Source organism: Stegastes partitus, unplaced genomic scaffold (genome assembly GCF_000690725.1).
Source record: "Stegastes partitus isolate 25-593 unplaced genomic scaffold, Stegastes_partitus-1.0.2 Scaffold4, whole genome shotgun sequence".
Classification (NCBI taxonomy): Eukaryota; Metazoa; Chordata; class Actinopteri; family Pomacentridae; genus Stegastes; species Stegastes partitus.
Window position 1 is genome coordinate 58,198 of NW_007577735.1, and position 72,089 is coordinate 130,286.

The 72,089-nt window shown below is 39.7% G+C and overlaps 4 protein-coding genes across 4 annotated transcripts; 1 reads left to right on the forward strand and 3 right to left on the reverse strand.

Moving 5' to 3' along the window:
- Positions 1–20,218: 20,218 nt before the first annotated feature.
- Positions 20,219–30,035, reverse strand: slc52a3-1 (solute carrier family 52 member 3-1). The gene is made up of 4 exons (XM_008277694.1): positions 29,956–30,035; positions 22,956–24,024; positions 22,072–22,195; positions 20,219–21,764 (listed from the first exon to the last, which is right to left on the reverse strand). Exons 2-4 carry the CDS (start codon positions 23,954–23,956, stop codon positions 21,552–21,554), a joined length of 1,338 nt encoding a protein of 445 aa, XP_008275916.1. The 5' UTR covers positions 23,957–24,024; positions 29,956–30,035; the 3' UTR covers positions 20,219–21,551.
- Positions 30,036–38,870: 8,835 nt separating this feature from the next.
- ube2v1 (ubiquitin-conjugating enzyme E2 variant 1) lies at positions 38,871–44,762 on the reverse strand. The gene is made up of 4 exons (XM_008277703.1): positions 44,705–44,762; positions 43,570–43,718; positions 42,032–42,157; positions 38,871–40,041 (listed from the first exon to the last, which is right to left on the reverse strand). Exons 1-4 carry the CDS (start codon positions 44,724–44,726, stop codon positions 39,895–39,897), a joined length of 444 nt encoding a protein of 147 aa, XP_008275925.1. The 5' UTR covers positions 44,727–44,762; the 3' UTR covers positions 38,871–39,894.
- A 636-nt stretch (positions 44,763–45,398) lies between these two features.
- peds1 (plasmanylethanolamine desaturase 1) lies at positions 45,399–52,208 on the reverse strand. The gene is made up of 6 exons (XM_008277716.1): positions 52,044–52,208; positions 50,993–51,112; positions 50,797–50,888; positions 50,376–50,520; positions 49,223–49,435; positions 45,399–49,077 (listed from the first exon to the last, which is right to left on the reverse strand). The coding sequence occupies exons 1-6, from the start codon at positions 52,177–52,179 to the stop codon at positions 48,956–48,958; spliced, it is 828 nt and encodes a 275-aa protein (XP_008275938.1). The 5' UTR covers positions 52,180–52,208; the 3' UTR covers positions 45,399–48,955.
- Positions 52,209–56,508: 4,300 nt separating this feature from the next.
- Positions 56,509–58,078, forward strand: cebpb (CCAAT enhancer binding protein beta). The gene has a single exon (XM_008277726.1). The coding sequence runs from the start codon at positions 56,721–56,723 to the stop codon at positions 57,618–57,620; it is 900 nt and encodes a 299-aa protein (XP_008275948.1). The 5' UTR covers positions 56,509–56,720; the 3' UTR covers positions 57,621–58,078.
- The last annotated feature ends 14,011 nt before the right edge of the window (positions 58,079–72,089 follow it).

Here is a 72,089-nt window from a genome sequence, read left to right on the forward strand (position 1 = left end):
TTCAAGACATCTTTTGTGGATGGAGAGCCCCTCAGCCTAAATGACACTTGGCCAAATAGCACTTAAGTACATGCTCAATATTTTAACAGGGCCGTGCTAAGAAGCTGTGGAGTGGTTGAGCTGTTCCTGTAAAGCAGAACAGGTGGATTGTTTTTGGTGTGGAAGCACAAGCATGAAGCTCTTATTAGTGACTGAAGAGCTTCTCAGCTCAGGTCTAATAATTCACCCAGAAATGCACAGTGAATAGTTGCAAAAGGAGACAATTACTGGTATTATTAGAATCTGTACATCTGAATCCGTAAGTCATTTCGTTTTGAGTGTTAGGGCTGTCGGTATTCTTTTTCTTATTGTGAACAAATCCCATAAAGAAGCCAAAAATCAGCAAGTCTTTATTACAGACATTATTTACAGAACAAACTGTACACCATCATAAGTTTCCTTGCATTTATTAATGTATTCTGTTGCCTTTGCTATTCTTTAATGTAATTTTACCTTCATATATGTATCCTAGGGCTGCACAGTTAATCAAGTATTTATCATGACCATGAGTTTAGCTTCCTGCAGGTAAATAAATAAATGATTGACTGATATTGACATTTAAAATTCTCAGCTCAGGTTTATAAAATCAATAGATATCAATTTGGATGAGACATTACAGATCCTTATTTCAGTCTTTTCAAAGTCTTTTTTGGTCACACACCTGTCTGAGTCACTGCACAGTAGAAACTAGAAGCTTCTCTGTGCACAGCCGTCCAGCTTGCCTACTGTAGCCTGCATGTGAGGTGTTTAGGGAACATAGCATCTATAGATAATTAGTTGTTCAGCAAGTGAAGTGTTTTGGGTACAATTTAACTTGTATTTCACCTTTGAACTGAATTTATATGAAAATGAGCCTTATTTAAAGTTTTATTCTGATGCAAAAGTTTGAACTTTAATAGTAGTACGTGTGGTACAACATGGAAGTGAAAGCAGTATCCGGTTAACTTTAATGTGAAAGTTCAATGAAAAAATTGTGTCCATAAAGTCAATGAATGCTCGTTGATCTCAGTATAAATCCAAATAATTATTTTAGGTACAATCATGCAGAACTAATGCATACCTTGTTCCAACCAGTAGTCTAATACAACAATAATAAATAAACAGTCCTGCAATGATTTCTACCTTCATGAGTGTTGTAATGTTTTTTTTTGTTGTTTTTTTTTTAATAAAGATTTTCTGGCATTTTTGCCTTTATTAGTTAGGACAGTGAGAGAATGAGACAGGAAAGGGGGGAGAAGAATGGGGAGAGACCTGCAGCAAACTGTCATGAGCAGGAGCGTCATAATGTTTAGTTTAGTTTTTATTTTATTTTATTTTTTATTGTAATTGTCTTAGGGAAGTGTTGATTCAATATTGTGGTGATTTTGCTGGACCTGTACTCTGTGCGTTACACAGAAAAATGTTTCTGCACATACCTTCATCGACGTCAATGGCCTGAACAAAAAAGTAGAAACGCCAGTCAGTCTAATGCACTGCAATTCAAACACACCACAAACCACAGCCACTGCAACAACCACACAGCTGATGCAAAACCCCTCTTAGACGGTTACAACAAAAAAAGAAAGCAGGATTTATTGCAGGACTATTGTATTAGACCATAGTAGTTTCAACTTGGTGTACCTAATAAACTGCCAACTCAGTGGAAATTATCTATTTTTTTTCTTTCAATCATGTCTGATGGACGACCTGTCCAGGGTGTCCCCTGCCTTCGCCCTAAGTCAGCTGGGATAGGCTCCAGCCCCCCGCAACCCTAGTGAGGATAAAGCAGTGTATAGATAAAGGATGGATGGATGGATGGATGGATGGATGGATGGATGAATGTCTGATGGACAACAAAAGATCACAGAGAAAAAAAATTAAGAAAATTGAGAAAAAAGGTATATTTTAGTCAATCTCTCAGTATTTTCCTAGCTTAATCAGCTATGTCTGTTGTTTGTTGTCTGATTGTATATATATATGTAGTCCAAAAAAAGGGTCACAACCTCTTACTTTATTTTTATGTTTTATTATTTTAATTAGAACCCTTTTTTCAATGCCAGTGAGCACATCCAATAAATGCAGATACATGTAAAATCAAATAGCAATAAATAAAGAATACATGGCTATGTCTGTTGAAAACTAAATTTAACAATGCTGAAAAGATAGAATTAACAATGAGGCAAATAATTAAGAACAAAATGAACAATTAAAAGAAATGACCGTCACAATCAATAAGAGCAGCAATTAAGCCTTGGAGCTGCTTCAGTGATCTAATTGAAGCAAAATAAAAAGTATGTTGGGCACTGTAAAAAAAAGCAGACCTTCCTATCTTTGAATCTTTGCCGTCTGCAAGGTGAACCATATCTTGGAAAAAAAATAAAATCACCAAAGTGTTGTCCACTATCTCATCTTCTTGCTATACTACACAGTTAATGTTTGAATCCTGGACAAACGGAGGGGAACCGTCTTGATTAGGTCAGAAAACTGGTCGGTGCTGACATTTTTTCTGGTAATATTTGATATCCAATCAGCATGATTATGAAAGTGTGTGTCATTAGATCATATCTAGTGTTTATTTAAAGTGTAATAACTATCCAGACTGTGATAGGCTGGGCTGTGTTTACTCTGCCTGTACATGCGATGAGCAGGTATGCATAATGTATGGATGGACAGATGGAAATATAACATGGTCTGATTAACACATACTGTGGTGGACTTATAATATATATAGGTTTGTACTATAACCAGTAACAATAAAGATGTGTCAGTTTAAGGTTGTTACTTAAGAAATAACTAAACTGCTAACAATTAAAGGAACTATTTCGCAGCTAGATTAATTTTGTTCTAAAAACATTCTGAGAAAGTTCAAGCAAGGTTTTTAGCGGGAGGTTGAACGTTCTTCTTGAAAGCAGTGTAAAGCTCTCTAAAGACATTCTTTAAAAAAGTTCTTAAACCATTTTCTGAAAGTTGCATTGAAAACGTCCTTCCTCTGATATTATGTGACATTGTGGGAATGTTTTGTGGGAGAATGTTCATAATGTGTTCCTCGACAGCAGAGTATTGCAGGCAAATTGTTCCACCTTTGTTTTTATATCACATTACAGGAACATTTTATAAAAAAAACAGTCTGTCATCTTAGGCCTTGCTAACATTTCAAAAACATGTAGGTTTGAGAATGTTCTTTTATTATATAAAATATTTGGCAATCCAGACAACACTCCAATTAAAACAATGAGTTTTAGATACATTTTTACCTCATGGAGCATTATTTGAAATGAGAACTATCCTGGAAACATTCTTTAAATATTAGATTAAATTGTTCTCTCTAAAACATTAGCATTTGTAGGTAATGTTATCCAATGTTGTGTAAATGTTCCCTGCTTGCTAAGTTGGAGATCAGGTGTAATATTAGCACTATCAAGTCACTTTGGTTGTACACGTGGACATGCACAGAGGTGTCTGCATTTCTATGAGCAGGTACAATGGCTACCAACATGTACTTTCATTTTAAAAAGACTAAACACTCATTTTTTTATTGAATTAAAATAAACAGTGAATTCATAAGAGCCCATCAGCATCAGAACATTATGTTTTTGTTCATGTTAACAAAGGAACATGTCACAGAGTGCAACGGTGCAGCTTACTGATGTGTTCTAATAGTTTTGGGACAACAATCGAGCTCTGTTGCAGAGACAAATAAACAATATCAGGCTTTGGATACCTAGATAATACTAACTAGGATTGGTTCAGTATCAGTATCTCCAGACATTTCCTTTAAAGTCAGAGAAGTGCAAAAAGGTTAAAAGACTTTTATAGAAAGCACAGTTTACGTCAGCAGTACCTTTTCTGCTCCAATAGCAGGTTCTGGTAATCAAATTTACCAGACAGGTTTCCGAGCCCCCCCCCCCCAAATAAGTGTTGAAATGGCCATTGAAGAAGCTCTGATTAATGCTCTGTTGTTGAGAAAATTAACTTATATACACTTCATTATAAACCCTGCAGACCTCAAGGACCCAGACTTTTATGAAGCTGGGACCAGATGTCATCCAGCCACAGCCCCAATTAATCTCTGGGCCTTGTAACACGCCCCTAGAAACAAAAAAAAAACCTGATTGGGTGTGGAGGGCAGAGACAGTGAGTAGAAAGCGAGGGTGAGAGATGCTATCCGGGGAGCAGCCGGCCCTGGCGAGTCTGCAGAGGGTGAGATAAGAGGGGGGCGGCTGCAGCGGAGCCTCGGTCTCAGAGTGGAGGCTGAGGTTATTCATTGCTCTGCCGTGAAAGCTTGAGAAGATTACCCAGAGCCTGGTTGGCAGTGATACAAGGGGGACAGGCAGAGGGGGCCCCCCTCTCACCCCTTTGTTCCCCACCCATCTGCTTGAATCTCACAATGGCTCATCAGGACCAAGTGGGGTGGAGGGGTGGAGCAGCGGAGGCTCGCAGAATGGGAGGAAGTGAGCGGGTAAGGGTGGGGCTGAAGGGGGGAGGCAACCTGCAAGACACTGGGACGTAATGCGAGGCAGTGTAGGGAGAGTGAGGCAAAAAGGAGGGAGAGATAGTGCAGGACGAGGAATGAATCCTGGAGCACTGTGCTTGTTGAGATTGAATGAATGGTGCTGCAGCTGACAAGCTCTGACAGACTACATTGGGAAAGGCCGGGGAGGCGGGTGCTCACATTGTTATTTTCTGGGAGGTAATGGGCTGGCAGCTCCTCTTCACTCTGAATAATCAGTACTTTGGTTAGACTCAGACAACACTTCAAACCATGATAAATACACCACTCAAAACCCTCGTCACCAAGAGGATAGCATTTGTCTCTAAATGCCTTGACCACCATATTTATCTTGTTGAGGAATGATCAGATGATGAAGGGTGCTTTCTTCCATTACTCAGGTAATTATAGGTGTTTTTACACTGCAAAAACACCAGCGGCAGCTTACCTTTACAGCAGGGGGCTTTACAGATCATTGCACTGATGGTGGTGAGGAATAATCTTAAAGATGAAATAGATCCAGTTTGTGCTTGTTGTGTTTCTGTGGCTGAAATGTTTATGCACAAATACAGTGCTCTCAACTGTTTAATATAATTATTTATTCAGCATAACAGTTCATCATAATCTGCCACTGCAATTGATGATTCACTGCATGCAATTCAGAGTGAAGGACTGCTGCAGGCCTTTCTCAGGGAAAGGAGGGCAGATTTTTTTATTCGAAGTGCAGCAGGTTCTATTAATGGCAGTTCATCATGATGCAAGAATCACTGACTTGCTGAGGTTTCGCTTCTCTTATTCACCTTCATACACATAGAGCTAACTGTATTTCAGCATCACAGAGACTGTAAATCTCCTGCTAAATGCTGTAGATTGGAAGCCTGTGGATAGTGTTTGATGGATTCAATCAGAAAAGGATTTATCTTCTTATGCACCTCATCAGATTTTTCTCACCGTGTTGTCTCGGTAACCCCTACTGAAAACCTGACACTTGGGTCAACCCATCTTTTGATTGTTCTCAGTGTAACTAGTTCATGTGTGACTGTATGAATAGCTAGAGGCTATTACACTGCTGAATATGAATAGCAGACCAATTACTCTGGCCCAGATGGAGCTGTGTGCTCCTCAGAGAATGCCCTATCCTTGGCTAACACCCATGCATACGCACACACACAAGTCTTAAGACCCTGCACTCTCTTGGTGCTGAATGTAGAGGGGACGTGGAAAAGGCTAATGAGGTGCACAAATAGAAATTTTAAACTGATATCACACTTTGACAACATTTTGGATCAATTGATGCTTCCTCTGTTTGACATTTGTTTTGTGTCCAATAATGTTTTGATTAACACTCTGCAAGATTGCCATTTTAATACATGCAAACCTCAGAGGAGAAAAGTGCACAGTTTAGGCATTTCAGATGACCAAAATTGAGTGAATGGATGTTGTAGCTGAATCCGTCTCCGTCCCAGAGGAGCTTTTACTGGGACGTTCCCAAAAGAATCCAATCTCAAACCAAGCCAGTGTAGCTGGCGCTCACACACACAGTGGACATATGGCCAATCTCCCATCGTCTGCTGTGCTATTTACGGCTCAGTAGTCTGTCATTTGTTTTGCCTCTCAGAAACCAGTATGACACCTGTTTGAATTCTCAATAAAAGGCTTTTTTATGTCTGGGAGAAGGCTGTTGTCACTTAATCTTTCTCTCTACATCACTAATGATTGGCACTGGGCTTTTCTCATGAGACTGACAGTTTTTGTTGATGAAAAATTGTGCTCACAATGATTGTCAAGTCAACTATCAGAAGTCAGAGAATCAGACAATTGTTGAAGCATCCATGTGCATCTGGATGTGAATTAAAGCAGCACTACATTTCCTCCTTAAACACAAATGGCACCGCTAAGATCTATTTTTAGTGGCACCAGAGAGAACTGCTGACTTGGTGGAATAATCACCATTGTGTAGTCCATTATATCGTCTTCTCACAGTACCTCCACAGTTCATGTTTGAAGCCTGGGCTGGACAAAAGGAAGGGAAGCTTCCTGATCAAGTCAGAAAACTGGTCAATACTAACATTTCTTGTGGTAATATTTGATATGCATACTATATATTCGTCTGTCTATCTAGCGTTTATTTATATAAACATAATTATCCTGAGTGTTAAAGGCTGGCCTGTCTTCAGTGTCTCTCACTTTGGGGATTTGGACCAATAGACCAAGACTATCAAGCAACTTCATTTTGGTCATGCAGAGAAGTGTCTGTTGCTGGTGTCATGGTACTTTGCTGGTGGTGTTAACACACCTAGAAATGTAACAATTCGCCAGTAAAAGACGAATAGCGATCGTAAAGATGGATGTAAATAATGCACAATTTAAATCTTTTTCTTGACTTTAGGTGCTTGTCAACTAGTGGTGACAACGTGCCTTTCTACAGGCTCTGCAGCAGAGATGCAATATGGTGCATATCCTGCTACACTACAACTACATATGGTCACACATTCAGAAGAGACCACACCTGACTAGACTTAGTTGAGGTGGTGGACGTAATTTTATCCTTTAAATTCACAGTAAAATAGCAGTTTTAACATTAACTTCGATAATGTAACAAGTGTCCGAGTGATTGACACGAGAGCGATTTGATTTCCTGCATCACCATGTCACTCACTATTGCAGTTAGATCAGTAGATGGAAAGAGAGGAACAACATAGTAAATTAATGCCCTTTTGGAAATGTAAAGAAGAGGAAAAAAAGAGGCATTTTAATCAATAAATACTCTTATTGAAACATTTTTAAGAGCCTTGCTCAAGGGCACAACAGTGGCAGTGCTGGGGCTTGAACCCCCAAAGCTTTTGATATTCCGTACCTTAAACACATATTTATAACTGTAATCATATGAAAAAAGTTCCACTATTTCAAAACAAACCCTGATCTTTCCTCCAGAAAAATATCTGTTCTCAACTGCACTCCTATGAGTCACGTTCAGAAGGTATAATTATGTAATTATGGACATACAGGTTGGAGGACATGTTGATTGTTTTTGTTGCAGTGATGCACATGGTACTTTTTTTTCACCTCTGACAAAAAATTAAAGAACAAATGAAGACTATTAAAATGTCTCAGGATTTTCAGAGCTGCATGAAAGAAACATGTAACATGTCCATTAGCTGATGCTGTGTGCTCCAATGCATCTTTGACCTTATGCAATGTGTGCAGGCCAATTTATGGATGCAGGTTGTATCAGCAGCAGATAAAAGCTGAAATGGTTTCATCCGGCTCTGCTCTCACTGGCTGCACTCCAGCACTGGCTGACTGCTGATGTATGGCTGTAACTCGACCAAGCCGCTCTCACAGCTCTGGCACATGTTGCTGGAGGACACACGTGGAGCTCCGAATGAGCAACAGTGATTTTAACTGCAACAAATGGTCGAGGTATGTCATTACCCAGATTTTTGGTGAGGGGATCATTACCTGCCACAGATGCCACTGTTGTTTTGTGTCTCCATTTGTCCTGAGGCTAGCAAACCTCGATACTTGAAAAGAGCAGGAGGTGCCTTTGTGTAGACGCACACCTGATCTTAGCAATCAATTGGCCGCTCTGCTCTCACACTAGTCTCTCAGGCTCTGCCTCAAGGCCGTCCATCTGTTGCTGTGAGGAAGCATGGCTACGGGTGAATGTGCTTGTGTACAGGTCAGCATCTATCTGCGTGCACGTGTGTGTCGGGAGTGGGAGGTTGCAGAGAATATGTGATTTGTGGTTTTGCTCCTGTTGACACCTCTGCTCTCAGAGGTGTAGCTCTCTCACTCTCTCTGCAGTCGTGAAACTGATATTTAAAGTGGGACGAGATGACAAACAAATGTGGCAAGATGCTTGGTGTGTAATTAGTGCAAACAGAGGTAGTATTAGTGAGCTGGGGGAAACACTTAGATCTGTACATTCTAATGAAATGAGCATGCTGCAGCTTTTATCTTCCCTATAACCAGATGTAAAGATACACATGAAATGCAAAAAAACTGAGGTGAAAAGGACAAAAAGATTTGTTCTTTCTAACATACTGTAACAACAGATTTTTATTTCCTGCTGAGTCTGCAATAAATGGCTTTTTGTGAGTATCTTATCTTCTCTGAGAACATTAGAAAAGCCTTTTAATGGAGGTGTTGAATGCTTTCGGCGTTAAATACTCCTGTATATGCTTCTGAGTGAGTCTAATTTCAGTGAAATCCAATAAGAAAACAGTACGGAAGAACAATGTAAATGATTATGACAGCCAGATGTAACAGCTTGTATACATGAGATTCTGAATGCTTGGCATGTCCATCACTCAGCATAAAACACTGTGACGATGAAAAAGTGAAAAAGCACCCAAAGCTTAAAATGTACACCCTGTAAACCTGAAAACTCACAAATCCAAAGACAGACAGCAATCCAATCTGATTTTAACTGTTTATTACCATCCATACATCCACTAAGATTTTCAGTGGGGCTGTAGTCTCCAGATTTACAGGGTTGATCGATATGCTCTTAACCAATGAAATTCTCATCATCAATAGTCTTTTAGGATTAATCCATTATTTCTGTGGCAGGAGGAACAGAATACCCATGAAGTAAATGTGTAATGGTATTTAGACCAAAACTTTTTGGCATGGGTCTTTTGCGTCGGCACACATGTACCGAACAAATGCAGCCAATGCACATGCAGAACTCTGTGTGCATGCGAAACCTAATTTGAAACTCTGCGGTTCCCCATCGCAACTTTCAGCAAAGGACCACATGTTGCTTTTTTTTTTTTTTTTACATGATTTACACAATGCAGCCTTACAGTTATTACAAATGCAGACCAGTCAGAGCTTGAACATCCTCCACTTTTACTGTAGTTTGCTATTTGGGAACACTACATTTCACAGTAAACTCCAATGACGATGGACAAAGACAGGTGGATCAGATGAATGCTATATGCCACCATTGTTCAACGGCGTTCAGTTATGTCGCTGGTTGTACGTCTAAAGTAAACACATCACTGCTATCACTGGTAAAAATGTGAGTGCAGTGTAAACCCTGCTCCACATTGCACTTAAGCAGCCTTGTGCTAACAATTATTATTTGAGGGAATATTTGTGTTGCACAGTCATGGACATTTATTTGAGAGGGTATTTATTTTGGTTAACTTCTGTAATTTTTATTTTTTTTTTATCAGTAGGCTATAGCCAGTTGCAGCAGTATTGAAATAATTTCTAAGAAAGACGTAGCTGCAGACTTTTCAGTAAAAAAAAAAGAAAGAGGCACTTTAGTCTTTTGAGTGTTTTATTTTTTCTGTGCCGAAAACATACCGAAACCGTGACTTTAAAGCCAAAGTATGTGCAAACTGTGATTTTTGTGTAGTGTTACATCTATACTGTGAACACTACAACTTTTTCACAACTTTAAACTCCCCCGACCTAACTGAGACTTGTAGGTCAAGCCTAATTAACAAGTTTTTTTTAGAGTAAACTCCAAACTAATTTAAACCATGTCCAAGAATGTTGTCGCTGCGTTTCGTTAACGATGGGAAAAAACATGCAACGTATATTGTGCAAAACCCTTTAAGCAATTATGTTTAAAACAAACTCACCAGCCAGATATTGTATAAATGACTGCACCAACAATAAGCTGAACAAAATAAAAACAGAATGTTTGAGTCAAATTAAAAGAAATTCCCTCCAGGCATTCTGGAGATATCACGAGAATGGGACGAACAACCTGAAAACATATCGTCTTCGGCCTTGGCTTGAAGACCTAAAAACAACCTAACAACAAATAACACACACCCAAACACATGAAGGCTACGCACTTTTCAAATGTTAATGAAAAGCCACAACTGCTTCTTGTGTTTCTAAGCATTTTAAGCTTTTATCTAGGGAGGTAACTTTCCCTTTACCGGATGACTTTGACGGGTCATAATGTATCTGAGCTACACATTATGGTGTAAAATATCTGCCTCCAAAGAGCTCACAGGAATTAGAATTTTGATCCCACTGACCTTGTACATATTGAACCTTTCTGATAGATGAGTGATACATAACATGATCCAGGGTTGTTCTGTGCTGAGTCTGTCATATCTGATGCACATAAAAATGATAACTGATAACAAGGAAGCATGTGTTGTTCTGTTGTTTTGTTTTGTATAGCTTCCTTTATTGTCTTCGCTGTGATAGAACATCTGAACTTGATGGTGTACTTGTATTAAAGCTGTGTGACATTTGGATTTTGTATTTCCTTTTAATTGGTATCAGAGGACTTGGAAGTTGTTGAGCAGTAACTAGTGTGGGCTTTTAAAGCTGTAATGATTTATTCGTTATCTCATACAGATTATTGATCTGCCTTTTGCCGCTGTAAGCAGAATAGTTGAAGATAAAAAACAGTCATGTGCCATGTATACTGATGCCTTCTCTCTCTGCACGCTCCCACTTTAACGTGATTTAGTTCATTATGGGGATTCAGTGCTGGAGAGAATGTCATATGCTAAGTTAACCTCTGCATGCCTCAGTGGCTCGCTGCCAGTTACGAAAGGACACCAACATAGACACACTCTCTTTGATGACGACAACTGGCAAAGTCCCCAACCTTTATAACAACTCGAGCTGCTGCTGGATGTATCCAATGGTGTGAGTGCACTCAATAAATCTGCGAGGGTCTGATTCAGACTCCCACACATCTCTATTCAGTGTCCTTGAAAGCAGCTAATGCTGTATCAGTTCAGGAAACACAAGATCTATCCGCTCTGCCACAAGTCAATGAGTCACTGAGAGCACTTTTAATTGTGTGGATAGCGGGTGATGTCCATTTCATAAATATATTGAGTAAAATACTCACAGATCATTTCAAACCGGCCCTCTGAGCTTGTCTTTTCATTGGACAGCCTACTGTGAGGACAGCCAACAATCCCATTGAGAAATTAGCAGGGTCCCCTGTGCTTTCCTCTCCTTTAATGAATAATTCAGCCGTCAGGGTGAAAGCAGGGCAAAGAGACCTTGTCACTGGCGACTGACTCAGCACTCTGTGGCCTGAGGGTGACACTAAACCTGAGCATTGCATCCTGTGCCCTTCATAACAGGTTGTGGTGCTACAGTATGTCTCCTGTGTTAGCGGCCATATGATCGTCCGCATGCAGAGAAAACAGAGGACAGGAAGCTTGGCTCAGCACGGATCTACTCATTATCAGGCTCCATCAAAGTTCTGTAGATCAAGATAGTTTCTTGGTTGGTAATGCATATTTGCAGCCGCTCAGTGTACCTCAAGCAGTGCTGGACTGAGTATTCAGATTCTGTTCTTAAGTAAAAGTACTAACACCACACTGTAAAAATACTTCTAGTACAAGCCTTAGAAATGGTATCTAAGTAAATGTATAACCAGAAAAATGCACTCAAAAAGTAAAAAGTAAGGAATTTTGCCTTCATAGTTGGTTGAGGTGGAACTAATTGCCACTGTCCTACACAGTACTACAACTAGTAATTTTGGGTTTTAGTATAATTAATTTGCTAAGAAAAATTCAATTTATTTTGGTTTGAGAAGCTGAGACAGTTAAAAACAATTATCACACAGCTGTTAGCAACAGTTTCCAAATCATTTTTTTTGTCAGCTAAACCTTGCTTGTATATATGTATATACTTTTGACTATCCAAAAGAGGTAGAATATGCTCAATAAAATTCTAAATGTGTAAAGTAAGTAATCACTATAGCTGTCAAATAAATGTAGCTGAGTAAAAAGGTCTAGCCTTTTGAATTGTACAGTACTTGAGTAAGTTTTCCTTAACCGAGTTATTTTTGTACCTAAGCTTAACTATACCTTTACCATTGTGTTGTCATATCATGAAACAGGTTTATTTTTCCAACAATCACCTGTAGCAGGCTAGGAAGGCACACAAACTGAACTATTATGGTAAACACGCTAAACACTAAGCTAAACATTAGCATGTTAGCACTGCCACTGTGAGCATGTTAGCATGGTGATGTTAGCATTTAGCTTTGTCCAAGTGAAGCTCTTAATTCTTTGTCATCCACACGTGGAGAAAAATAGCTAGCAAAGAGCTCTTTACACTCATGTCAAACTAATGTTTCCTTCAGTGTATTTACATTCATTTTGAACACCAATCTTTATTCCAGAGTATATTTTGTCCTTTCTGCTTTTTCTGATTGGGTTCATCATGCCTGTAGCTGTCTTCTGCATAGCCAGCGGATGAGGAAGGCATTTCAGCACATTTACAAAAGATGATTCCACATCCAGGGCACTCCAACCCCCTGGGCCCTGTGCATTTGCCTCCTATGGTCCACAGAGCTCAAAGCAAACATCTGTTTGCTCTGGAAAAAAAACAAAAAACCCCTTTGATCTCAGAATGAAGACTTGCTGTTAAATGAATGAAGAAAAGAATAATTAAAAATACAGAAACTGTTTTTCTGTTATTGATCAAGCATTAAGTGTGAGGTTAAGGGTGATTCCGTTCTTTTAACTTCCATCTAAACACAAGTGTCATGGGAACATATTACATACTACGACTGTCAGTGAGTAAATTAAACCTGTGCCAAAAAGAAAGTCTGCATTTTTAAAAACATTAAATAGTACATGTATTAATTCAGCTGTAAAATCATATTTTCTTAAAGTGTTATTTAAACTAAGCACGTACAAGGATACCATCAAATGATCATAAACTAACTCTTGTAACTGTCTCAGCAATTTCTCTGTTTAAGTAATACTGATTTATTGAGTCTTTCCAGAAAACCTGGAGAGGAAAATGTAGGGAACGTACTGACCCATAAAATGAAGCATTATTATTTTATTTCCCTTCATGGAAGTTTAAATGCTCTATGGTTCCAGGAACATAAATATGCTGAAATATGCTGAAAACATGTAATCAGAATAAAACCTCTAGATTTTTTCCTGGTTGCAATTTATGTATGCATGTGCTTATGTTTAACACAACATGATGCAATGCAGGTATTGTAAAACAGCAAACAACAGATTGAGGACACAGTGGTTATAAAAATACAAATTAAATTCTCCTCCTTGTGACAATTGTTGAGTTAACCCCTTTAAGCCCTGAGCTATTTTTCAGGCCTTTGCTCGAAAATGACATACCCATAATAAAAACAGTTTATCTCTGCAACCACAAGGTCTATTTGAATAATTCTTGTGTCATAATAAAAGGAACACTTGTAAGGTTTGTTCAGATGTGTAAATTCCATTATATATGTTACTGGTTAAAAGTAAATGTAGATTGCACACACACAAATTTAAAAATTTCAGGTTTACCTAAAAAAAATTTAAAAAAAGCAGTTTAGGATAATGATCTCTTTGGAATGATCCAGCTGCAGCTCTAAACCTCTCCAAAATCATAGCACAATATGTGAACATTCTCCCTGCAAAGGCTGACTCTGAAAAAGTGAAGTAGAACAAAATTACAACGTTTTTAGTCCAGACAGTTCAGGCGAGGTGACATTTTTGCACACTTTGGTACATTTTGGCACACTGGTGACCATCTGAGTGTTCTTATGTACAAACTATATGTTTCACTTGTATATCACTAATGGTGTTCAATACATCCAAATACAGCAGTTTTTAAGTTATTTTTTAATGCTATCTGCTCCAGTGCCGCCGGACCACAGTTAACCCTCCACTCTGACTACAGCTTCCTAACAAGCTGAGATACTCAGAAAAGTTATTTCACTGTGTTGTGATGTACAGTGGGTAGCCCCAGCATTAATGCAATGCACATGCAGTGTATTACTTACTGTCTTTCAGTGTCACCTGTCAAAGGGTGGAATTTATTAGGTATAAAGTAAACAGGTTTTGAAGCTGATCTGTTAGAAGCAAGATAATTGAAAAAAAGAATCTGAGCAATTTTGAAATAGATGAATTGTGATGGCTTGACAACTGGGTCAGAGTATCTTTAAAATAGCAGGTTTTGTGAGGTGACCGAGGTGTGATGGCTGATTAATACTCGTAGATAGAAAGGCTGACTGGTGTTGTCTGATCCAACACAAGAGCTACTGCTCCACAAAATGCTGAAAACCTTAATGCTGATTGAAATACAGTGTGCTACAATTGGCACAGGAGCTTCAGAACTGGACTCTGAAGCAGCAGGTGCTTTGGGATGCTTTAGGTCCTTCAGAGGTCTGTGGAGTCCAGGCCCTGATGGGACAGAGCTGCTTTGGTCTTAATTATTATTATTATGTGGCTGATTATTGTGTACTAGACAAATAAAGGCTTCTTCTTCTTCCAAATGATTTATAGTTTTGCTATATCGCTGAGCAAATAAACTTTTTTTTTTTTTTTAGAAAATTCACCATATATAAAACAGTGATGATATGTCATTGGTAGGTTCTTAATGTGTTTGCACTGCTTCCAGTTCAACAAAATTACAAGTTTAAATCAAGACTATGAAATATTTATGGAACTCGAAGTGATGTTGCTGTATGTAGTTTGACATTGACAGAGTTAGTACAGCAGACTGAATACATTTGCAAACACCAGTTTCCACAGTTTATTTACAGGTTTCTGTTCACTCTAAGCACCGTTTTATGTACCGCTCGTGAAAAGCTGGAAAGTAATTAATTAAAGTGTAGATATAAATTACAAAATTCCACTTAAGGATTCTTTAGAATTATAAAAACAACATGCATGGGCGCTGCTATAGCTCACTGGGTTGAGCTGGCGTCCCACGTACAGGGCTACAGTCCCGATGTGGAGGTCATGGGTTCGAATCCCGCTCATGGCCTTTTCCCACACTTTCCTGTCTCTCTCTCACTGCACTGTCAAATAAAGGCACAAAGGCCAAAAAAGTAACTTAAAAAAAAACAAAAAACACATGTAAATTCAATCCAACACCTCATTGGCCATGTTATGATGTATCAGATATGCCATTATACACATAGCAAATCTTTCTGCATGAAAATATTCTGGATAATATGAAGGTATTTGTACTTAGGTGCTAGACTGGTCTGTAAAAGCAACAAGAAATGCACAAATTGTTGTGAAAAACAAACTATACCTTTGAGATTTGCACATGGTGTTTTGAGAGTCAGGATTTGTATTCTTTTTTGGCCAAACCAAATGAGAATAACTGTGCAGGGGTATTCTTAGCTGCAGTGTCTGACTGAAACAGGCAAATGGTTCGATAGTAATCACACTGTTCCCAGAGAAGAACGCGCAAGGCAAACAACAACACATCGCCTCCTCACACACTAAACAACCTGCTCACTAAAAGCTCGACTGACGTGTTGAAATACAATCGCCACCTGGCTGTGAGTGATCCCTTGTCATGTTTCCCCACAATGCCGCTGTGGCGTGGCTCAGACGAGCAGCCCACTACTCCTGGATTCAAACATCAACCAACAGGGTCTCCCCTTGATCCCCTCTCCTCTCCTTTTGCTTTAGTAAACACGATAATAGCAGTGCTGTGTTCATGTGGGCTCCATGTTAACACTGTGGCTGTCAAAGGCCATCATGCCCCTTCAAAGGATGATGGCTCTCTAAAGTGGGCTCTCTCAGTAGCAGCCATTTTCCACTTGACTGGTCCCACACACGAAGGGGGACTGGTAGCCCCTAGCAGCTGGGCTAGACTGGTCACTGGGGGTGGGGAGAAGGAGATGAATGGGTTGCATATAAGGGGAGGGAGCTAATAGCATGAAGCGAAGGGCGTCTATATGCATCAAGAGGTGTATTTGGTATTTTGTCCTGAAATATACCCTTTACTTTACCCTCCAAAACACTCGCGTTAATGCAGGTGTGTTTACACATTTAGGCTGCCTTAGTTATTGTTACTTTCCATCAAATGTGTGCCTTATATCTATAGTCACTGGCATCGAGATAAAGCATTATTTTGCATGTCAGCTGAAATATTTTGTTGCTTGGTGAAAACCTGGCAAAACCCTTGCACTCCTTGATGAGAAACAGACTGCCAGTATCTCATCAGGAACTGGAAGCCAAAGCCCATTGAGATGTTATGATATGAATGATAATTCAGCGAGTGTGTTTGCTAGGCCATATGGGCTTTGTGTCAACACTCCGGGTCCAGTCAGGTCTCACTCGGGACAGAGGGAGCAGGATGCATTTTCATAAATCATTTCTTGACACCAAATCAAGGTTATGTGGTTGGCAGTCTGTAGCCTGTAAATTGCCTTTGCATTGACAATGCAAAGAAGCTCCTCTGGGATTTAGGTAGTTCAGTAGCTATTTATGACTGTAAAATTAGGATGACCTTTTCCCAAACTGTGATGATGGTGCTTTCAGTATAAATGAATTCACAGAGGGGAATAGTCTTATCATATATTGGAAATTATTTTGATTGTATATGCATAAACACAAGCCTGTTTTTGTTATCCGTCCACAATGCACTGGCTATATACTACTACTCACAGTGCGGAGGTAATAATTAGCTCACTACAGCAGGGTAACAAGTTTGCACCCCCGTCCTGCTGTGCAGCTCTGTAATTGGTCCCCTCATGTGGCACAGTCGGGCCCCAGAACAAAGGGTTCCCAGAGGGGGAATCTATGCTGACCCATGCTGAACCCTCCACAACAATGACAGGCAGGAAGCATTTACATATGCTGACAGACTTGTCTCTTCCTTGGGTGGAGTGCTAGGCACTTCATTAAAGCAACATCAATACCTGCTGATAGAAAACGAGGAGTGGGCCTGTGTGCATCACTGTCTGCTCTGAGACACTATAGTGAAATGACACAGGGCTGTCACATCCAATTTCAAATAAATGGATGGCATTTATTAAACAGAGTGTGTGTGGAAATTGATGGGAGAGAGGCTGTGAGATGCTGTCTGAGCTGTGCCTGTCTGCATGCATCAGCAATTGGTTTACCCACAAGCTGTTCACCTGAACATCAGCTGCCAAAATCTGTCTGCCTCCGGGTACATGCGAGCAAATTTCCACACTTTCTGTGCTTTATTTTTGTTGTTTTTGGCCTAAAAACATTTTACATTCTTCTTGTATGGCCATGCTTTTATACTATATCCTGTTAAAGGCTAACATGCTACTAGGTGAACCCTGGATTCGTGCCTCAGAACAAGCAGATCGTGCAAAGTCAGACACAGGTGACATATCTGTCGATTCAGCAGCCACGCTGAAGGAGTGCAGGTGGGTTCATCCATTCATTGCATCATGGTGCTGTGAATTCATTCTCTTATCCAGTTAAAGGAAGGGTAAATCCTCCTTCCATTTGACACGCTGCTCATTTAGTTGAGAGGCGCAGAGGCTGGCTGGAGGGAGGGGAGCCGAGGGGGAGCCGTGGTAGAGAGGAGGGGACTCTTTGGGAGGTGTCGACCTGAGCAGATGGACTTCTCAGTGGCGTAGTAAGTGGAGTCTTCACATGGCAGAGGAGACTGCAGGATCTCACAGGACTGGGACTCAGCATCCAGGTGGCCACAGCCCCTCCTGACCAGCTGGAGTAGCGATGGGACCATCTGACACTTGCAGGAAAATGATACACTTTTCTTTGCTGCTTTGTTTTGTCTCGACACAAAAGCCCTGAGCCAATCAAGGAATTTAGCTAATGAAGCGTGGAGAAAATCCTTTTGATTACATACAAGTATTCAAGGTCACATTAACAACAGAACAGCATTTACATTTAGTCTTCAGGTGAACAGTCCCACATTATAACCGTGCTCTGATTTTGTGTTTCAAGGCAAAAAAATAATAAATCTATTGTTTGAGGTGATTAAGATTTCATACAAAGCCATCCTTCGAATCTGCATCGGCAACCGACTGCAGTGATTTCTGCACGGCTTACGCGTACTGCAATGTAGAATCAGCAAATCCAAGTGAGAAAGTCCCATCTGTGCTTCTCCTCCACTGATCCTGGGCCCTGGAGGCTACATAGGGCTAATTGTGGCCCCATTTTCCCTTCCTTATCTTTTTGTTTTTACTCAGTGTCGGGGTCAGGGAAGCTCCCAAGTGACCAGCGGCAGGAGCAACAGCCATCGGCCCCCGCTGAGCATCAGTAATTAGAGCCCTCCTTCTCCTCCTCCTCCCCCCAGTGCGTCCCTACAGACCCGGCCGGGGAACCTCTCGCTCTCCTTCTGAAGGGCATGGGGGGCAGAGAGGAGGAACAGCTGCAGACGGGAAACCACTCTCCAGTTCCCATGCATGACCAGCGTCCCTCCATTCTCCTCAGAGAATGTGCAGCAGCATCTTTGATAGGGATGATAAGGGGCTCGGTCCAGACATATTATGGGATCACGGTCTGTCTGGTTTCTCATGGTGGTGTATCTTGCTTTATTTTGTTTTTGGTTTGTTGTTGTTGTTGTTGTTTGGCATCAGATTAGCTGGTGTTTATTAATGAGAAAAGCGTGAGAACAAATGCATCGCATGAACAGTAAATTGCAATAAGTGGACGGTAACATTATTATATGCAGGACTTATAATGGTCACTTTAAAATAAAACTGTCTGCTGGACTATAAAATGCTCAGTCTGATGACTAAATGTTTCAGAAGTGGAAAAAGCTCCAATACAGCCATGTAAAAATATTCCATTACAATTGAAAGGCCTACATTCAAAACCCTGCTCAAGTAACATAAATATCAAAGTACTCATTCTGCAGAAAAGTGGCCGCTGTGACTCACTCATTAATATATGACACTATTAATTTTTAAACACTGATGCAACAGTGTGTAAGCAGCATTTCACTGTGGTAGTCGATGCAAGTGGTGCTGGTTCCTCTTCTTAAATATATTTAGGTACTTTGGTTCTAAATCTTAGAGTCAAACCACATTAAGATAAATCTGAGGGGACACTAGATGATTCATTGGAAAGAAAAAAAAAAAGAAAAAGCGAATTTCTTCTGCTACACAAATATGTCATCTTTTTTTTTTTTTTTCTTTTAAAAGCAAATTCTCTAATATTTATTCCAATGTGAACCACTGGGTAATTTTGCCTCTGTGGACCCAGAACAGTCATTTAAATGAAACTAACTAAAAGGTTAAGAAGGGGAATCTTTGCTTTCTGACATAAATAAAAACACAGCTACACACTCCTTTTTTGGGAAGAGGTCACAAGTCAAATCACTGCTTTAATCTTGTTGTGTTTTACAAACTAGTCTGTGTTTCTTTAATATTAAAACTTAATCTGTAAAAACACCTGTGAAATACATGCAGTAAAGTAAAAAGTAAAATAGTTCTCTCTGAAATGTGTTCAAGTAGAAGTCTGAAGTGGTATAAAATGGAAATACTGAAGCACTGTTCTTAAGTAAACCTGTTTTGCAGCTCAACAATTTAACATGAACTCAACTATTTATATTTACTGCAGGACGAAGTGTATTTCACAAGACTTGGACATCCCAGCAACTCTTCCTAAGCCGGAGCTGTTGGCATAACACGATAAGTAGCTGTGCATGTCCTGACACTCTACAGCCATAGTCACAATAATAAAATGCTACCTGTTTTTATTAGTTGTTCGTTTTATACATGGATGACGTTAAAGTGAGAATATCCCATGTAATAGGTGCATAAACATCAGCTTTTTATCTGTAGCTTACCAGTGAAAAATCAATTTGAACCCCCGTTTTTTATGCACACAGCATAACTGTATTTCATTTGGACACTGTGCCTGCAGCTTGTGGACTAACAGGTTTTAAAAGGTGTGCTTGTGACATCTAGTGGCCAGACAAGCTGCCAGGTTCATGACTGGTGCAACGCACTTTTTGACAAGTATAAAATACAACAGCTGTACCCCACTGTGAAACTTCTTGTTTTTTATTTGATTATTTATTTTTTACAAGTTATAGCTTTCTTATCGAGGGTTAAATTGTACAAACATAGACAAAATTTGAGATGCTGCATTGGAAAGACAGTAAATGCAAAGGATGAGAAAATTGATATCAGTCTCATTCATGTACGCTGAATCTGAAGCAAGGAGTCGGTTCTCTATCCAAAGTTGAGGAAACAAAATTACCTTTGTACATTGCTCACTAAGTTATGTTTGTTTACTCACTACAAAAAACAATGTGCAATGCGACAAGTTGTGATGTTGTGAGGAGTTCTGTGCTTTTAACACACTTTTAGGGATTGTCAAGAAATCACTTTAGCACAAAACTCTCCAAAAAGCACAACTTGTCGTATTTATATTTCAGTTTGTGCTCGAATTAGCGCAAGATGTAGCACATTCGTTAGTATGTTATTGTTGTGCTTCGGACAAAGTCAGACTCCTCCTTTCTTATTGGCTGTGTTTAAAAATACCTGCTATACTAGCAGTATGTACTGATTTGTTCTAAAAAGAACACTCCATTATGGATTGGACCTCACCGACTGTGTCCAACAATGCAACGCACCCAAACATTCACAAAACCAACTTGTAGGGCTTCATAGCAACTTTGCTGACATTAAACTTGCTACACAGACTTTTACCACCAGAGAACTTGTTTCGGCTTCAGTTGTATACAGTTCAATTCTAAGTTTTTTAGTGTTACATTCATTCAATTATATTTTACTTTTAGCATGTGACTTAAGCACTATTTAAGTGAAGCAGATAATTTTGTACGTGTTTTATTTCAATTATATAGCTATCGTATTGGAGAAAGTGTTCACAATATGACTAAACCAGCACAGGCATTAAAATAATAATAAAAACACCATCACTCTACAGGTTTAATGAAAAGGCAGATAGTTTGACTGATGAAGGATGATGTTATGCTTCCAAGCCAAGCGAGAACTAGCTCAAACTTATGTTACATTTGCAGTAAAGTTACAAAATGCCAGTGAATCTCAACCAAGTGCATCTTCCAACCATCAGACATTACCCATGTAAATGTTCATTTTTGGAAAAATTATAAACATCCATATTGTCAAGTGCTTTTAGGTGTTTTTAAAGTGTAAGGTAATGCTACACATTAAACATAAGCCTTATTTACATCTTCTTCTAAGACCAGAAGCCAGCTACGCCAGCTGTGGCAAAATAAGATAATTCAACATCTAACTCTCAGCAAGAAATCAAAAGACCACACTGCCCAACACGTCAATCTATTCCTTGAAATGAGAGACTGTAGCTCCTCCTCAGGACTGTGGGTCTCAGACTCATGACGGACATTCAGTATTGCAGAAGTCTCCTGACTTAAACAGCTGGAGTACGTTAACCAGCGGGAACATGATGACAGAGCCAACCAGTGAGCCAATCTGTTGTGCAGCTCCACACCAGACCAGAGCATTGTGGCTCCGGTCTCGCAGGATGACGCCCACCATCACTTTGACATAAGACAGCGTTCCAGTGAAGAGGAGCCACGACAGCACCTGGTGAGGGCAAAGAAAAAACAAAACAAAACAAAACAAAAGCAACAACAATGAGTCAGCAGCTCATTTGGATAAAAATGTGGGAACATTTTATCATAATTTGTTGAATTTGTTTGAAAAACGAAGCAGGATTTCACACTAACGGTCCAAATACGCTACCTCATCATTTATGTGAGTGAGCAGAGTTCAGCTCTCAGGTGGGTTGTAAAGGAGGAGTTGAACTTTGCCACAAGCATATGTCTGACAAAGCAAGTGTGAAATTCTTCTCTGTGTTTGTTCTTACAGAACATGTTTGTGATTCACTCACAATGATCGCCTCTCCCGCTGCTGACCCTCGAAGCAAAGGACACGGACTCATAGCTGCCATGGCCATGTTATAGCTGCCAAATCCCGTCCCCAACACCAGCAGCACTCCAAGAAAAACCAGTGACCTGAACACAAAGGAGGCTTGTTATCAGCTGGCAGGTTCCTTCATTCTTAGAAACCACTTATAATTAAAGATAAGTGACAACTCATCTTTCAAGGGAAGGTTTGATTGTTTAATTGAGCATTTGACATAAACTTTGTGCCCAAGCCATTTAATTAAGTGACTGTGGGAAAAAATAAGTTGAAAGATGGGTTGTACATTTTCATGTCCTTCCTAAGACAATATTCAGATCTCCACATGTACATAAACAGATTTTGCTTGCTGTAGTTGCTCCTGCTGTTCATCCAGGCCAATAACACCGAATCCATGGTTCTTATTTGGTGCAATACAGTATTAGAATATTTCAAACTTCAGCAGTTGTAGGACAAATAAAGTTGTTCCAGAAGCGCTTCCTTCCTGAGCTGCTGTGAAATTTTGCAATAAAAATATTGCAACTCTGGAAAAACAGTCACATCATTTAAAGAAGCAACTTCATGTCATTATGTCCAAACTAAAAAAAAAAAAAAGAGCATTTTCCTTGTGAACTGGGCAACTGATTGTAACACTGTGCATTCATTTTGTAACCACAGAAAAAACAGCTACCATGAAAATTAACCAGTCAAAAATCATTAGGAAGAAAGCTCTTAATAGCAGTATGAGCAAATGAATGCAGCACAGTAAGAAAAACCTGTTTAAATGTTCACATGGTCATCTCATTATTGTTTTAGGCAGATTTTAAAACAAATGTAAAACCATTCTTTGATAGAATAATCTGTGTTTTTTACCTGTTTTGGAAGAACATTGCAATAGTGCAGGCCACTGGGTTAGCCACTGACGCCAGAGCAGCAGAGAGGTGATAGGCCAGGTTCCCGTACGGCATACAGGAGTACGTCTGCACTGAGGGCAGCACACCGTTTGTCGCAGAATTAACCCACACCACCAAAAAATAGATGAAGGTCAGCTGGTACACAGAGTGTTTTGCCAGCAGTGGCCTTCTTTCAGCTGCCCCTTTACCCTGTTTTTTATCAGAACCTCCCTCAGTCTCTGCTCCGGGGTTGTCGAGGCCGGAGCTGACAGATGCCACGGTATCCGGCACAAGGTTTTCGGTGGACAGCTCAAAGGTCCGAGGAAGCCTGTTCAGTGCAACAAAAGCAGCCAAACTTATGCACATCATGGCTGCCAGGAAGAAAAAGAACACTTCGGTGGAAAAGTTTGGCGGAAGATATTCTGTGTGTAATGACCACATGTTCCCGCCAGTGTGGTTTCCTCCAGCCTGAGAGGAGTTGACACATTTGGCCATGCCCACACCTTGTGCCAGAGCGACAACACCCGGAATGAAACCACTTAACCCCTCTCCAATAAAATATGTGGTGATGTATTTTGCCGGAAGTTGCATCATGAAAGGCAGGAAGGTAACTGAGGAAGTGCAGTCTACCAGCGAGAGGAAGAAGGTGATGATGAAGAAGGCCGTGCTATGTGATGCCCCGGCCACAATCGTGGTCCTGTCCCAGAAGAAGGCGAGCAGGATGCAGGAGAGGATGCCGATGGAGAGAATGGAGTAAATGACGACGCGCTCCTTAAGTCGACCCGGGCACAGCTTGTGCATGACGGTGACCAACAGAGGCCCCAGGTTGGCCAGCTGGATGATGACTGTCAGATAGGAGGGGAGTTCCCATCCTTCAGGGAGGGTGTTGACGATGAGCGGCAGTTCCACCCACAGGCCATTCACTGCCACCCAGGAGCCGAGGCCAAAGGCGCAGGCCAGCATGTGGATGAGGAGAGCCATGCTGCAGCCGGATCAGTCGGAGAAAACGCGTCTGAAGGAAATAGTTCCACCTCTGCTGTGTGTCATACCTGGAAAAACAAAAGTCAGAAGCTTTGAATATTGATTGTAAGGTTTTAAATGTTACACTTTGCACAGTGAGGCAAAGAAGAAAAAAAATTGAAACCTCGAGCCATTTATTTCAATTTCTTAAGTTTGGGATTTACCCAGCTCAGAGTCTGTACTGTTAATTTACTCTGAATTAAATTAGCTCCAAACTATATCCACTAGGAATTCCATGCCTACAAATGAGCTTAGGTTATTTTTAATTGCAGTATTTTTGTGTCAGGCTTTATTCCTAATGACTGCTGTTGCTGTGCTGTTTGCAGTCACAACAAATTCAAGTTTAATGTTTCTCAGTGCGACCCCTGTGACATGCTTCTGACAGTAATGGTGCAAGAAGTGTCTCAATACTTATTTTTATGACAGTTTAAATTGATTTACTTTGATTAAAAGACACAACTGTCTGACTCCTCTGACACACATTATGTCCTAAAATAGACACAACAGCTTCCATTATGTAACTGTTCAGGTCAGAAAAAGGAGGGATTTCTAGAGAATTTAAAGTATTCCTGAATAAACAGATTGAAAACAGTTTGTCCTGCATTCCTAGACTAAAAGAAATAGAAGAAGTTACCAGAACTTTCTTTTGTAATGAATCGCTGATTAAGATTAAGCTTCAACAAAACTCTCACTTTTAATGAAGTAAGAGACTTTTCTGCGAGATAAGTTTGTTTTCTGTGGGCTAACAACTCGGATTTCCTATATAAGCTACAGAACACTAGTCGAGGGTTTTACACGGTGAAATAGCTGGTTAAAAAAAAAGTAACTGAGAGGTTACTACAGAAAAACGCCACAAATAGGCTTTTTTTCCTGCTCACATAGAGTGACATTTAGCACAGTGCAGAAAGTTTTGTTTTAGGCAGCCAGCTTTTTAACCTCCTGCACAGGGAGGCAGAAATCTCAGAGTTGGTGTCTCTGACAATCTGAGTAAATAAAACCAACAGCATGTTCACATATAACCACAAACACACTGAGAATGACTCGTGGGCATCTTAAGTCAACCGAAAGGAGTTGCACTGCACATTATTTATCTGCAAAAACTGCCAAGTCATCTCTGATCACAGCAGTCATTTTAAAGTTTCAATCACAGGACATTTTAACCTAATGCATCATCCATCTATCCATTATCTGAACACCGCTTTATCCTCACTAGGGTCGTGGGGGGGCTGGAGTCTATCCCAGCTGATTTAGGGTGAAGGCAGGGGACACCCTGGACAGGTCACCAGTCTATCACAGGGCTACACTTAGAGACAGACAACCAAGCACACACACATTCACACCTACGGACAATTTAGAATCACCAGTTAACCTCAACATGTTTTTGGATTGTGTGGGAGGAAGCCGGAGAACCCGGAGAGAACCCACGCTGCACAGAGAGAACATGCAAACTCCACACAGAAAGATCCCAGGTGTCCTCAACGGGACGCAAACCGGCGACCTTCTTGCTGTGAGGCAACGGTGCTAACCACCGAGCCACTTTGCAGCCACTGCATCATGCAGGTGTAATTGGAACTTGAAAAAATTGAAAGGGAAAGGTACTTTTAAAATATTTTTAAAATATTGTACTTGAGGGCTTTAAAAGCGGCAGTAATTTTTTGTTGTTGTTGCAGGTCGACAGTTCTGTACATGTGAACTGTATATTTGTTGGGATTTTTGCATGTTGTTGTCCATGCTCAGGATATTTATGTTCTGTTGTGCACAAGTCTTGAACACAAGAGTTTGATGTCAATTTTAATACAACACTTAATTGATACCACTAGCAGTAAGTTGGAAAATATTACTTCTTTAGATTTGATTCATTTATTAATTTTTTTTTATTATATTTCATAGTGAATCTGCAGTGATTTTTTTGCAATGCACAGAAATTGTTGAAGCTGCAGCCCTCTGTTATTATTCATTGTAATACCAGCAGGTGATAATAGCAGACAAAGTTCGTACAGAGCCAAATATCCACTATGTGGAGGATTGAGTGATTATAATGTCTTTGAAACACAGTTACTCTAATACTCAAACTATTTTTAAAACACTGAGACAGTCACCCTAAAATCTACCATCTGACAACCCAAACAAACAGAAATGTGCTTAAGAACCACTCAGGAATCAGCTGAAACAAAAAGTGATGGTTTTAGTGAAAGCTGCTGTCGATATATTCATCTGCAGAATGTTGGAAATGTAGGAAAACACATTAGACACAGAAATGAGGCCAGTTGGCTCATGGATGTTTCGTCTCACATCACATGAATCAAATAAAGTAAGTTATTAAAACTCAGAGCTCAGAGTCAGTTGATAGCGCCAACACAACAATGAAAAGATGCTTTAGCGCCCAAAAAAAATACCCAGCAGTTGTTTGGATTTAGTTACCAATTTATGGAAAAAGTACAGAAGCATGAATTACGAAATGTACTAAAGTATCTAAAGTAAAAGCAGAACAGCCTGCTGACACAGTTTGTTAGACGGTTGTTATTGATGCATGAATGTGTAAGCACTTACTGTGTACTGTCGCTATAGGTCGTCAAGGTGGAGCTGTTTACTTTATTTATAGTGTGGCAGTTCAGTCCAGTGTTTCCTCGCGTACATATATAAATAGGCTCACAAGGTAGATCTGAGGGGTCTGGGGCTGATTAATGGGCGAAGAAAGACGTAAAAGAAACTAACTGGTGATACACAAATCTTCAGCCATCTTTTGGGACTTTTCTCTAATCTTTGCCAATTTTTTATATTGAATAATTTGACCTGTTTGACCTTTGGTTATCTCAGTAAACCATCAGTGAGGTTTACATGTCTTTTTGGTACAACTTTTCTGATAACATTATGAATTATAAACTGGTTATGATAAAATCTAGCTGCATGTGTTTGATAAATGTAGTTTGTAAGCTACGTTTTACCAACACTGTCCCCCAAAAATCACACTCCCATACAACTAAACTGCATTGTCAATTACGTTTTGAGAGGAACAAGTGTTTTCTGCCAGATTCTGTTAGTTCATGATGTGCCCCAGATATGTTTCAAAACAGCACATCTTGCTATTTATTTTATTCCAGGGTCGTATTTTAGCCCAAATCATGATATTTTTCTAAGCTTAACCGCAGAGTTTTTGTGCCTAGAAAAATTAAGCTTTTCCAATACTGGATGCAATCGCTGGTCTCCACGGTGACGGTCCAACCTACACCTTCATCCTCCCCACTGTTGGCCATATGTGGCCTTTGTGGCTCTTTCAACATGGAACCTTTGCCTTTTACAGCACAGGTGCGAAAATAATATTTATATCCAAAAACAATTAGATTTCTTCTTTTATAATGTAAATGAGAATGCAGTTTAGTTGTATGGGAGCATAATTTTGTGGAGACAGCATTGCTTTCACTGCTGTAAACAGCATAATCAGATTCTGTATCCACTGATACATGTTTTTAGCAATATAAGTTATTTAATAATTATCATAAAAACACTGCATATCACAGCCGATTATCAGGCAGGCCAATAATCACTTGACCTATACTTTGCTTATCCTGCAAGGAGCAAATCATGGCCAGTGGTGACAATAAAAACAGCACAACAGTCAATAAATGCATAAATATTAAACATGACAAGCTGCTTATTAAGTAGATAAGGAGCTGAGAAATATTGGTAATGTCATCTTAACTTGGCCACACCAACTGTACATGAAGTCCACTGGAGCAATAACGATAATTACAAAAAATGTAGTGATCAGGGCACTTCTAATTCCTCTTATGGACACTATTCAATAATTCGACTGCCTCTGGAATAAAACCAAGCTTTTTTCTGTTTGTTTTACAATCTGGAGTTTTAAAACATACCCCTTGGGTAATCAATGATGGCACGCATTCTCCTGAGCTCTTGTTTTTATAGAGCTGCGTGAAGGATCGCCGGCTTTTGCCAGTTATTTCTAAACTCATTTTAATTACTCGTACCAGCTTGTTCTTGTCTTTCTGTCACGGGCATGTAAACATATTATGGAAAATGTTAAAAGATCCTAAGTAATGAGGTAAAATGCAGTCTTCCTCTTTATTCGAGACTGATTTCAAGTTCAATTTATGGCTATTTTCATGTTCACTGCAGCTTTTGTCTGAAAATAAAAAGCAGTGGAAAAATCCAGTTTAATGCTGGTTGGAAGTGGATGCTGAAACATTTTTCAATAATGAAGGTGAATCATGATTTGCAGAAGTGAAAGAAGCAGTCATTTTGTTTAAGAAAAAGTAGCAATACAACAGTGTAAAAAACAAGCTATATTATTAGCATTAACATAATTGTAATTACTGTTATGGTTGCATTCACATCTGAGCAGCATTTTATTATTGAAGCCGGTGGAGGTGGTTCATTTGGTGCGATGCATCATATTTCATAAAGTGATCTTATTTTTTGTATGTAGATTCTTCATAGGACAGATAACGAACTGTAAAATAAATGTAGTGGTGTAAAAGTACAGGTACAAAGCAGTACAAAGTGTATTTACTTCTAAGCAGAACTGGAATAAATGTACTTTCCTCGTCTAATCACTGAAAACTCATGATTCCAGTGTGCTACTTTTAACAGAACAAATGTCGGCTGATCAGTAAATTCTACCAACTTCATGTGAATTAATGCAACAAAGGCAGTTTTTAGTTCACACCCGCAGCCCGCTACACGCGTTTCAAGCAGCTGATGCCATTTTCACATCCCTTTCACACATAGCTGAGGAGTCCAAGCAACCATATGGGCCTACCCATGCTCTCGCTCTTTCTCTCTCTCAGCATGCTTGTTGCTTTCACACTGGTCTCATGATGATGGATGAAACGAGTCAGAAAATGTCTTGTGGTAATGGAAATTTCAAGAAACTGTCACAAAGGCTTCTGAGAACAACAGTATCATGCTTTGTACTATGTAATCAGTTCAGATAACGGAAACAAAGTGTGGCCTCTTAGCATTTAGAAACACGGCAAGCACAGTGTTTACACACACACACACACTCACTGCTGAACCCTCGAGCAAATACACTTGCTTTTAGACATGGAATTGTACTTACAAGTTTCTTTAGCCCCTGGAGGTGTTGAGTAAGACTCGCTGTCATCTTACATAGCGGTTAGTGACAGACCTCGTTTGACTGCTCTGACTGCACACACACTGATGGGACTCCAATGGCTGCTGGGGAGGTCAGAGTCCACCACAGCTCCAAAGATCAGCTCCACTGGATAACAGGGGGCAGTGTCCAAATGCACTCACCTTCCTTCAACTCTTACCTACTTTAATCTGTGCCAAGTCGCTCTTAAAGTGCTTTGATGTGCTCTTTGACATTTTGGCGCACACACAGAAGAGATATAAAAGAAGCTGCTGTAGCTGTGTTAGCAATCCTGCTACAGAGGGAGCTGGGGGGGGTGAAAACCTCACTGTGATCCTTTCTTATTTAACTGCACTGTAACCGTTTGAAATTACAGGATGTTTTCTGTAATATACCCGCCAGGCAGAGATAGACTGCTGCGTGAAGAGAATGTGGGTCACAAATTGTAATCCTTCTTCTCAGAGTTGAAACTTCATCTAATCTAAACTTAAAGGCATTTTTTTACATTTTGGATGTGATTTAAACCTTTCAGGAACACTGTTATGTCCAGTGACTGTACATATATGGATGTCTACAAACAGCTAGTGTGGATAAATTCATGTAAATTTGCAATTTAAGACTTTGACCCAAGATCCAAATTTGAAACAATTAACCCAGCAAAGTGCAAAGGCATCGATATAGAAAACACAGTTCTGCCATGTTTGTCTGTACATCCAGGAGTACATCCCTAACAGGAACTGCTAATAGCTAATTCAGCATGTTTTGTTTTGTTTTTTTGTCTATGGTGCCAAAGATGTAAAGAAATACAGGATAAAAACTTAGATCAGGAGTGAGCACCAGCACCAACCTGTAGCTGACGGCTCATTTGATGAAGTTTACAGGGTCTTGCTCTTGCTATGGCTTCTGTTTTTCCTGTCACCCTCCTTGGCCACACCACTGTTAGACATCACACTGAACTGATTAAGTCAGACGAGGTAGTGGAGGGTGTGTTAACCCTGCACCACCCTCTACTGGCCTCAGGAGGATGCAGCATGTCGCCTGTCAGAGAGCTGCAGACGTCAAGACGGTCACATGAGTGTGAAGGTTGCAGTCTTGTGCAACCAACTGTTTGTGCAAAATAATTCAGGGGAAGCAGCTGTTTCTTCATTCTTATTCAGTAGTCAAACACCAACATCAGGTATTTTTAATAACCACCCTAAATAGCATTTTTACAGAAGACTCACTGCCATGTCACAGTTCAAATAGGTGTAAATAATAGATTTAGTGAAGGCTAAATTTAGCTTTTTCAGTTTCAGGCTTCTGGTGCTGAGCATCCTTAATTACTGTCATGCGGATTCCCTTTTCCATACATACAAGATCCAGACAGGTTCTGAGTGTTCACAGTGAAGTGAAAAATTACGGCATATATAAATGCACATTATCAGATAAAAGTTTGGGAACAGCTACTCATTCAGGGCCTTTTCTTTATTTTTCTTTGTATACTTTTTCATACATAAACCTTGTCCAGTAAGAATAGACTTGGAAGTCTTGTTCAAATGAACAACATTTCAGGAAGGAGTGAAACTGAGTTTTATTTATTATGTCACAAATAGAAGGACAAATGCTGTATTGGACTGCCAGGACCATTCACTTCATTTAGACTTTAAGCTGTGCCCTCCGGCTGTCGTCTAAGGGCACCTGTTAGGAAGAATAAAAGACCCTACGTCTCTTTTATCTGTAGTGCTACAGAGCACCTAATGGAATTAGCCCTCTGGCTGTGTCTTTGCTCTACATTGGCACATTTGCATATTTGTACTTGTTATGGATTTCCATTTCATTCATTATTTTGTGATTTTAATATTGTTGTTTATGATGTTGTCCATTTTATTTCTGTTAATAATAACCCCTAATGTGATAGTTCTAGTTCTAAAGTTATAAGATTATAAAGGTAAAGATAAGATAAAGATAAGTTTGAACCTTAATTATGGAACAATACTGAAGACATAGGAACTATAAAATCACACATTTGGATTTATGTAGCTTTTTCGCAGCTCTCTGAGCTGTTTTATAACCGAATGCGAACAGATTCAAGATTCAAGGCCGTTATTGGTCACAAACACAAATATACATAGTATAACGTGCAGTGAAATATATTATGCGCCTGGTCCAGACCGAAACAATAAGAATAATACCAAGAAGAAGATGAAGATGAAGAATAAAGAATAAAACATAAAAGAAATAAATAGAGATGTACATATGAATGTATAGATAGCATGTTGGGCAGGTGTAATTCTTCCCATGCTCACAGTAACAGGTTGGCATGCCAGCATGCTTACATTAGCAAATTGGCACAAAACACAAAGTACAGTTGGGGTGGATGCTAATGTCAGTAGTTCTTTGGTCATAAACCAAAGTTGGCCTGATGATGGTGCTACATGAGCAATGAGGGAACCACTAGTTCACTGCTACAATTCATCTTGAGGGAAACATTCAGTTTGTACGAGATTTCATGACAACATGTCCAATAGTTGTTGGACTTGGACTTACAGACTGGTATTACCGTCAACTATTCCACTGCTGTATACACTGGCATCTCATCTAGATGGGCCCACTGAAGAAACACTCATAGCTGAATAACAGAAATTCTGTTGTGCTGTTGTGTTGTAGAGCCGAGTTGAAAACTGTGTCAATATAAGACTTCAGAAACTGTATAGACAACTAATATGCCTTGGTTTCTGATTTTGCAGTTAATGTTGCTACATAATTATCCAGTGTTCATCGACTAATGTCCAACTGTGAAGGAGATCAGGATTCATATAATTCATATAACAAATGATTAGCTTATAAACTGTGACTGTGTGTGGCAGCTATCAGCAGTGTCTGCATGTGGGGGATAATTAAAGGATTAAAGAAGTTACCGATTGTTGTGTTTTTTGTGAATGTTTGCAACTCTCTAGCTTTGGTGATGTTTTTTGTAATCATTTATTTCAGACATCCCATAAAGGCACAAAAAAGAAGAAACTATGTCACACAAAATGAAAAGAATCTTAAAATAATGAAAATGAGTAGGATGAAGGTTAACTCATTAACTCCGACCTGCTATATGTACATACATCATTCTTGCTTTAAACCTTTTACTTAAATATCTCTGAAGAAATCACAAGGCCACCTTTCCTGTTCCACAATATTATATTTTTTTAAGCACGCTTTTTTGTACATTTTCTTTAATTCTTTTATAGTTGTACTCATTTTGAAGTTGTTGTTCAAGCTATCCCATAAGTTCACCCCACAGACCGATAAATAATCATTGTGGTAAAAGCAAACAGCTTTCATACACTCATACATTTCCTCCTGCTGTCTGATGTTGCAGATATTTAATGCACTCACAGGAAAGAGTCCTACGAATAGCTGGAAGCAACAAACTAAACTTCAGCTGCTGTTAAAGTTTTGTGCGACTGCGTCAACAACAGTCATGCAAATGGTTTATTGCGCTCTCTGTGATATTTATGGGTGAAAGCACAACCACCTAGTTGCTGCTTCCATCTCTGTTACAGTCATTTAAAGCTTTTTTCACTTGCTCTCAGATGCCGTAGTTGCATTAACTAAAGATTGAACATTGGAGTGTGAGTGACAGGTCTTGACCATCATGTCTGTGGTGGCTGCCAGCTCTTTCTCAAATACGTTTATGACCTTTTATCGGTTTTACAGGCTAATAAAAGGGATCCAGTGTTAAACATCATTATTCTTAGGCTCTGTAACAGATCAGTCTGAGAAAATCAGGTCAGCAGAGTCACTAACATTTTAATTTCCTATCTATCCTGATTTTACATACTTTCTTGGTTTTATCAGTCGTTATGTTTCAGTTTGAACAGAGTCCATGAACAGCACAGTGGAGCCAGTGGAACCCCCCCAGTAGGTGCCATGGCCACACCTGGAATCTCATTGACCAATGATCTTGTGAAATCAATTCTAAAACATGCTGGTAACCAGTGTAAAGAGGTTAAAAGAAGACTGATGTGGGCCACGCCATCTGGTTCTGGTTAAACATGCACTAACACACATATGAAACCACTTCCTATTGAAACATTTTCCTCTGTTTTGGTACATATGAGTTGATCCATCAATAAGGGTTCATGTAGACATATTTCACAACATTTTCACTTGTTATAGCAGAAGAGCATGTCTAATTTATGTTTCCCACTGTTTTCTCAGTGTCCCTGTACACCAGCCTGATCAGGGTCCATTACAGGCTCCTCTAAAGGAATGCAACCACAACTATAGTCAAACATTGTCTGCCTTCTAGTTTGCATTATCTGGCCAGATAAACAGGTGCTCATGTTCTTCTTTTTCTTCTTCTTTCTCACAACTCACACATGATCTCATTTCTGCTTTTGACTTGCTTGAGGCTTAAATCGTTTTAGATAAATACATTCACAACAAGTTTTCTTTTCTCTGGATGTTTTCAATATTCAATAAACTTTAAAATCACCTTCTGGTTAAAAGTAAATAAATAAATAAAAATCTAGTTTTTTACTTTGTTAACATTTTCAATATCTCTAATATTGATCTGTTTGTTTAAAGCAGAGTGACAGAGAGACAGCTGACTGCTGTTTATTTTAGTATTGCTTGTTTTAGGACGAGTCTTTTTTAGTCTTAAAATATGTAAAGTAAAATGAGACTTGCAACTTTTAGCATCCTCCAGTCACGGAAGTGTTCATTGTGCTGACAGTGTGCGTGCTTTTGATGTTGATATGGTTTGTAGTGGTACATTTTAATAGTGCAGAGCACCTCCAAAACTCCAGCAGCGGGTGGTTGGAACGACTGTCTGTTCTCTCTGCTTCCTTTCTCATGAACGCCTGGAAGGAATTTCTTCCAATTTAACAATTGTTTACTTGGACTCAAGGATGTGGTGATTAGCATTTGGTGGTCAAAGGTCAAGGGTGATCGTGAAACACATTTTTGGCCATAACTCCAGAATCCATGCACAAATTCTGACAAAATTCCACACAAATATGTCTAATAGGATAAAACTAATCAACTGTTCAAATCAAAAGTAAAAGCACCTCATGTGAAATTATCATTTCTAACTCTGTACTGCATGACCTGTCATCCTACTAGATACGGATATGTAACTCCAACCTTTAGGCCTGCAAAACTTTTTTTCCTCCAAACCACTTCCCTGAAGACAAAGAAAGAACCAGTGAGGGTTTCTAGCTAATTCTGCTATTTTAATTGGTTCATTAGATGTCTGTTATTTGAATTGGAATAGATTCCCATGCTTAAATACCTGGAAGAAAATGGAAATACCAAGAGTGTTCATGGATGCATACATGAAGTTTAAGTACCATCAGCCTGCTTAACTTTGTTCATGGAGCAGTTTGTTAGTACTGGCATTTTGATTTGGCCTGCAGCTGTATTTATTTAGTCTTTGTGTATTTGTTAGCTCATATATGTTTAGAAAAAAAATCATCCATCTCTTTACTCATCGATTATTCTGTACCATCATCATCTAAGAAGTAAATTGTTGGAATGACTTTCTGGATCCTGTGATTAAGTGTGTGCTCTGCATCAGATGTTCTGTGAACAAACGTTGTCACCTTCACTGTCGTTTTTCAGACATGAAGACAATTTATATCCAAGAGGCCGAAGGCCAACTTCACACTGACATCATTATCTTTTTTCCATTATTCAGGGCCATAACTCAAGAACAAAAGGGGAGATTGTGAACATATTTCACATTTGGTTGGATATTAATTTGGCGGGCCTAATCTTTGGTACCCAACTTCAAACTGAGGTGATTGTATGGATCGATGTGCTGTCAGGTTGAAGGTGTGTGTGACGCATCAGCAGTTTAAAAATGTGTTTGCAGTAGAGTTTTTTTTTTTTTTTTCGGGGCCGATACTGATACCAATTTTTCCTAACCAAGGAGGGCGATGAACAACATTGGAAACCAAGATTTACAGCTAAAATTAAAATCTTGGTGTCAAAATTCCTAATAACACAAACCCCAGCACAAAACTTTGTTAAAAACAACGTCAGTTCAGTCTAGTTTGTTATATTGACATGAGTACCAGGTTAACAATCAGATAGTGCTGTGGGCAGGACATAGCTTGAAGCTACTGAGAGAGGCAGATACATCGAAGCCACAATAAAACATTTTATAATCTGTGTATTTTATCAAGTGTCAGTGACAAAAAAAATACTGATACTGATAATTGGAAAATACTAAATATTGGATATAATAATCAAACTGATTGATAGTCAGTTGACCTCTTGTTTGCAGTATCATCCGTATTTAAAGCATCTTCTACTGTCATGGCTAAAACTTTGTGTATCTCTGAGATTCAGATTTTGTGGGCAGCCATGTGAGCACATACAGTTAATTTACACACACAAGTCTTTACCACATGTACTAGACGATTCTGGACAGACATGGATGTAACTGCAGCTTGACTGGTCGGCGGAGACAAACTATGAGGTGCTTATTCTAGCTTGACCATGTTTCATGCTTTTAATTAAAGGTCTGCTTTGCACTTTTGTGTAGTAGTTTGTTGACAATCTGGAATTATTCAAACTGAATGTGACTGAAAACGTGTCACTATGGTTCCCTTAACAGCAGCCCCTTTGTAGGTAAAGCAAAAAGTCACTGTGTGGTTGTTATTCTACGTGTTTTTTTAAGAAGCAACCACTTATAGTTATCTGTTGTCTGCTTTACTGAACCCCCCTGTGCCTCTCTTGGTTCCTCCAATTTGTCTTGCAATTCCTTGGAAATTCCAAACCCTCAGCTTGGGAATCACTAATCTAAAATCTGAAACATCTTAACTGCATTTGGGTGATCATTAGCATACTAATTGCTTATATATCCAGAACTGCCCTATTGCAGAAGTAATTTGAAACAAGAAAGAATAAATATTAGACTTACATTCTTTAGGAGGCCAGCAACACATCTCTAAATGAAACAGAAATCATGCTCCATATATGCTGAGTGTGAAACAGGAAACTGGTTGCTTTTGTTTGTGCAGCTTTATCAGATGTTGCAACTTAAAATCTTTTTTTTGTCAAGTGTAATCAATACTTAGAAATTAAAAGGAAGTCCATGTGGCAGGAGCAGAATGAAGATTTGACTCTAGTGCTGTGCTGTGTACTGCAGTGTTTGCCCCCTTCCTGATGTTCTCGATTTTACTTAAATGTTCCATATTATCAAACTAACATTTATGCTTGTTTAATATTAGACAGAGATAATGCACAAAATACAAAATGCAGTTTATAAATGATGATTTGTTAAAGATTTGTTGAAAACCTGTATCATCCCTGTGAAAAAGTAATTGCTCCCCAAAAACCTAATAACGGGTTGGGCCCGTGGAGGATTTTAGCCCACTCTTCTCTGCAGAATAGTTTTAATTCAGCCACATGAAATGGTTCTCAAGCATGAACTGCCAATTGAAGGTCTTGTCACCGCATCTCAATTGGATTCAAGTCTGGACTGGGACTCATTCACTCCAAAACCTTCAATTTCTTTTTTTTGTGGCTTTTAAAGGTGGACTTGCTGATGTGCTTTGGGTCATCGTCATGCTGCAGAACCCATTTGTACTAAAGCTTTAGGTCATGAACTGATGGGCAGATATTCTCCAGAAGGATTTTCTGACAGACAGCAGAATTCATGGCTTCCTTAGTTATGACAAATCATCCAGGTCCTGTCGAAGCAAAGTAGCCCCAAACCTTCACAGTACCACCAGGTTTCACTGTTGGAATCATGTTCTTCTTCTGGAATGCACTGTTAGCTTTACATCAGATGTCTTCCAGAAGGTTCCACACTTGACTCATCAGTTTACAGAATGTTGTCCCAAAAGTCTTGGGGCTCATCTAGATATTTTGTTTTGCAAATACCAGATGACCCTTTACCTTATTTTGGCCAGTAGTGGTTTACACCTTGCAGCTCTCCCGTGGATGCCATTTTAGCCCAGCATCTTCCTTATTGTGGTGTCATGTACACTGACCTTCAGTGAGGCAAGTGAGGGCTGCAGTTCTTTTGATGTTCATCTGGGTTCATTTGTGATCTCCTGGATGAGACATCGACGTCCTCTCTGAGAAACTTTGGTCGGCCAGCCACTCCTGGGAAGGTTCACTGCTGTTCCATGTTTTCTCACTTGTGGATAAGGCCTCTCACTGGGGTTCACTGGAGTCCCAGAGCCTCAGCAAAAGCTGTGTAACACTTTCCAGACTTCTGTTCATGAATCTCTTTAGCTCATGGCATTATGTGCTGCTTTTTGAGACCCTTTAGCCTACTTCACAATGCCAGACAGGTTTTACTTAAGTGATGTTTGGATTCAACAAGCCTGGCAGTAATCATATGTGGGTGTTGCTGGTGAAACTGAACCCAGTTGCCAAATGAATTTGGTCATTTGGTAGATAGGCAGCAAAGGAGGCAATTACTTTTTCACATAGCTCAAGGGGGATATTATTTAAAAACTGCATTTTTTGTTTAATTGGGTTACCTTTGTCTTCCATTAAAATTAGTCTGATGATCTTGAACATTCAAGTATGACAAATCTGCAGAAATTGAATCCGTCTATAGGGGGGACAATACTTTATCACAGCACTGTACATTTGGGTGGTGAAATGTGTCTTCTAAGTGGACTCTTAAATTCAACACTAAAAATTCATAAAGATATTTTACCTCCAATCAGAAACTGTGCTGTGGTGCCTGCTAGTGCTGAAGTAAGAGTAAAACCTTCATAAGGCATAAGTTTTAGAGGCACTGTTTGCTGCCATGAGCCAGATTACCCGCTTTACCTTTGTTTTTAGCAGTTATGCTAAACAAATCCATGCAAATGCTGCCTCTAATTTTTTAATATCCACATGTTGCATTGATCTTCTGTTAATTCTCAGCAAGTAAGTGAACCATTGTTCCCAAAATGTCAACTCATCCCAGCCAGCATGTCCATATTGGGTCATTTGGGGTAACCGCCACTAGGTGGGCAAGAAGTGGCCTTAAACAAGATCACATGTGTGAGTGTATGTGGATTCTGTATGATGGATAATGGAGTATCGGGCTGACTATGTGGCCTACAGATTATAAGGGACCACGCAAAAAATCTGAGCATGAGGCATTTCATTGAAGATCTTAGTTACTCCTAACATACATATATTGTTTTATGATGTCACTTGCAAGAGCAGCCTAATATTCTAACATGACCTACTGGGGAGCCATAAAGGGCTAGGTCCTCTTAATGAGACATGAGCTCCTGAAATAAATTAAAACAGTATGTGATTCTCTGCTATGTATTCCTATTTTTCTATATTATGTTGATATATGTATTTATGCATGTATGTGATTCAACACTAATTCACTTTAATAAGACACCTGAATGCATACAACCCTCAAGAGGATAAAGCAGTGAATAGAAAATGGCTGGATGAATGCAGCTCATGCCATCACCATCAAACTGTGGCGTCACAATATCTAACAAAACTTTACTCACTTTAACTACAAAATCTGGGGCTGAAAAAAAAAAACAACCGTTCTCGATGCCTACTGCTGTCAAACAGAAGAGCAAACCTGACCGTCCTTGGTGCTGAAAGCAGGCAGCGACAGCTACTTTTCATTCGTTTTAACAGGAATAATTCTAAATAACATTTATATCAAGAAATGTATGTTTTTTTCTGACAATAATAAAAAAGGGAGCTCCCCTGAAAGCCACGGTGTAATTCACACACTGCATATAAACTTGCATGACCTGTAACCCATGAACACTGACATGTAGTGATCTACAACAACACAAATGCATGAAAAGCATGAATTTAGATTTATGGAGGAAGAGGAGAAAGCAAAACAGTCTGTCACATGAAGGAGTAAAGACAGTTTCACAACTTAGATAACTGCTTTGAATGTACACAGGACCAAAAGAGGTAGCTGATTTCACTTCTATTTTCAAGCACAGTTTAACTGCAGACCTACAGTAGATATGCATACTATACTACTATGAAGATTAGATATAGTGGTATAGATACACAATGTTCACTTTGGATAAAATCTTACACACACACACAAAAAAAAGCCATATGACAAAGACACCCTCTTGTTGAACTGCAGTCATGCATTTACTATGGGACTGCTTGGAAAGCTTATGTCAAAACACTGAAAAAAATATTTCATCTGGCCACATGATAAAAAATAATTATTGACAAATTAAATGTGTTTTGGGCAATAGGTTTTATATGCACACCTTGATGGTTGATTATCTGCTAACTCAGAGCGACCACACGTTTGGTGAGCTATGTGAAGTAATGTAAAGTGGCCGTTTTTAACGATACAAAAAGGCAACACACAAAGAGGTACACTCAATAAGATTATTTATGTTATTGTACAATCTGCATTTTTAACAAATAATAATAAAAAAAGATTAGTAAGATGTACAGTATTCGAATGATCGTATCTGGTGTGGACTGGGGACTCGAGTCCACCCAGAGCTCCAGTGATGGGAGAGGGAGGGGCCGGGACCTGGAATGACTTTCATGACTGCTCAATAAGTGTGTGCGTATGCAGTGTGTGTGTGTGTGTGGGTGTGTGTGTGTGTGTGTGTGTGTGTGTGTGTGACTAAGTATCTGCTATGGTGTTCTTCAGTCTTCTTCTGTCTGCGTATGAGTGTGTGTGCATGTGTGTGTCTGCGCTCAGCAAAGGTGTTGGCGGGAGGTGGAATGTCACATGGCGGAGGATGGGGATAAAGGGATGAAAGCAAAACAGAGAGAGAGAGACAGAGTGTTGGGGAATGAGGAGGAAAAAGATGGAGGCAAAAGTAGCAGGGGCTCAGTTGGTGTAGATCTGGCCCTCGGGTGGCTGAGGAAGCTTCATGTTCTCCTTGCACGTCATGAGCCGTCGCAGCTCCAGCAGCACCATCCGGATGCTGTAGCAGTTCTGCCACTTGGCCAGCGCATTCACTGCATGCATGTCAACCTGCATGAGCAGAGAGACAGAAGGGAGGCGATGTCACACCCTGTGAAGCTCATAAACCTTCACTGATTAACAGAAAAAGGACTAAATGAACAAGAGTTGGCCCTGCTACCTGAAGTTAGAACAAAAATGACTCAACACATCCAGATAATGCATACAGGCCAATACCCGAAGCACTGCAATGCACACCCAGCAAACAAACTATGCAAAACAGATGACAGGAAGGCAGTGGAGAAGGGCAGTAGGCAGCTGTTAGATTGATGAGCCAGTTTCGATTGATCAGTAAAAGAATGGTATAAAGTTCTACACTATTCACTGGTAGTAAATTCCATTCCTATATGCTGTTACAGAAAATGCTGACTGACTGAAAGCGCTTCTTTAAATAGGAATGGTGCAGTCTTCTCTTGTGGTACCTCTGGTAACCTGAATCCTTGTCTTCTGCGTGATAAAGAGGGGCAGTAGCACTGTGTAATATTAACATATTTAAGTTTTTCCAGCTCAAAAGTCTAGGTTTACTGAAATTTGACAGCTATAACAATCGTTGGGTTTCTGATCTGAAAGTCTGTGTGTCTGCCAAAGCATACTTTGCCAGCTGAAAAGGTCAGGCACTTTTCTGAAAACGCCCAGCTGGTTTTGGAAGTAGAGTGATTTTTTTTTCTTCCCCCAGCAGACACGCTTCTGTTGCTATAATGTGGAATATCTGCGAAAGTAATGTGTTACCTGGTAGACCTGCGGCGAAGGAAATGTTCCTTCTGATATTATTTTTCATATTAATGTTATGGTAGTCTGGGGATGTCATACTCTGAGAGTAGCAGTACTATCTTCTCCTCTATTGTCGTTGAGCAGTTGTTCACCACTTGTACAAGTAGAATGTAACGGCCTGACGGTGTGGTGTTTGTCCCACCCCTCCTCCACTGTGATTGTGTTTTACCCAAAGTTGAACATTTTTTAACTGTCAGCAACTAGGAAAAAACCCACTAAGCATTCTCCTCCTCGTCAAGCTGCTGGCACTTTTTCCATCGTGTAAATACGCTGCACTCCCACTGCAAAACAGTTTTTAAAAAATCCAAGGCCTCAAAAAAATAAAAACCCTAAGAGTGCTTCTATATAAAGTGGCTGTAGATTTGTTAGCCAGTTCACACTAGTTTTGTCTGAGTTCAGAGCTGACTTCAGTTGTCCTCAACCCTCATGATCTAACTGCTTTTAAACTGATTTACTCTTGCATCAGTCTGCAGTGTGTTTAAATAAAGCTTTCCTCCATACATTGCAGGGTAATGTTGCAAAATGGGGAACAATAGATGCCTTGCCACATTTGAACAACTGAAGGAAGAATTCACTCATGAAGAAGTAAGGAAAAGCCTGTTCTCCACTGCTCTTTTGTGTTGTCAGGTTGGCCTTACAGCATACAGTTTTGGCTACAGTTTGAATGACATCCATCCAAAACCAGCTCATTAAGGTGGATCTGATACTGTTTCTTGGTCCCAATTCAAGTTAAGACAATTGGTCATACTACCATATTTTTTTCAGGTAAAAAAATCTGCCAAAAATGTCCATGTGTAAAACCCTGAAATATGTTAATGAAAATGTAGATGTGCACATATTTAAAGATTGTCTTACAGTTAATGCAAAGGTTGCATTTGCAAGGATTCAAGCATGCACTTAGAACAGGAACTTGCTTATCTGGGCTGACCAGAGTACAGAACAAACATGACAGTCATAGAAATAAGTGTTCCTTTCATCCTGTGCACCTTGAATGTTTTTTACAAATGCCGCTCTTATCTAACATGATCTAAGCAGAATGCACATACTCCCAAGTGCTCCACAACACAAGAACATGAGCCACGTGCTGTTCTTTCTTAAAGTGTAATAGCCAGCTTGGCATGAACACAATCAGCAACATTCTCATCGATTTTAAAGACTTCTGACAGATGAGGCATCCAAATCTGAGAAATAAAAGGAAAAGAACAACCACGGGTTTAGGAGATTTACATACCACGCCGTTGGAGGTGTGCACGCCATTCAAGTTTATCTTCGTCACAAATCTGACAAACGGTGGTGATTCTGGGTATCCTGGCCCACATTCAACTTTCAGATTGTACATCCTGTTTTCATAGCTTGTCTATAAATGGAGAAAGTTAGAGAGAAGTGAGAAGACAGTATCCTACACATCAAAAAACAGCACACATCTTTCAGCATATTCACAATACCATGTGGAATCTATAACAGAAAATACCCCAAATACAACATATAACCCTTAAAATGAATCTATGTTTTTACCCAATTACAAAGAAACTGTAGAAATGTTGGTTTAAACTCTGGAAAGCAAAAAAAAACAAAAAACGAAACAGCTGAGTCAAATGTGTTCAGAAAAAGGTCACTGACCAACAACAGTGGTAAAAGGTAAAAACATTACAGATGCATATTGAGTGACACTGAAACTAGTCTCGCCTTCAAAAGGAAGTCAAACCAGACAAAATCTGTTTAAGTTTTAACAGGATCTTGCTCTCACACAGATAAGTATTTAATACATTTATGCTAAAAAAAAATATTTCATTTCAAAGAAGAAATTTAATCTGTGATGGACTCTGGGATTTTTTATTTATTTATTTATTTATTTACAGTTTTCAATACTTTTTAACATTTGATAGCTAAAACTACTAGTCAATTGAAAACATAACAGGCAGATTGATCAGTATTTAATTTTCTGTATTTGTTTTCTGCAATGTTATTATGTAATATTTCATATTTACTGGGATGATTTCATGGTGTTGCTGCTAGGAGCTGAGCATTGTGGTAGTTTTTTTTTTTTTTAGGGCTGATACAGATCATTTGTAATGCAATTCCTTTTGTACATTTGCAGTAAAAAACGAAAATCTTGGGGTCTAAATTTAGAACAACAGAAACTTTAGCCCAAAACTGTGTTGCCTTTTTTCTTTTCAACTTTTCAACACTGATCCTTCGGTGATTATTTGCTGTTACTTGTGACATGGAAGCAATCAGATGCTGCTGTGGGTGCAACACTGATTGAGACCACATTTGTGACAGAGAAAGATGCGATTGCATTAGAACCCAAGTAATGCATTTTTTAATTCATTTATTTTATTGTGAATTAGTTTTAAAAAAAAAAACCAATTCTGATAATCTGTCAAATGTTGGTTATCAGATGCAGACCAACAATCAATTGACCCATGGTTCACTTTTTCATGTATTTTACATTGCATCTGCCTTGAGATTTAATTTAATTCATTAAGACATCATTCTAAGTAGTGCTCAGCTAGTTGAAAATTAGTGCTTCTGTGAATCAGAATCAGCTTTAATGGCCAAGTACGTACACAACATACAAGGAATTTGGATTCAGCTGTTGGTGTCGCCCTAGGAAGTTGTTGTCCTTTTCACTGTATGTCTGATTGATATGATGACAGAATGCATGCACAGATCAAATCTGAGATATTTGTCTGTCAACCTTTTAGCTTTGCTCCTTGAATGCTTGCTACTAGGCTCTCAAGAGGTGTTAAAAATGGTACCACTAACCCTTGGAGGGCCAAGGATCACCCCTCTCCATCGTGTTAAAGTCATGTCATCGTCATCCTCCAGACCCCAGCTCACTGTTCCATCTCCCACACCCTTCTGACCTTCCTCCAGCTCTTCCAGGAGCCGGAAATTGCGAGGAACTTGAACGCCTGTTTGTGGACAAACAAGGCACACAACAAGGCTGTCATGCACACACATTCAACACACAGCATCCAGCTCAACACAACTGTCAAATTTACAAACGCTTCTGCCAGAGCAATGACTTGCAGTTACAAAGGTATGACTCAGACACAACCAGACAGGAAATTAAGGATCGCCTCAGCTGAGCAGATTTCATCATGGCAGGTGTTATTCGTGTCCTCTGACTTAGCATCTGGTTTCGACGATGCTGCATCATTTGGCCTCTGCAGTGAGACACGATGGGACTGCACTGTTAACTGAGACACCCAACAAACACAGTCACACTGCCAGCTGGTGCAGCAGTTTAGCTCCCGTTCACCGGCATCTCCAGAGGACTGTCTGAAACTCAGTACGGATCATGTTTTCTTCATTAGCTGCGACTCACAATCTCTGAAAACGTACCGTCATTGTTGCCGTTAAACAGCCTTGCAGGAAGGCTGACTGCGGATGCACCGACATTTATTGATGACATTAACGTAGCCCTACCGACCCGGTTTGTCACACGTCCGTTTTCAGCGTCACCAAATAATCCAATGTCGCGATTAAGCTAGCGTTCCCCGTTAGGATAGCGGTGTTGTGGTTCACTAGCGTCAGACACCTAAATTACAACAAGTTAGTGAAAGCTAATAAGCTACACCTGCTGTGTACATGCACATGGCCCGCGTTAAATGACTACACGTCTATTAAACAGCATGAAATTCCTTTATCAACAGTCATGCTGCATCTCGTTGTCCTTTCATCTAACTTAACTTGCGCTAGCTTAGCTAGTAGCATCGCTTCCTATTCATTCTCTTCAGCAGCTGCAGCTTTAACGTAGCTTGTATCCTCTCACACAGCGGGCTGCTCGGCAGATAATTAACCTCGTTATAAAGCCCAACTGCTACATATGAAAAGTCATTGAGCCGATTATTCAACGGCAGACTCTCGTGGTGATTAATATGTCTCAGTCATTTACCTGATCCGGCGGCGACCGCCATCTTGTCGCTACACAGCGGGAGCGCGCACGTATATTTGCCATTGTGGCCAACGGTGCGTGCGCGTGTAAGAGACGCAAAGTATAGCTTCCTTTGTTGCGCCTACAGATTATTTATGCGACTATTTGAGATTAAATTAAGGGATACTCAGCGCTGCCGGAAAATTTAGCTGCTCAGTAGTGTCACAAAGACTTTAAAGTGAGGAGAGACATGATACAAATCAAGTTAATGTGACTTCATTTGAAATACACAAAATAATTATTAATATTTATATGAGAAGTATGGTTTGTGAAGTGATAGGTGTGTGACAAGTATGGATGAACTCTACATATTGAGTGTTAAAGGTTGCAAAAAGTGACAAATCAAAATGGGGGCTAATTTTCCAAGTGCTAGGTCATTGGTTAATTATTGATAGATCTTTTTCACAGCAGTCATATTGACCTGTCACAGTAGTGAATAACAAGTGTTACTTCTAACTTTAAGCATAATCATTTTATTCAGTTTTATTATTTACACCTGTGCTGTTCTTACTATGACACGTCAGACTGGCCTTCGATTCCTAAAACTGAGATAAAGTTAGATAAGGCAGGCAGGCAGAGAGGAAAGCAAAAATACAAATTATACAGCCTAATTACATAGCTGCATTATCCTGGTATTCAAGAAAGAAAACACATATAAAGTTGTTTATTAGTTTATTTAGAAATACAGTTTAATATATACATTGTAAGCCTCCCAAATGGAAGACAACAAAAAGGCATCAAGGCATTATTCTGATATCTAAAACTCCATCACCACCAGTGTACATAACCAACAACAACATCCACATGGGCTTGCCTGTGAAGAAGTGAGAGTCAAATGAAGGGCAATTTAAAGTCGTCAATAAACTGTTTTCCCACATCGTTGGCAAGATGTACAGTGAATCAATCAGGGAGAGGATAAGGCAATTCAATAAACAGTCCAAGGATTATTACAAGAGTGATTCCAACACAGCATGTCAAACATACCAACAACAACTGCCCACCCCACTTAATAAGTTCATTTGCTTTGACTAAAATTGTTTCCAGTGGTAAAATATATAATTAACCACACACTGTCACAAAATACCCTTCAAATCCACTGATGAAAGCTCATTGTCTCTAAGCAGAAAAACCAAACACAGCTCAATCACAAGTTCTACCTTAATAACAAGAGGCCAAGTTAACCGTACTGATTTATGGCTACAATAGAACAGATAATGCATATAAAATCATTTGACTACTTTGGCCAACAAAATCCAATGTAAATGAGTGATTTAAACAACTTTGATATATTACCAAACAGTCTTAACTTTACCACAAATTTATATTAAACTACTTTAATCACTCTAACCACAATCCTGAGATCATCTGGAGAATAAGAATAAAGTTTATGCATGTTAGATGTTAAACTCACCAGACTTCCCTCTATGAGCCATAAATAACAATAATAGCGAGTCTTTCTCAAAGATTGTAATGGTTTGGTTTCCTTTTGAGCTCACCATATATTTTTCATGTAAAGTTGTCCTTTTTGTCAATCTCCAAACTGATTATGGCGTATCATGTTCAGTATTTTCATCCATTACCCTTCGCTATTATCCTATTTTGCTGATTTACAAAAGCACAAAACATCCTTAAAATTGTCATTACCCTTAAAAGATCACAAAAAGCAATTTACTGAAGCGCCACAACATCCAGCAGAGCCAATGCCAAAATTCTTATTTAGAAAGCCGTCTGCTAAAAGTTCCAATTTGTCCACTGACTGCAGTTTATTGGGGCACAAACAACATTTTGCCTAATACTGATCAAGAAGAACTACAGGAGTAGAACTTACACAGGCCTTAAACTTTGATGCTGTCACATATAATGCCATCCATTTACCAGCATATGTTACACTACCAAGCACACACAAAACTGCTTCTCACAATACTCTACAAGCACTATGCAATCTGCAGTGTACTCCTGCTGTTGACCTATGGTGAATAATCGTTTATATAATCAAGTATGAAGGATTCAAAAACTGGAATATTACATAACATAAAGCATAACTTTGGCTGAAAAAATTAACTATTACTTCTATCATTAAACTGTCTACTTTGACTCTAACACCAGGAGCTTAACAAATAAGCCTTTAATCTGGTCAACCCAACTGAACAGCAAGGTTAGCTTCTTCCATTTAAACTTGAAAACCGTGACCAGGATTTCCTTGGAATGAAGATAACATTTTGGTGGTTCAAACCTGGGACCATTTGGTCAAAGTCTGGGGTCACTGTTTTGAAAGCAGTTCAATTAAATTTTTATCTTGAGCGACCACAATCCTCCTTATTTAGCGTCTGCTTTACACAAACTCAAAGGAAAGCTGGTGACCCAGTGTATTGCTTGCACAAGCCGACATGCTATATGCATGCACGCATTCTTACGTCTGCGTAAGTGACATCTTAATTAGTAAAAGTAATTTTATCATGCAGTTTAAGTAGCTAAATTTCTGAACTCCAGTTTTCCAACTAAGAAAATATGTGTAAACTATTAGAAAAAGAAAGGCATTTTAACCTAATTCGATGAGTTAAGACGTATAGTTAAGGGCCTCTTATTTCACTGCATAGTTATTTGCTGTACAATACATTTACAAATTACTGACTAAAGCATTAAAAAAAAAAAAAACGCTCAACCAGTTAATCTCATCGATAGGAGTGAAGAAATTCCTGGATCGTCAGCCTTCACTGAAGCCCTTGAAACATCACCAGGTCAGTATGTCACAGTTACCGAGAAGGTACACAGTGGCAACATTACTCATCGGGAATGTTACGCTCTGAATCTGACAGTTCCTTCCCATAATACAAAAGACGCAAGGAGTGAAAACAGTGTTATACACAGCTGGCACATAACTTTGGGGTATCTGTGTCTGATTAACACAAACCCCAGAATGACAGAATTAGTATAGCAACACGACAAAGTGCTGCAAACAAAAGAAAAGAAAAGTACTGCATCTGCGGTGTGTAAGGCAGCTTGACAAAACTGCATGCGCCTCTTTCCTACAAAATGGAGTCAAATAATAACAAAAAGTGCTTTTTACAGAGGACACATGATCGTCTGCAAAGACTACTCATTAGGGCCAGACTAACCCAGCAGACACAATGAGAAAACAAAAGCATGTTTGCTTAGATTATCTGAAGACCTAACATCAATGCTGACTACAGTTACATACACCTCAGATCAAATTATTTAGCTTGAAAATTACTTGGCTTCTGTGTCTGTGCTATTGTCAGTGATTGAACTGTTTCAATGGCCAGACCACATCTGAAAAACACCAAATTCCAATCAAAATGCCAATTTAGGATCTGGCAGTAATCAAAGCAGACCAGTCGGTTTTCCTTTAGCATCCTGGTGGTGGCACAGACTCTTCCTCTGTAACTGTAGTCAGCAACTCTGATCCACGATTAAAATATTAAATATGGCTGCATTTTAGAAACAACACTGGGAATTTGTTAGTTGTGAAAAAGATTTTTGTGTATCTTGTCATCAGCTCTCCTTTAAAAAAAAAAAAGCTTGTCACTGAACCCAAATGTGCAATAGGACAAAAAAATGTAACAGAATTGATCAATTTGTTCTTTAGCTGTCACCACTGGTAAAGCATCCAGAAATCCTTTGTCACCTCAGTCCGACTTCTTACCATGGCCTAAATCCAATTTTATCACTCGCACATGACGTAGACCCTTGAAAAGGTGGAGATGTAACGACTGATGAGCAAAAAATAACGTTGTGCTAAATATAATGTGATTGATCGACCCTCCGAATGAACAGTTGTGGCTCTGGAGGAGAAAAAAAGCGAGTGTTCATTCTTTCAAGTATTATTTCTTTCGGACTGTTTGAACTTTCTGACGCAGGGGGAATCGTTTAATCTCCTTGGAAAGTGATTTCAAATGTATATGTCTGTTTCTTCTACGCAAAAGCCTTAAAAAAGTGATGAGTTGTGTTAGATATACAAAGGATATATTGCAATCTGAGACGATTATCTCCATGAGTGAGTTATGAAAAATTCCATCATCAACAAAGCCCTCCTTTTAAAAAACAGAAAAAATGTGCAAGACTTAAAGCTATGGCATCAGAAACTGTTAGTTTTTCTTTCTATGAATTACAGTTTAAGTGAGGCAAAAAAGGGGATGAGAAGCGTGGACGGAGCCAGCATCTTCTGAGGTAGGGTGCAGTTAGCCTGCGGCGTTACTTGACTTTTTTAGCCCATTTCAGGTCGTCCGCCCTTGGCTTCTCTCCCGTCACACTCTGGATGAGATCCTCCAGGTTCCTCCAAAAACCCAGCTTCTCCAGAGGGTAGTTCAGCCAACCTGGAGAGAGACGGAGAGCAGGAGAAGAACGCTTAATGTCAAATCTGCTTGGCTCACATCCCGTAAACTGTGTGGTTTCATCTTCAAAAGACTATGTATTTTTATCTGCAGTCCCCCCCACCGCCCCGAGGAAATAAAGACAAACCTGTAGTGATGCAGAAGTACGTCTCATGAGGCGAGACGTGATGGATGCGGTGGTGCTTGCGGGGCATTATGATGTGGCAGTCCTGTAGGAACACAACCCAGCGAGGCAGGCCAAAGTATGTGTGCGACCACTTGTGAATCTGGTTGGTAAGGGTCACGAAGATGGCCAGTGCAAACAAGTAGCAGTACCAGGGGTAGATATGGTAAATCTCCGCTGCAGTTAAAAGAACACAGAAAGATAGCCGGTTATTTTTCTTACAATACAAGACAATAAAATTCTTTGCAAATTCATTGTATGAGGCAGACGTGTAGGAGAGACACGAGCATATATAATAGTTTTAAACAGGCTCCCACACACTAACTTGCAAAAAACACATTTAGTAGCAATGTTTCAGTTCTGGACCTTCCTCAGGCAAATATTTGGTGCAAAGAGAAGCCATCTTGTAAAGAGAGCAGCTGTAACTCTACAACTAGTTGACATACTCCACATACCATAGGAGTTACAAAACTGAAGGATAACTTTCAGTAACACTACAAATTTAAAGATTACTTCATAAAAAACAAACACACCTTTGTTCAGTTCATTGCACTCAAGTTTTTCTGCTACAGTTGTTTTTCTGTATGACTGCTAATGGTGGCTAAGTAATGTGAGCTAATGTTAGCACGCTACAGAAACATCTCTGTCTTTTTTAATGTAGCAGAAGATACAGTAAAGTAATGTCACTTCCACAATCTTCTTTTATTTACAGCCTATGGCTAGACTACATTTTGATATTTTACTTTAATTGCCACTTGTTGCTTCACTTGATAAAACTACTCCATTAGAAGTAGGCTGTAACTGTCTTACAGCGGTATCAGAAAAAAATACATAAAATAAGTTAATTTTATTTTAATATACAGAAAATAATAATTATAAACATATTGCACAAATATTTACATAACATGGGTAACACCCAAAGATATAAAGTCTTAAAAGGGCAAAAACCACATAAAAAATGAACAAAATAATGGACTTAAAGGTTGCATATGTAGACTGACCTGCAATTAAGCAAATGACATTTAACATAGCAAAGAGGGAAGGTAAGAAAGAAAAAAAATTAAGAAACAGGTTGTATCAGACTGCAGCATTTTCCTTTTTGTTGATATAAACTCACCTGGGGAGAGGGTGACAAAGTTGAAGGCCATGTTCGCGAGCGGGACGATGGTCAGCATGCAGTTGTCACCATTGGTTTCAATGAAGTCGTGACGGGTGATGGCTGTTGGGTCGATGTGGTGCTCTCTGAATGGACGTATAAAGGCCTGCACGACAGATCAGGTGGAATACATACAGTTCATTAGAGAAAATGCCCATCTACCCATGAGCTACACGAGTTTTAGAATGTACAGGGTTGTGTTGGTCACAGAGGCCATTAGCCAACAAGCTGAGTATACCCTGCACTAGTCAATCAGCCAATTCTCAATTAACCTACTATGTTGGTAGGAGGAATCCGGAATAACACACACTCAGGAAAACTACTGCACCCCTGTTACGGAAAATGCTCACTCGAACGGGACACTAGCTTTGAGACACCATACCTTTCCGAAGATGGGTAGATCCACTGATCCCCACGTATCAGCCCCCCAGTGAACCAGTCCTGACATAAAGTCTGCGGTGAGGATCCCTGCCACTGAAAATGAGGTAATGGAGTGGCACGGAAAGAGAGTAAGAAAATCATAAAGACACTGACAACACAACACGAAGACATTATATCATTTTTGATTTAGTTCTTACCGATGCCCAGCAGGATGTACCACAAATGTCCCAGATGGAAATTGGCAAGGAGGTGAATGAAATTGAAGGCCATGAGAGAGAAGCAGAGGATGACACTTATCCATTCTTGACATCTTTTGCCTTAAAGAAAAGAAAAGGAAAAAAAAAACATGAGCATGAGGTTATATCTGGAAACATGACTGTGCTGATAGGATTACTGTGTCTCTAGTCCAGTCCACATCACCTGACCTTTATGTGACATCATAGAGTCCAAAATAAAAATGTCCAAAGGTTCCTAAACTAGTTAGCAAAATTATTTATCACATGCTTTTGTATAACTGAGAAAATGTGTCTTCGTTTCTCTGCAATTTGTATGTTGTTAAGCAGGCGGGCTTGAAATACCTGTCCACTACTCAAAGAAGGCTGTAAAAATGTGAATGGCAGGCAAAAGTCTGAACACCATGCAGTCTGAGCAGTGAGATGCAGATCTCGGTTAGCTCCCAGCTATATGAGGAGCACAAAAGGCATCAAGTATTTGTAAAGTGGGCGTGAAGGCCACTCACTTTGTGAATTCAAGTTCAAATGGTCTGAATGCTGGAGCTCTCTGAACAATTTAGAGCATGAGTTTGTGGCTGTGCATTGCTCTCGGAGTTGCAGTGTACAGCTGACTTAGCAACAGCAACCCTGTTATGAAAGGTCACAGCAGCTCCGTGGCCAAATGAGGTTTCTGAGCCTAAAGCAGAGGCAGTAGATTCTTCTAACCCCTGCCTGATGCTCGAAATGTCAAAGCGCCACGGCGACTGAAACACAAATTCAACCATTCTCACATGATTCCTATTGTGTAACAGGAGCATTGTGAGTGTAACAAACCCACAACTGCCGCTGATTGTTCGCTGTCATTCAATTGTCGCAGCTGAAGTCGATCTGGCGCTCTTGTTTGTTAATCTGGTAGTTTTTCTTAGTTTGTTTCTTGGTAACTAAATAAAGGCAGCCGTTATGTCACACCACTCATGGACACTTGAACCGGGTGGAACGAGCCCATAACACGGAGCTGCTGAGAGGATCGACTCACCTGGCGAGTACAAATTGGCCAATTCTCGGGCACCGGCGTGTTGTGAACCCCATCTTGCCGCGCCCCGTCCCGGTCCCTGCGGCTCTGGGCTCTGTGTTTCTACTCCACACCCGTTCTCGTTAACCATACTCGCCATTTCTCGGCTGTGGGCCCGGCCCCTTCAATCTCTCTACTCTCAGTCAGGAACCAACGGAATCATCAACTTCTCAGCCCACAGCCAGCGTAGCGTTTTCAACCAATCAGGTGCAAGTTGGTGAGCGCAGCAGCCAATCACCGCTAGGTGAAACGTTCCACAGACGGCCTATTGACCAATAGGGATGAGGGGTTGCGAAGGGGGAAAGACCGCATTTCCTGACCCCACCCGTCCTGTCTGGTGCCCGCTCTGCTCTCAGCCCTCTGCTGGAGGTACAGCAGATAGGAGACGCTTCAAAAGCCGAGCAGGTGTTACAGCGACATCTGTCACCCGTGTCATTTCGTGACCCTTCGCCAGTGGAAAAGGCTGCTAACGTATTGTCAGGTGAGGCGTCAATGGCAGTAACTGCATTAGAAAAGGCGACTTTATGCAACTTTTAAAATAATAAATATCACATTATCCACCCTATAAACTCAAAGTTGGGTTCATAAGAAACAAAACACACCTTTCTTCAACTCGTTACACTTAAGTTTTTACTACAGACGTATTTCTGTGTGTGTTGTTGTTGCTAATTTCGGCTAAGTTATGTAGGCTAATCTTAGCAAGCTACATCAACATCTTTGTGGAAGTGACATTACTGAACATTTCACATCTGTGTCTTCTGCTACACTCTCAGACTGTATTAAACGATTCTCTTTTTTATGCGCAGTCTATGGCTGTGCTACATTTTTCTTAATTGCCACTTGTTGCTTCGCTTGCTGAAAACACTCCAAGTAGCCTAGCAGTCCTGCAGTGTAACCAGAAAAAATGAAACTAAAATAAGTGTAGTCAAGTCAGTTTTATTTTAACACATTTTGTTCACCGGTCTGCTTTACAATAAACATAGACAGAAAAGATAGCAAACACATAAATATTAAACAGCACTAAAATGATTATTCAGCCACCCATACAGCACACACACAGGCAAGCATTAAGTTCAATATTTACTTCAGTGTTCACACATGGATTATAACCGATATGCTCGCACACTGCATGGTGAAAACACATCCTACACGTTCAACAGAATGGCCTCTGTCACGGTGTTATTTACCACTGGTTGATATATTTATGTAACTACTCCAAGTACAAAGTAGCATAAAATGCACAAACCCAAATTTTATTACCTCCAGCTTGCACAGTGCTTGAATCTGTGAGGTATTGTGCAAAAGGTTTAATCACCAGTGATGATGTTCCCAAAGTAATGCTGCAATTAGTCTGTATTTATCAATTAGCTTCATAAAAGTGCTGGAAACAAACACTAAAAATGAATAAAATTACTATGTGCTTTAAATCAGCACCAGTTTTCCTCAGTACAACCATGCACAGTTTTTCAAGGTACAGTTTTTTCAAGCATCTTGGAGAGCATGGAACAGTTCTTCTGTAGATTTTAGTTTTCTCTTCATGTTGATCACAGACTGAGATCAGGCTGTTGAGATCATGGCTCTGTGGTGGCCATAACATCAACTGCAGGATCCTTTGTTCTGCTTGTTGCTGAACACAAAGGTTTTTGACTCTGACTGTATCTTTGTTGTTGTTGTTGTTGTTGTCGTCATGCTGCTTGAAGGATCAGAACCTCACAACTTTGTTTTCATGCTGCAGATTGAATTTGGAATGATTATACATCTCCCTGATGGTATTGCATTGATAGATAACAGAGTTTTTCCTAGTTCAGAATGGGCCTTTGAGCTGTGGCTGTGCACAACGGTCATGATTGGTCAATATAAAGTCTTTGAGTCTGTGTTACCTCATTCGACATTTGACAGAAATCTGTGCAGTTTGCTGTTATTTTTAGACATTTGATTAGCAGAAATGTCTATCAGGCTCAAGTAAGTGAAACCTCAGCTAACAAAATTGGTTTTAAATTTAAATTGCTGGTTTTATTTTTGTGCTGGTGATTTTCCTTCAGTGTGGCCTAAAACCACTTTTGGGAGTACTAAAAACCTAAATACCATGGTGCCGTAAAGCATACTAAAACCTTTGCAGAGGTACTTGGTTACTTTCCACCAGTGGTTGATACCAACATAACGTCTGTTTTTAAAAAGTTTAACAAGTTTTATTTTTTTAACCTTTATCCAACAAATATTTTCATACAGATTATGAATCTGCAAAGTAACTAATAGCTGATTGCCAATTAATCATAGCATAGCGAAAAGTGTGGAAAAGCAAAAGTTAGAAATACTAATGTGAAGTACAAGAGCCTCAAAACTGTGCTTAATGACAGTATCATACAATATTATTGTAAACACACGGTGCGATATTGTACTCACGTATATTATTATAATAAATATACTTTACACTTCTGCTGCTGATGCAACACTATACTGTACTTTCCTATGCAACTCAGTATTTCCATGTTATGCCACTTTAAACTTAGTCTCTACATTTTTAAAGGTAAATATTGTACTTTTTAGTCGTACTTGATTGCCAGTTAGTTTTCAGATTTACCCTTATGCACATATAAAACATGCCCTCTTACATGTTATGTCCATGATTTAACTATAAAGCAATTTATAAAGTAGTTTTTAATAAGTGTTAAGGCATTAGTGATAATAAAACAAAAAATAACTATTCTATTTTGCATTTTGATAGTTTTATGTTAAGGACCTAAGTAATTTAAAATGTGCATCCAAGTCTGGATTACCTACCTGGCAAAGCAGGCAACTGACCTCCAGGAGTCTCAAAAGTCCCACGTTCTCGATGAGCCAACTGATTTTGCTATTTTGATTAATAAGACATTTATTAGGAAATTTGCCCTGTGGAAGGTAATAAATCATTTTGACTTGTCCTGCAGATGTGCTTTGTGTCAGACTGTAGTTTGAAGATTTTTAGTATTTATGTCAGGTGAGGTTATCCCAGCACTGGTTAGATTTTGTGTATATAATACAGCCAACTTGTTTCACTTTACTTGGATGATTGAGGTGACAGGACACATGGACGCTGGATTGGGAGAGGATTGTTCAGGGGGGCTCTGTTAGGAAAGTTACACCAAACATGTAAGTCCAACCTTGTGTGTTTCTTATCTGGAAAGCCACCATTTTGGGCTACAACAGATCGTCTTTAACCCCCCCAAAAAAAGAAACAAATGCATCCGAATTAAGTCACAGAATAAAGTGTAACTAGGAAGCATGCATGTGCTGGTGATCCATGAGATAAATGTGTATGTTTCTGTGAAAATTAAGAGATGTTTTGAAACAGTGATGTGTATCTGACTGAACACCAGTGAAACTGTTGTGTAGAGAAACACCAACCCCAAACCTTCATATGGATTCATGCTGTAATCCTACAGCTCCCCACGAGGTGGCACTCACGCCTAATCTGGAATTTTATTCTGTAGATTTCTTACGTTTCTTTTCTTCCTTTTGGGGGAGTTTTTCCTTATCAAACTCGAGGGTGTATGAACACAGAGTGCTGTGTGCTGTAAAGCAATTTTATGATCTGTGATATTGGACCATAACAGTAAAACTGACTTCAGCTCATATTAAATTCAAATCATTCAGCTCTGATTACAAAATGTGTCAAGAGCTGAGAGTCTTGTTATGAAACCTGTATGCATTTAGGCTCACGAGACCTCTTGAGCACACACACACACACACACATGTATATATATGTCTGTATCTGAGCAATGTGACTCCAAGATGTGATCGAACTCACTGTGTCCGGTTCGTGGCCTGTGTTTGTTTTAGACATAAGCCAGACTGGTTGCACCCTGACTCTTACACAGTATTGGAGTAGATGCATCATCTTGTGGGCTACAGGTCCTCCTCACAACAACATACAGACTGGTTCAAACTAGTCAGTGAACGTGTCGGGAGAACATCTGTGTGGAGATATATGCAGGACTGCTTTATTGAGCAGCATTATGAGATGATTACGCACGAACTTAGAAAACAGTAAACATGTTGCCACTGAGTGGGACTTTTCCATTATTGTCGAGTTGATGAGATGTGACTGCAGAGGGCGTGAACGAACGTTCTGTCAACAACAAGCTGCTGGTTAAAAATATTCACCACATTTTGTTTGACGGCACTGTGGCTGCAGTGTTTCACTTTTTGTTCGCTCGGTTTTATTTTTATGACGGGTCAATGGAGGTATATTTCCACTCGACGGGCTGCAGCCACAACTGGCCATAATTATTATACAACTGTTAGATCAAGTTGGTATTTTATGATGTTCAAACACAGATAGTTGAACGCCTGAGAGGTCCTCTGAAGCAGGACAGGTTGTCCGGTTGGCTGCGCGCTGCGCGTCACTCACCTGCCCAGATAGAGCCCGCCCCCCGCTCCACATAAAACCCCCCGAGACAGGAAGACCTGTCAATTCCTCCCAATCCATGAGCACAGCCTCTTCAAAGTAGTTTGTTCTGCGTGTTGTCACAGGCAGTGACACAGGAGGTTTAAACTCACCACATTCCGACACATTTCACAACTGAGGCAACTCAACCCAAACCAGCCAGGGCGTCTCATCTCAGCCCTCCATGCTCCTGCAATCCGGGGGGTGTTAGATCCATGGAAGTGGCCGGTTTCTACGACGAGGGCAGCTTTGCTATCCACAACAGAGACAGCATTATCAGTCCAATTGGCGGCGGCGGCGGCGGCTCATACTGGAGGCTCGGAGACTCGATGACGGAGCTGGGCATTGAGGAGCGGGAGAGAGCGATAGACTTCAGCGTTTACCTGGATTCAGCTTTGCACTGTCCGCAGCTGGCGGCGCAGACGCAGCAGCAGGGGGACGTTTTCTCAGATTTCCTGGCGGAGAACAAGAGCAAAAGAGTTGCAGCTTTACACAACTACAAGACCTACTCGCTGCTGAACGAGCTGGAGACGAGTCAGTGCGACAACTTGAGGGACCCCAGGGAGCCCTACGCGCTGGGTTACACCGAGCTGCAGGAGACCCGGGTGGATAGTGTGCTCAGCCCTGAACTCGTCGGGAGCCGCTACAGAGCTGTTGCTGCTGCTGCTGCTGCCGCCGCCGAGAGAGACGACAGTCAGGAAGACGCAAAGATGGAGAACGGGTCGTCTGGGTTTGACATGAGGTCTTACCTTCACTACCAGTCCACCAGCGGCAGTCTGGGAAACATCTCCACTGCGTCCTCGACCTGCTCCAGCCCGCCCGGCACACCTGCTCCGTCAGGTAAGAGCAGGTCGCCGTCGCACGGCGGCAAAATGTCAAGCGGGAAGTCAAAGAAACGCCTGGACAAGGACAGTGAAGAGTACCGACTGAGGCGGGAGAGGAACAACCTCGCCGTGAGGAAGAGCAGGGACAAAGCCAAAATGCGCAACTTGGAGACTCAACATAAAGTGCTGGAACTGGCTGCGGAGAACGATCGTTTACAAAAGCGCGTTGAGCAGCTGTCCAGAGAGCTGGCCACCCTGCGCAACCTGCTCTCTGCCACCGGGCAATGTTAGAACAAACCTCCGCACGGCTCTCCGGGCTGCTCGTCTAATCATTGATGGACTTTGGAGGTGATCCACTGTGCTGAACGCGGTACGCTTCACAGGTGAAGACAGCGACCACCAGTTTACAAGGACACTTTGAATGGGACTGAAGTAGTGGGTGCATGGATTGCGCAATCATTCACGACTCTTCACATGCCACCGTAGCTTTATTCTCAGATGTAATTTTTTGGTGTTATGCAGTATTTCTGTGCAGGTTTTACATACATGCGAGTGAATTTCTACATTTTTGTGTATCTGGAGCAATGGTTGTCAAGGGAAGAGTTGTGCTGCAGTGAAATGATGCAACTCTTTGTAATAGTATTGGCAATGAATGAAATAAGTCTAATTATTTAATATTAAAAGGTGAAATGCTTTAATTGTACTTGATATTTTATTGAATTAAACAGATTTATACTTTGTTTAAACAATTTCATTCGTAATTTCTTCTTTTCTGTCCTTTTGAAGCAGCTGAAGGCTCAGACAGGCAGACAGACAGACAGACAGACAGACAGACAGACAGACAGGGCGTTATGCTTGCCTAATATTCACACTCATGATAGAATGTGTAATACCATGTTTTTCAATTGCAGCATATTGCAGAAAAGGAATCGGCTTGGCAATAAGGCAAATTTGTAATCTCTTAATGCATGCTAAGACTGTAAAGACACAGCACACTGCAGGAATCCGGTTCCTTTATGGAGAATTTTGTAAACCCAGTCATCACCAGTAAGGCTACAGACGTTTGAACATTGTGTCTCGGATCACCTTTGTCACAATTTCTCATAAGTATTTGCTAATTTGTGTAACCCCAAAGCAGAAAATGGCATCCAGTTGTTTGATTATCATAGTTACACAACATCGCCAGATGAGGAATATTAAATGAGGACTGATATGTGAAACTGCTTTTCATTTGAATCAAATACAATAGAAAAGTGAGGTGATTCCTTAAAAATCAGATGTTTGTATCTAACCCAAAAAAAAGCAAGAAACAGGCTGTCCTCACTACAACGCTTCATACCAGCGCCATTTTCGTGTCTCTGTTTACTTAATGATTTGACACAAAGTCCTCAGACCCTGAAATACATCCAACCAAGTTATGCTGAAATGATACTGCTGAGAGCAGCAAAAAAAAAAAAAAAAAAAAGACTTGGTCACACTGCAGGCAGCACAGAAATGTTAGTTTTATCTTTAGCACACGGCTCTGTCAATAGTCTGCTGGGTCCACTGGCCCAGAGAGGGGTTCAAGGTTGCATGGAAATTAATCAGCAACTAACCTCCTCACACTAGCTCAGGTCACGCTTCAACAGCCCAGGGAGTGAGTGCAGGCGAGATATGTACAATCCTGAGCAAACCTCGTTTAACTCTCAAGTGGAAGACGTTCGGTGCAAAATGTAGAAGCAGAAAATGGGAGTGACAAAGTAGGTTGCAGCAGACATGGTAGATAAGTTGACAAATGGTTGGCAGTGGAATTTACCAAGCCCTCAGACGGCTTTTCACTGTGTGCACAATATGAACCGTATCTGTCACAAGCAAGCAAACCCCAGACAGAGCAGATAAAGAAAAAGGGAGCACGGTGGGATTTGTAGGTGATCCATGACGATTCAGGGTGGGGAACATTTTTCCAGCTCACACCTCAAACTGCAGAGAAAAAGAAAAAAGGAAAAAAAAACCCACCTCTGCTAGTTTATCAAGAAATGGCAGATTTTGTATATTGGCGTTGAAAAGCCACGCTATGTACTCTCAATGAACCATGAAAACTGTGTGATGCTTGTTTGGTGCAGCAAGAGATGACATTTTGGATATTTCAACACACTCAATGATGGAACAGTTTAGCTTTTAACAGTTGTGCAATATCCTCCCTTTTCCAACACATGACCACTTGAAGAATGCAACACCCACATTTAAATAAGACATTGTTATCCCCCATGTGCATGACAATAGCTGTGTGTAGTTGTGGCTTTGGCTTTAGGCCTTACTGGGTACAAAGTGGTGTGAATAACATTCGTCATTTTCAGCAGCTTTTTAATTTCTTTATTTTTTTTTTAAAATTCAACTTAATACAAGCACAGGAACAAAGTAGTATATCAGAAAAGTGCTTCACTGTTATGACTGTTGCTGTCACTGTCAGCGTTGGCACAAAACTCACTGAAACATTCTAGGAATTCCTTCTTCGATGACCCCTCGTTTCCTATTGGAGCCCCACGCAGTCATTCCCTGCTCCTGGCTCACATGCTGACAGGCGAGAGGGAAATTCCCACACAGGATGACCTCTTTTCTTCAGAGTTTAGTCCGGCCCCCTTTCCACATTTTACCGTCAATGGGCAGTGTCTGTCCGTAAACTCCTTGTTGCATCACAGCCCCTCCAACTGGTCTCCTAAAAACTCCTATGATAAAGCAACACACACACACACACACACACACACACACACACACACACACACACCTGTCTTCCCACCGTCCTCTCTGTACCAGTTCTTGTGAAATGGAAGAAATTTTTTTGCACCTCTGAGTCATGCTACTGTTGTTTGTTCCTCAGAAACACTTTCCTTACGTAGTTGTAACAGATTGCATTTCCCAAAAGAATGAAAAGAAAAAGACAAATGCTGAACACGCAAGCTGGTGTTATTTAACACTTCTAATAGTTTAATTTGGCTTTGCTTCAAGTTTTCCAGCTTGTTTATTTTGACAGTGTCTCAGCTGGCAACACACACTGTGTTGCTGTTTTTCATCATAAAAACAGAACCTGCAGAAGGCTGTAAATGTACATTTGTATCATGAACATGGAGCCAAAAATACTGAGCAGGTTGGGCTTCGCAATATATCATTTCAGCAGAAATATCCACATGTGCATGTTATAGTCACATCACATGAAGTTAACTCAGAACACATCAGTTTTACAACTTTTGTTTTTGTTTGCACAGTTCTCATTTTCAAGGGGAAGCTTGTTTGATAAAACATGATTCATTCCCGTTGAAGATATGTTTGTTGTTGTTTTTGTTTACTCTGTTAACAAGACACTGAGTTTATTAACACGTAGGCTTCATATGTGTACTTAGAGTGAAGAATAAGACAGGGAAGTAGAATATCCTTTATTAGTCCCACAAGAGGACATTTGCAACATCACAACAGCAAAGTGACAGTAGGAAAAACAAGCAAACAACTATAAACTAAAGAGGCGAGGTATATATACTATAAATACACATTATAAATGCGAAAACAGAGGAACACAAGGATACTAAAAGCACAAATTTAAGAATGTTTACATTAATGAATTGCACTATGGTTTATTGCATAATGTGAGTGATTGTGTGGTCTGTTGGGAACAGCGCTTAATGAAAGGTTTGTTGCAAAAAAGAAACGCAAAGTCAGTTGTATGGAAATACTTCAGCTACAGAAAGAGTGATGTTGACTCAAAAGAGTTGCTCTGTTGGCAGCGTCTCGGACTTGTTGCCACCACATGAGGAAACACAACTAATTTGTTTGACCGTTCAAATCAGCACCACAAAGTTCTGTATGATTAGTGCCAAGCCAGATCTGAAAGCCATCCAAAGCCAAAAAAATATTTTGGATGCCTCTGCCAGTGTTACGCCATATGAGAAAGGCTCCAGACAGCTTTTTCATTTTTATTTTTTCTAAGCAGATGCACTCTGCACGCTAAAAAAAATCACCCCAGTTATTCTCTAATTATTTCATCTTTGTGAATAGCAATGTTAAATCATCTGGTGAAATTCATCTTTTCTTTTTTTATCACATTATAGACTGCAGAAAAGCTAAATATGGCCAGGTGCAGTCCCTGTAAGCAGGGCTTTGTTGCATCTCACACAGAGAAGGTAATTTGGGAACATAAAACACATGGTCAGATAAAAGTTGCAACCATTAGCCACCTAATGAACTATTATAGTCACATTTAAGCAAAAATGGACAAATATTTGCTGCTTCTGTCTTCTCACATATGATGATTTAGTCCTTTCTTATTGCAAATGATGGTAAACAGAATATTTCGGGATTATGTGTGGTCGATTAGACAAAACATGACATTTTATGATGTACGTTTGTCTGTGAAGAGCTATTGCTAACGATTATTTTCTTTGTTGACAAATGTGCTATTTTTTCGAAATATCAACAAATTGTTTGCTCAATAAAATGTCAGAAAAATGTCAATCAGTTTCTCCAATCCCAAGAAGATGTCCTCAAATGTCCTGTTTTGTCCTTAACGGAAAGATATTCCAATTTACTGTTATATGAGAGTAAAGAAACCAGATGATATTCAAATTCAGTTCAAACTACTCAAAGTAGTTATCACATGATCTAATCAATTATCAAAATAGTTGTCGATAGTCTGTGGGAAATTCTAATGGGTATGTTTGACTTTTCTCTGGCGTTTTTTAGACAAAAATGCATAATTAAAAACAGTAATCAGCAGCATAATCAATAATGGATAGCCGTCATTTGCAGCATTAATATGGAACTTTGCAATATTTTGCTGCGGCTGGTTCAGCAGATGACTGTTGCTTCATATCAAAAGCAGGATCAACTTTGTCACTTAGTTACAAAACACAAAACAGCACATCACACTGATAAAGTCATGATTATCTTATCTAATTCAGTTGAAATTAGTGGTAAAAACTACTGTTGTCGTAGTTTATTGATGCATCTTAAACCCAAACTGCCTTCGGTTTGTCTCTTGGCATGTTTCTGACCAAACTGCAGAATTCAGACACAAACTTGCTTGTTTCCATTGAAGCCATGAAGCTTTAAAACCAACTAACAACTATGTAGGTTTATTTTTTTTACTTAAAAGGCCAAGTAAATCCCCAAAACAGCAGCTGTAGTTTTTAGTGAATATCACTCAAACGGGGGTAAATTGCATGTTTTGGGGAGTATTTCCTGCTGGAGATTAATGGCAGCAGAATGGTGCATGTCGAACTCACTGATAATGTGTTTAGTGGTAACAGTGGAGCCGCATGAAAGAGAAGTATCGTATGTGAAGACTGGACAACACAGACAGTACTTGTTAGTATGATCAGTTCATTATTGTGTGACCTTTCTGTTGGGATTTGTTCACATTAAGAGGAATGCAATCAGTTACCCTTTACCTAATAATCTGCTTTTTCCTTGTTTTGTCTAAATGTGTCCAGTTTGTTCCTCTACATTTGTGTCTAAAACAGAAACTAACTGAGTGTGCTCGATTTAGTTTCTGTTTTATATACACTGATTACTTTTGCTGTTTTAAGCTGTGGAGAAATTCCAAGTTCTGTTCTGGCTCTGTTTTTGTTTCCTATTTCCTTACTTTTTTTTTCTTCTTTTTGTCTTACATTACCTTCGATCAGATACAAATTTGTTGATTATTTTGAACCCAGCGAGTCTCTCTAAAATGTTTTGTTTTTAAAACTCTGGTCACTGATAGTGGAGCAGGAGTCCACTTTGATTCTGATTTACATTTTGGAAAAACTCTCAGTTGTGTTGTTCCTCCATTTTACAGGATCTATAACACTTGAGTTTGTAAACGTTATTCACATATTTCATAATCTTGTTCTATCTCACGGACTGACTTATGACCGGAGCCAAAATGAATGTTCGTGTAACTCCCAGTTGGACTCAGTTGAGTCATCGAGGGACTCTCGGATACTGAGAAATTGCTTGTGCTGAAATAATTGAGCTGTTGGTCCTTCAGAGAGCATTTCTTTTTATCTTTATGTTTGCAAGGTGACATCCATAAAATCATTTCTCCATACTACTCAGATCCTGTTTGCTCTGAGTTTAACCAACAGAAACCTTTTTTATGATCCTAAACCAAAGACAATAGATGGTCCCTAAATACCAAAATACTCAATCGAAAGTAGTCAAACTAGTTTCATCATTTTTGCCATAATTAAAACAGATAATTCTAAGTGATATCTAAGTACGGCTGATCTTAACACTGTGATTTTGCTTGTTTAATTACAGTTCCTCCTCTAAGTAAAAGGGCCGGACCGGATATCCGGACCATGGGTTGTAACGGGAAGACAGACCGCCTGAGCTACGGTAAACGGACCCGAACATGATCTGTCTTGAAGTGAACCAAGATTTCAACATCTTCGTTCACTTCTGCTATTTTGCTGTAGATGACTGTGAAAATACAATACTGACGTGCAGAAGTGACTTGCGGTCACTACGCAGCAAGTATCCCTGCCCAAATCTTGTGAAACAGCAGAACATCCTTGCAAAACGGACATTGGCCCAATTATCAGAGCAACATTCGTGTCTGAGAAGATTCTTCTTTGTTATATGTGACGCCTGATAGAACTGCACTTGCTATTAAATTTTTAAACCTGTCAGTAAAACTGTTGCTGTGCAGTTTAAGCACTGTTACTTAAAAAACAAACAACGAAAAAACAAAAAAAAAAGTTCAAAAAAGACCGCTGAGGATGGACGTCCAAGAATGTATTTGGATATATTCAAAAAGTTTATTCAATATTTCAGCTGCAACGCCTGCTCTGATCAAATGTTAAAATATGACCAAATGATCTTTTTCAATATTTATTGGATGAAAGCAAATATATGTAATTACATTTTTTTGTTTTATTTTTTAAAAACTTTCACAAAGACTTTTACACTAAGAAAAAGACGTAAATATTATCCACCAAATGTCCTAAAGAAATGTCCATATTTAGTGTTATATAATGTGTTTTGAATGAGTGTGATAATGTTACAGATGCATCAAGCGAGACATGTCATGTTTTATTTTGGTTGAAGTTTAGCAAAAAGAATGCATTTGCAGTTGATTAACCAAGAAAATGAGCACATTACTTCGAATTTAAACTCTTTACACTTTCTCCCAGTATGTTTGAGAATCGATTTTAAGACTTTTCTGATTAGGTTTAAGGCCCTGTATTGGCTCCTCTAGATTTTACGTGAGACTTTTGACTACTGCATGCACCAATAGGTGCTTTGAGATCCTCAGACTGAGATCTTTGTCTGTTCCTGGGGCCCAGCTGGAAACTAAAGACGACAAACTCTGAAACAATCTGCCTGAAAATGAGGTCAACTGATCTTCTAAGAAGTTTTCTTCTGAAAACACACTTTTGACACAGTTTTGATTTCTTTGAACGGTCTCTTATTTGTTTCAATAATATATTTTACCTTTTCTAACACCATGTAGTGTTTTTATCCATCATTTAGATTCTCATGATTTTATGACTTGACTTTTATTTCACACAAAAGTGCTCTCTATATAACGATTCTTCTTATTATTGATCTAAAACAATACATCAGACCTCACAAGGTGGATGTATTGTTTATATTTAAATCTCATTTTATATCAATCCAAAGTAGCTGCCAGATAAATTAATTCATAACTGCAGTATTAAGTAGGATGTATCAAGAAAAGTACAGCACAAGAAACATAAAATTCCAAATCCAAAATTTCAGCTGTAGGTGTATTTATTTACTTTCCGCCACTAAATGAAAGGAGTTTGAAATACTGTATTTCAGACATACTAAATTATGAACTAGTACCATTTCCACATCATTCTAACTGTGGCTTTGAGCTCTTTTAAACACTGATGCACTATAAATCATCCTGGTTTCTCCATAGAGACAAGTACATCTGCACATAACTCACTAAAGCAGGAATTAAAAGATAAAACAAAGCATGAAGAGGTCCAACTAGTCTTTCAAGCTGCGGAAGTTTGTATCAATACTGAAAGTTCAGGCTGTTGCCCTGTTCCTCAACGCTCCCCTCCAAAACTTTCCTAGATTACCAGACATCTGACTTGCTGGTCAGTTAAGCAAACATCCTGTTTGACGACCAGGCCTCAAATATTGTGAATATTATGGAAGTGAAAATTGATCCTCTGTTGTACCAAACTGTGCGAATGTAAAGCATTAGAAACGCAGCAGCTGTCGCTTTTGTACTCTGTCAAGGAAATATGAACACCTCGTATCTATAGGACCAAAGATGCTGCTGACAGCCATGCTGATATAAAAGATTGTTCTATTCTGTGCCCTTCGACTCTGTAAATGTAAATGAAAGATCTCTGCACTGGAAATAGAAAAATGTGCTATAATTTGTATTATGAAAGGACAGTTGTGAATTTAGTCCAGTAATTTTAGGAGGTAACACTGTGGGAAGACAGTTTCCTCTGATCTTGTGAAAAAAGCCTGAGGGCAAATATTTTAAAAATGAAACACAGTTTTGTCTCTGAGCTTCTGTAAAAGCAAAATGTACCATAAATTCTCAGCTGTACACTCATGAAATCACAGTTAGCAACTTGATATATAATAGTAGTAATGATGCGTAGGCTTTGACATGTACAGATTACTCAACAGGAAGCAGGGTGTGTAGATGCTGGTGGCAGGCATGAAAAACACCCACACGAGTTTAGCTATGTGGCCATCCTCACGTTCGCTGTGTCGTACCTTTCACCTCATTCCTAAAAGGTGTTGTACAGACACAGATTCAGTGGTGCATCAGCAAATCAAACTCACGATCATCACGTCGGCTGCAACAACTTGTTCTTTTTCCACTGCTCCTATAAAGATAAACATAAACAAGAAACCAGAAGAACACAGTGATGACATCTGTGGTGAGGCTGGCAGGTCAGCCTAGCTTTGTTTACATGTGGACCATATGTCATCAACGTCATCTGTCTTCGTTGTGTTCAGCAGAGGAAGGATGCGGGAGCTTTAGAAGCGCACCGAGAGGGGAAGCACCATCTCCAACCTCTTGTACGTAACGCTGTGACCTACATGCATGACCTTAGCCTATGACAGTCGATCAGTGTATGTCACATCGAGGCATGCGTCTGACGGTTGGTACTCAACAGCGGCGGCCAGGGGGACAGGAACAGGAAGAGGAACTGCTCACGAGTGAATGTCTCAATGTAACCAAAGACATCAGCCTCTGACAGGGACTGCTGTCTAGTGAGAACAACAACACAGTGCTTTTCCATTAAGGTCAAAAACAATTATGCTGCTTTTGCAGAAAAAAATCCCCCGTGACTGATATGAGTGATCATCACATTGTACGATTGCTAATACTGATGTATTAGTGCCTAGGTAGCATTTTACAGTTGTAGCTGGATGATGTGGCACCACTTTTCACTATTTTGGGAACAGTTTAATTCAATGGTTCACAACACAGGTGCCCTGAAAATAGTTGTAGGTTAAATGTAAGAGGTTGTGAGGTGAGCTGAAAGAAGAAAAAAAAAAAACAAAGCTCTGCTGCTTTACACATTTTTGCAGTTTTACCCTCTTTGGGCCTCCAGCAGTTAATTTAAAGACCCCCAGCACCACCATGTCACCGAATAAACCCATATTTCACATGGCTGAACCCTTTAGAAATTTCTAAAGATCACCTTTTGGGAAAATCACATTTTTTCTACACTGTTAACATGTCTTTGTTGTGTTTTTAACTGCTACACTACGCATCATGAGCAAAATAATCAGTCAGTGCCCTGGCTAACAGTTTCCAGATTCAGACTTTCAAGGTGTCATACACAACAAACTGAAGGAATTTGTGCAGTGGGACTTTCTGTATTGTTATTGTTCCATAGAATCAGTTTCCGGGTCAAACATAAATAGGTGCATACTCCTACATCACAACAAAAGAAAAAGTCCAGCTACTTTTTACATTTTTGCTGCTTTCAGACCATTCTTTGGCCTTTCTGGTCCTCTGACAGTTACGTAAAGACCCCCAGCACCACCATGTCACTTAATTAAGAAGTACACTATTTCACATGGCTGAATCAACATAGAGATGTTTCTCTAGTGTCTCTGTAGACTCCCTCTGGTGAAAATCAAGTGTTTTTTTTTACATTGTTAGCATGTCCGTAGGGTGCTTTTTTATTTGCTAGAAGACTCATCATGAGCAAAATATGCAGTCGGTGCTATGGCTGAGTACTGCCACCTTGACACTGCAGTTGAAAGTCATAAAAGTTTCAGAGTTTCACACTTCTGAAGTTTCACACATAACAAAACGAAGAAACCAATCCTCTAAACTTGCACAGTGAGGCTTTCTGTGTCACTATTCTTCTCCGCAATCAGTACCTGTTTCAAACACGTAGAGCTGGATTACTTCAACATTACAACTTGCAGAACTCGTGTTGCCCAGAGAGCAGTTTTACACTCTTTGAGCAGAGGTGTCAGTGAGCTGGTGTGCTCGAGCTGCAGCAAGTGATGAGGTGTGGGTGTACAACAGGGCAGGGACTCCTTAGATCGGCACATTCTAGAGAAAACAACAGTGTAGAGTCACATTTAAGCTATTTTATGGTAGGAAGAGATTATTTTGATTTTTGAATTTACAAATGTGTCATTTTTAATAATCTGACTCAACTGTTGTAGACTGCCGGTTTAGGTCTGCCATTGGCCACAGATTTCACATGACTTTGTCTTTCTCTTCTGCTAGATACATGTTACTGTTTTTAAAAATCCCTGTCACTGTGGGAAATAACAACAACAACAACGTCTGAGCAGCAAATCCACACTGAAGATTTGAAGTTTGGCTGCAGATTTGGACCAGGCAATAAAACAGCCCTGCTAGTTTTTTTCCCAACGAATTATCCATTTTAATGACAGTGTTCACCTCCCCGCATGCAAACCAAGATGGTTGTGATTGGTTTAAAGAAATATAAACATGCCAGAGCTTTTACTCTTATAGCAGAATGATAATGAGGTGCAGCAGCCCGTTCTGCAGCGCTGTCTGTGTGGCTATGCAAGACAGAGATAAGTGTTTAGGGGTTTTATCAATGACCAGCTAACAATTCCTGATAAAGGGCCCCGACTAGATAAGAGTTTTTAGTGAAGGGAGACTAACCCGAAAAGTTGTGAATCACTAGTTTAATTTTGGAAAAACCTGGATAAGATAACATCAGCAGCTGGTTAGCTTAGGTTTTCACCAAGACTGCAACCAAGGGGAGACAACTGGCCTGGCTCTGTCCTCTAACACAAATCAAACTGTTCGGACATAAAAGTGCTGTCAATCTTTAGTGTAACTCTGAAGTGTAGTTTGCATTTAAGCAGACACGATGTGACGTGTTAATCAGTGAGCTTTGGAGGTGCTGGTAGCCTGGATTTAGTACCTTTGGACAGAGCCAAACCAGTTGTTTCCTCCCGTGTCTAGTCTTTATTTTAAGCTAGGCTAATCACATGCAAACTGTGGCTTCTGATTTTGCTGATGTTCTTCTGTCAGTTCTGCAAAAAAGCAAAAATGTATTTCCCAAAAAGTCAAACTCATATTTTCATAAACATATGTATCATATGTGCAATAAATAAAAAAAACAGTGTTTCCATCCGAAATGCCCTGAAAAACTGTACTCGAGTAAATGTTCAACGTTACCCTTTTGTTGATACTGAAAGTTAAGGCTCATTAATCTAGTTGAAGTTTTGAAATGATAAGGACATGAAGAGACACGGTACACCTGACACTGCACTCGCTCCGACTGGTATTGCGTTTCTATTGGAAAGCATTGCTGCGTGTGATGACTCAGACTTTGCACAGTCATACTTGGAAAGATCCGACTCTCCTTGCTTTCAGGAATTTCCTGATCCCTGCTCGACTTCCTGCTAAAATGATCAGCAGGCTACAAAAGAGACTTACAGTCAATGACGGTCCCACCCACCCTCACAGCTGGCCAGCTATTGGGAAGTTCCAGGTTAATAACTAAACGCAGGACACATGCTGGAAGAGTCAGCAGGGCAGGGCAGAGATCCTTTGGGTCAACTGTGAATGTGGAGTCAGCACTGTGCATATTTGAGCTGAGTGAAGAGACGCTGTAGGATTGTTGAAGCTACTTTTAGTTCTATTCTGTGAACTGTTTACCAACACTGAAATGTTTTGGCCTGGTAAACGACATACATAGATAAGAAATGCATTCAAACTTACATTTAAAATATTTGTAATCACAAAATGACTTGTCACCGCAAACATGAGTCACGACAACACCATCAGATCAGACGGACTGTAGTTTCAGCAGAAACAACTGTGGCTTTAAGACGTCTTCCGGTCCCTGGTCACACCTTGATTGTAGTTTTCCTACTGCTGCATGTTCTATCGTGTTGGTTTGCTTGACGTCAGAGGGGAGTGCTCTTACTCACTCTGTTTAAGCTACATTCTTGTACAGCACGTACCAGTGCCTGTTTCTCGTTTCCCAAACAGGAAGTCCTAGCCAAGACTGTTGCCAAATCACTTGTACTACACCCCTGTGGTGGAGTTTACTCAAGCAATGTCTGTCTCTGGACATGCTCATCCTTCCTGTAGAGTTCACTGATTGTTGGGAGTCTTTATACTTACTTGAACATGAAGTCATTCTTGAGCCATGTGTAGTCAAACAGTTTGGACCAGGAATAAAAAAAAGTGTTTATCAGTAACACCTGCTTTGAGAGTGGCCAGAATAAATATTGAAATTTAAAGTCCAGTTTTGAAGGCAAAGGACATTTGCAAGGAAATTACTCTTTGTATAAATGGAAGCAACTACAATTTAGATAAAATGAGAGAAATATTTGTGCCATGCAGCCTCACAATCTCCTTAAAACCTAAAGGCAGTGCACGTACTGCCTGCCAAGGAAGATTTCCAGCTCCAGTCTACTGTAAATACAACTGAACTGATGAGCAAACCCAGGTACAACAGAAAACAGGAAGGAGTGGGCTGCAAAAAAAAAAAGAAAAAAAGCCAAGGCTTCTTGTTCACTGAGAGAAGCAGGCCAGTGTTACAGTCCTGCAGAGCCACCTGGTGGTGATTTTAAAAGGCTTCACTCTGCAGCTTTGGAGGTAAAGAATCGTTGTTACGAAAAACACTTTTTTTTTGCAAGACAGTTATTTCAGTGCTCTTTATTTCTTTCTAAGTTGTGGCTTATGGCTTTATTAACTGAAGAAATCATTTTCACTTTTTTCTTTTTTAACTTATTTACACTATCAGTAAGAACTACCTTTGCATGTTAAAACCCCACATTGACTGGTTAAATTGTTATTGAATGAACCAGAATCCATTTATTCGCAACTTTAAACAACACTTGCAACAACAGTTATTTGGTAATTGATCATAAATTATTGAAATTTATAAGTGCAGACTTGATGGGTTGTTAGAAAGTGGGTAGCAGCTGAGCATTTATTAATGAATGACCAACATGTATAACTGTATTATTACTAATAGTTCTAAATGACTTTTTGGTGATTCAGAAGGCCATCTTATGAGCCCTTTATGAAGGACAATAGTAGTTTATAGGTAGCTGTTTCTATCTTGCCCGCGACCCTAGTGAGGATTAAGCGGTGTATAGATAATGGATGGATGGATGTTTCTGTCTTGTTTACAATTTGCAGCAGTGTTTCAGCTGTTTGATTAAAATTCTCATTGAAATAGCATTTACTTATTTCTCCTCTTAAATCGTCAGACTTACACCCAGTTAGTCATAGAATACATTTTAAAATGCTGCTGATAGATTGTAAACAATACATTGCTGGTGTCCCTGACTGTAACTCCAGCTGCTTATAACCTCATGTCAAAACAACAAAGCAAAGCTGGAACCGACAGGCTGCCATGGTAATAACTGCTCCGAATCACTTTACTGGGGCAAATTTAACTAAGTTACTCCATTATTTTACGTCTAATTGTGCTATATTTGATATAATCCCATTTCATTGTATTTTAGTTGATGTTATTCTATTTTTTTACACTTAATCCATTTATCCATCTAAATTTTTTCTGGGTTTGAACTTGCCTACCTACTATACAATACTAAACAGCAATAATTCCAAATATTATTCATGTTTATAACACATGCAGTTTGTTACTATAAAAAAACCTCATTACCTCTCATCATTTCATGTGACACATTCTTTGTAAGATCTGATTATGAGCAGCTTGTGGTGACAAACTGATCAAATACGAGATTTTTAAACACCTGATGGGTACAAATGATCAGATGTTGTGATGTTGTCATTCAGGTCACTGCAAAGTAAACTTAGACATGTGGAAACACTGAGATGACGACAGCAATGGAAGCTGCCAACCTCGTGCTTGCTGGTAAAGCACCTACACAGTGCCCCCAACTTGAGCTGTATATAAATGATGACAACTATGTCTCTGTGACTCATTAAAGAAAGACACACCACCCTTCCTACTGTGATTACTGATCAAACGACATGATTGAAAATAGGGTGATAGTTGACCTTTTGTGGCCACAATTCAGACGTAAATCCATTTTAAAAAACAGAACAAATCCACAGTAGATGTTTTTTTCTTTATTTAAAAAGTAAAACAACAAATGTAAATAAAAAAATACATGTTTTTGAGCTCAGCATAAGTATAGAAAAACAGGAAAACCTGGTGCAATGGCTGCACAGGTGCTGAGATTTAATCCCTCGCTAAAGCAGAACAAAAACAAAAAAACTCAGCACACTGAAACCTGATTTGAAATATATATCTATGTCTATATATATATATATAGACATAGATATATATT

Excerpts from the sequence above, each read along its gene's own strand:
- slc52a3-1 (XM_008277694.1), bottom strand. The coding sequence starts at position 23,956 with ATGGCTCTCCTCATCCACATGCTGGCCTGCGCCTTTGGCCTCGGCTCC. Across the intron at positions 22,196-22,955 it reads GCAATGTTCTTCCAAAACAG|GTCACTGGTTTTTCTTGGAG; the intron begins GTAAAAAACACA and ends CTTTGTGTTCAG. Across the intron at positions 21,765-22,071 it reads CAGCGGGAGAGGCGATCATT|GTGCTGTCGTGGCTCCTCTT; the intron begins GTGAGTGAATCA and ends TGCCCTCACCAG.
- ube2v1 (XM_008277703.1), bottom strand. The coding sequence starts at position 44,726 with ATGGCGGTCGCCGCCGGATCAG. Across the intron at positions 43,719-44,704 it reads GGCGGTCGCCGCCGGATCAG|GCGTTCAAGTTCCTCGCAAT; the intron begins GTAAATGACTGA and ends GTCCACAAACAG. Across the intron at positions 42,158-43,569 it reads TGATCCTTGGCCCTCCAAGG|ACAAGCTATGAAAACAGGAT; the intron begins GTTAGTGGTACC and ends CTCCATTTATAG.
- peds1 (XM_008277716.1), bottom strand. The coding sequence starts at position 52,179 with ATGGCGAGTATGGTTAACGAGAACGGGTGTGGAGTAGAAACACAGAGC. Across the intron at positions 51,113-52,043 it reads GGCCAATTTGTACTCGCCAG|GCAAAAGATGTCAAGAATGG; the intron begins GTGAGTCGATCC and ends CTTTTCTTTAAG. Across the intron at positions 49,436-50,375 it reads CTTTGTCACCCTCTCCCCAG|CGGAGATTTACCATATCTAC; the intron begins GTGAGTTTATAT and ends TTTTAACTGCAG.
- cebpb (XM_008277726.1), top strand. The coding sequence starts at position 56,721 with ATGGAAGTGGCCGGTTTCTACGACGAGGGCAGCTTTGCTATCCACAAC.